The 72,089-nt window shown below is 45.9% G+C and overlaps 1 protein-coding gene across 1 annotated transcript; it reads left to right on the top strand.

The window, feature by feature from the left end:
• The first annotated feature begins 24,687 nt into the window (after window positions 1–24,687).
• Window positions 24,688–40,297, top strand: LOC136491730 (uncharacterized). The gene is made up of 4 exons (XM_066487980.1): window positions 24,688–24,755; window positions 24,839–24,935; window positions 24,999–27,872; window positions 40,244–40,297. Exons 1-4 carry the CDS (start codon window positions 24,688–24,690, stop codon window positions 40,295–40,297), a joined length of 3,093 nt encoding a protein of 1,030 aa, XP_066344077.1.
• Window positions 40,298–72,089: the final 31,792 nt, after the last annotated feature.

Here is a 72,089-nt window from a genome sequence, read left to right as displayed (position 1 = left end):
AGATAGTGCTAATCTTGACGCAAGATAGGTGCACGGTTTGTGTCGAACGTAAAATAGGCTCGGAAATCATTTTCCATGCACCCGATGGAGCTCCTTAGTGATGTGGGTCATGTGGAATCTCTCTTCTTTCTGTTTGGAGGTAGTGTTAGCGTCAGTGCAAGATTGGTGCATGGTTGCACTAGACGTACCATAGGCTCAGAAATCATTTTGGTCGCACCCGATGGTACCACAGGGTGACGATGCTCAAGTGGAAGCTCATTTCGGTACATTTGGAGATAGTGCGAATCTTGATGCAAGATAGGTGCACAGTTTCTGTCGAACGTAACATAGGCTTGGAAATCATTTTGCATGCACCCAATGGAGCTCCTTGGTGATGTGGGTCATGTGGAATCTCTCTTCTTTCTGTTTGGATGTAGTGTTAGCGTTGGTGCAAGATAGGTGCATGGTTTGCACTAGACGTACCATAGGCTCAGAAATGATTTTGGTCACACCTGATGGTACCACTAGGTGATGGTGCACAAGTGGAAGCTCATTTCATTATGTTTGGAGATAGTGCTAATCTTGATACAAGATAGGTGCACAGTTTGCGTTGATTGTGCTTGGAAATCATTTTGGATGCACCCAATGGAACTCCTTGGTGACTTGGGTCATGTGGAATCTTTCTTCTTTCCATCTGGAGGTAGTGTTTGCGTCGGTGCAAGATAGGTGCATGGTTTGCACTAGACGTACCATAGGCTCAGAAATCGTTTTGGTCGCACCCGATGGTACCACTAGGTGACGAGGCTCAAGGGGAAGCTCATTTCGGTACATTTGGGCATAGTGCTAATCTTGATGTAAGATAGGTGAACGGTTTGCGTCGAACATACCATAGGATAGGAAATCCTTATGGATGCACACAATGGAACTCCTGGGTGACGTGGGTCATGTGGAATGTCACTTCTTTCCGTTTAGAGACAGTCTTAGTGTCGGTGCCAGATAGGTGTATGATTTGCGCTAGACGTACCATACGCTCGGAGATCATTTAGGATGCAACCGATGGTACCACTAGGTGACGAGGCTCCAGTGGAAGCTAGTTTCGGTCTGTTTAGAGATAGTGCTAATCTTGACGCAAGATATGTGCACGGTTTGTGTCGAACATAAAATAGGCTCGGAAATCATTTTCCATGCACCCGATGGAGCTCCTTAGTGACGTGGGTCATGTGGAATCTCTCTTCTTTCTGTTTGGAGGTAGTGTTAGCGTCGGTGCAAGATAGGTGCATGGTTGCACTAGATGTACCATAGGTTCAGAAATTGTTTTGGTCGCACCCGATGGTACCACAAGGTGACGATGCTCAAGTGGAAGCTCATTTCGGTACATTTGGAGATAGTGCTAATCTTGATGCAAGATTGGTGCATAGTTTCCGTCGAACGTAACATAGGCTCGAAAATCATTTTGCAAGCACCCGATGGAGCTCCTTGGTGATGTGGTTCATGTTGAATCTCTCTTCTTTCTGTTTGGAGGATGTGTTAGCTTTGGTGCAAGATAGGTGCATGGTTTGCACTAGACGTACCATACGCTCAGAAATCATTTTGGTCACACCTGCTGGTACCACTAGGTGACAAAGCACAAGTGGAAGCTCATTTCGTTATGTTTGGAGATAGTGCTAATCTTGATACAAGATAGGTGCACAGTTTGCGTCGAACGTTCCATAAGCTAGGAAATCATTTTGGATGCACCCAATGGAACTCCATGGTAACGTGGGTCATGTGGAATCTCTCTTCTTTCTGTTTGGAGGTAGTGTTAGCGTCGGTGCAAGATAGGTGCATGGTTTGCACTAGACGTACCATAGGCTCAGAAATCGTTTTGGTTGCACCCGATGGTACCACTAGGTGACGAGGCTCAAGTGGAAGCTCATTTCGGTACATTTTGAGGAAGTGCTAATCTTGACGCAATTAGGTGCACGGTTTGCGTCGAACGTACCATAGGCTAGGAAATCATTTTGGATGCACCCAATGGAACTCCTAGGTGACGTGGGTTATGTGGAATCTCACTTCTTTCTATTTGGAGACAGTGTGAGTGTCGGTGCAAGGTTTGCGCTAGACGTACCATAGGCTCTGAGATCGTTTTGGATGCAACCAATGGTACCACTAGGTGACAAGGCACAAGTGGAAGCTCATTCGATTCCGTTTAGAGATAGTGCTAATCTTGACGCAAGATAGGTGCACAGTTTGCGTCAAACATAACATAGGCTTGGAAATCATTTTGCATGCACCCGATGGAGCTCCTTGGTGACGTGGTCATGTGGAATCTCTCTTCTTTCTATTTGGAGGTAGTGTTAGCGTCCGTGCAAGATTGGTGCATGGTTTGCACTAGACATACCATAGGCTCAGAAATCGTTTTGGTCACACTCGATGGTACCACTAGGTGACGAGGCTCAAGTGGAAGCTCATTTTGGTACGTTTGGAGATAGTGCTAATCTTGACGCAAGATAGGTGCACGGTTTGCGTCGAACATACCATAGGCTAGGAAATCATTTTTGATGCACCCAATGGAACTCCTAGGTGACGTGGGTCATGTGGAATCTCACTTCTTTCCTTTTGGAGACAGTGTTAGTGTCGGTGGAAGATAGGTGTATGGTTTGTGCTAGATGTACCAAAGGCTCTGAGATCGTTTTGGACACACCGGTGGTACCACTAGGTGACAAGGCTCAAGTGGAAGCTCGTTTCGGTCCGCTTAGAGATAGTGCTAATCTTGACGCAAGATAGGTGCACGGTTTGTGTCGAACGTAAAATAGGCTCGGAAATCATTTTCCATGCACCCGATGGAGCTCCTTAGTGACGTGGATCATGTGGAATCTCTCTTCTTTCTGTTTGGAGGTAGTGTTAGCGTCGGTGCAAGATAGGTGCATGGTTTGCATTAGACGTACCATAGGCTTAGAAATCATTTTGGTCGCACCCGATGGTACCACAAGGTGACAATGCTCAAGTGGAAGCTCATTTTGGTACGTTTGGAGATAGTGCTAATCTTGATGCGAGATAGGTGCACAGTTTTCGTCGAACGTAACATAGGCTTGGAAATCATTTTGCATGCACCCGATGGAGCTCCTTGGTGATGTGCGTCGTGTGGAATCTCTCTTCTTTCCATTTGGAGGGAGTGTTAGCGTCGGTGGAAGATAGGTGCATGGTTTGCACTAGACGTACCATAGGCTCAGAAATCGTTTTGGTCGCACTCGATGGTACCACTAGGTGACGAGGCTCAAGTGGAAGCTCATTTTGGTACGTTTGGAGATAGTGCTAATCTTGACGCAAGATAGGTGCACGGTTTGCGTCGAACATACCATAGGCTAGGAAATCATTTTTGATGCACCCAATGGAACTCCTAGGTGACGTGGGTCATGTGGAATCTCACTTCTTTCCTTTTGGAGACAGTGTTAGTGTCAGTGGAAGATAGGTGTATGGTTTGTGCTAGATGTACCAAAGGCTCTAAGATCATTTTGGACACACCGGTGGTACCACTAGGTGACAAGGCTCAAGTGGAAGCTCGTTTCGGTCCGCTTAGAGATAGTGCTAATCTTGACGCAAGATAGGTGCACGGTTTGTGTCGAACGTAAAATAGGCTCGGAAATCATTTTCCATGCACCCGATGGAGCTCCTTAGTGACGTGGATCATGTGGAATCTCTCTTCTTTCTGTTTGGAGGTAGTGTTAGCGTCGGTGCAAGATAGGTGCATGGTTGCACTAGATGTACCATAGGCTCAGAAATCGTTTTGGTCGCACCCGATGGTACCACAAGGTGACGATGCTCAAGTCGAAGCTCATTTCGGTACGTTCGGAGATAGTGCTAATCTTGATGCAAGATAGGTGCACAGTTTCCGTCGAACGTAACATAGGCTTGGAAATCATTTTGCATGCACCCGATGGAGCTCCTTGGTGATGTGGGTCATGTGGAATCTCTCTTCTTTCCATTTGGAGGGAGTGTTAGCGTCAGTGCAAGATAGGTGCATGGTTTGCACTAGACGTACCATAGGCTCAGAAATCGTTTTGGTCGCACCAGATGGTACCACTAGGTGACGAGGCTCAAGTGCAAACTCATTTCGGTACATTTGGAGATAGTACTAATCTTGACACAAGATTGGTGCACGGTTGGCGTGGAACGTACCATAGGCTAGGAAATCATTTTGGATGCACCCAATGGAACTCCTAGGTGAAGTGGGTTATGTGGAATCTCACTTCTTTCGGTTTGGAGACAGTGTTAGTGTCGGTGCAAGATAGGTGCATGGTTTGCGCTAGACGTACCAAAGGCTCTGAGAATGTTTTGGACACAACTGGTGGTACCACTAGGTGACAAGGCTCAAGTGGAAGCTCGTTTCGGTCCACTTAGAGATAGTGCTAATCTTGACGCAAGATAGGTGCACGGTTTACGTCGAACGTAACATAGGCTCGGAAATCATTTTGCAAGCACCCGATGGAGCTCCTTGGTGATGTGGGTCATGTGGAATCTCTCTTCTTTCTGTTTGGAGGTAGTGTTAGCGTCGGTGCTAGATAGGTGCATGGTTTGCACTAGATGTACCATAGGCTCAGAAGTCATTTTGGTCGCACCCGATGGTACCACTAGGTGACGATGCTCAAGTGGAAGCTCATTTTGATACGTTTGGAGATAGTGCTAATCTTGACGCAAGATAGGTGCACGGTTAGCGTCAAATGTACCATAGGCTAGGAAATCATTTTTGGTGCACCCAATGGACCTACTTGGTGACGTGGGGCATGTGGAATCTTTCTTCTTTCTGTTTGGAGGTAGTGTTAGCATCGGTGCAAGATAGGTGCATGGTTTGCACTAGACGTAGCATAGGCTCAGAAATCATTTTGGTCACACCCGATGGTACCACTAGGTGACGAGGATCAAGAGGAAGCTCATTTCGGTACATTGGGAGATAGTGCTAATCTTGACGCAAGATAGCTGCACGGTTTGCGTCGAACATACCATAGGCTAGGAAATCATTTTGGATACACCCAATGGAACTCCTAGGTGATGTGGGTCATGTGGAATCTCACTTCTTTCCTTTCGGAGACAGTGTTAGTGTCGGTGGAAGATAGGTGTGTGGTTTGCGCTAGACGTACCATAGGCTCTGAGATCATTTTGGACAAAACCGATGGTACCACCAGGTGACGAGGCTCAAGTGGAAGATCATTTCGGTCCGTTTAGAGATAGTGCTAATCTTGACGCAAGATAGGTGCACGGTTTGCGTCGAGTGTAACATTAGCTCAGAAATCATCCTACATGCACCCGATGGACCTCCTTGGTGATGTGGGTCATGTGGAATCTCTCTTCTTTCTATTTGGAGGGAGTGTTAGCGTCGGTGCAAGATAGGTGCATGGTTTGCACTAGACGTACCATAGGCTCAGAAATCGTTTTCGTCGCACTAGATGGTACCACTAGGTGACGAGGCTCAAGTGCAAGCTCATTTCGGTACGTTTGGCGATAGTGCTAATCTTATCACAAGATCGGTGCACGGTTGGCCTGGAACGTACCATAGGCTAGGAAATCATTTTGGATGCAGCCAATGGAAATCCTAGGTGAAGTGGGTTATGTGGAATCTCACTTCTTTCGGTTTGGAGACAGTGTTAGTGTTGGTGCAAGATAGGTGCATGGTTTGCGCTAGACGTACCAAAGGCTCTGAGATTGTTTTGGACACAACTGGTGGTACCACTAGGTGACAAGGCTCAAGTGGAAGCTCGTTTCAGTCTGCTTAGAGATAGTGCTAATCTTGACGCAAGATAGGTGCACGGTTTGCGTCGAATGTAACATAGGCTTGAAAATCATTTTGCATTCCCCCAATGGAGCTCCTTGGTGATGTGGGTCATGTGGAATCTCTCTTCTTTCTATTTGGAGGTAGTGTTAGCGTCGGTGCTAGATAGGTGCATGGTTTGCACTAGATGTACCATAGGCTCAGAAGTCATTTTGGTCACACCCGATGGTACCACTAGGTGACGATGCTCAAGTGGAAGCTCATTTCGATACGTTTGGAGATAGTGCTAATCTTGATGCAAGATAGGTGCATGGTTAGCGTCGAACGTACCATAGGCTAGGAAATCATTTTTGATGCACCCAATGGACCTACTTGGTGACGTGGGTCATGTGGAATCTTTCTTCTTTCCATTTGGAGGTAGTGTTAGCGTCGATCCAAGATAGGTGCATGGTTTGCACTAGACGTAGCATAGGCTCAGAAATCGTTTTGGTCACACCCGATGGTACCACTAGGTGACGAGGCTCAAGAGGAAGCTCATTTCGGTACATTGGGTGATAGTGCTAATCTTGACGCATGATAGCTGCATGGTTTGTGTCGAACATACCATAGGCTAGGAAATCATTTTGGATGCACCCAATGGAACTCCTAGGTGATGTGGGTCATGTGGAATCTCACTTCTTTCCTTTCGGAGACAGTGCTAGTGTCGGTGGAAGATAGGTGTGTGGTTTGCGCTAGACGTACCATAGGCTCTGAGATCATTTTGGATGAAACCGATGGTACCACCAGGTGACGAGGCTCAAGTGGAAGATCATTTCGGTCCGTTTAGAGATAGTGCTAATCTTGACGCAAGTTAGGTGCATGGTTTGCGTCGAGCGTAACATAGGCTCGGAAATCATTTTGCATGCACTCGATGAAGCTCCTTGGTGATGTGGGTCATGTGGAATCTCTCTTCTTTCTGTTTGGAGGTAGTGTTAGCGTCGATGCTAGATAGGTGCATGGTTTGCACTAGATGTACCACAGGCTCAGAAGTCATTTTGGTCGCACCCGATGGTACCACTAGGTGACGATGCTCAAGTGGAAGCTCATTTCGATACGTTTGGAGATTGTGCTAATCTTAACGCAAGATAGGTGCATAGTTAGCGTCAAACGTACCATAGGCTAGGAAATCATTTTTGATGCACCCAATGGACCTACTTGGTGACATGGGTCATGTGGAATCTTTCTTCTTTCCGTTTGGAGGTAGTGTTAGCGTTGGTGCAAGATAGGTGCATGGTTTGCACTAGACATAGCATAGGCTCAGAAATCGTTTTGGTCACACCCGATGGTACCACTAGGTGACGAGGATCAAGAGGAAGCTCATTTCGGTACGTTGGGAGATAGTGCTAATCTTGACGTAAGATAGATGCACGGTTTGCGTCGAACATACCATAGGCTAGGAAATCATTTTAGATGCACCCAATGGAACTCCTAGGTGATGTGGGTCATGTGGAATCTCACTTCTTTCCTTTCGGAGACAGTGTTAGTGTCGGTGGAAGATAGGTGTGGGGTTTGCACAAGACGTACCATGGGCTCTGAGATCATTTTGGACGAAACCGATGGTACCACCAGGTGACGAGGCTCAAGTGGAAGATCATTTCGGTCCGTTTAGAGATAGTGCTAATCTTGACGCAAGTTAGGTGCATGGTTTGCGTCGAGCGTAACATAGGCTCGGAAATCATTTTGCATGCACTCGATGGAGCTCCTTGGTGATGTGGGTCATGTGGAATCTCTCTTCTTTCTGTTTGGAGGTAGTGTTAGCGTCGGTGCTAGATAGGTGCATGGTTTGCACTGGATGTACCATAGGCTCAGAAGTCATTTTGGTCGCACCCGATGGTACCACTAGGTGACGATGCTCAAGTGGAAGCTCATTTTGATACGTTTGGAGATAGTGCTAATCTTGACGCAAGATAGGTGCACGGTTAGTGTCAAACGTACCATAGGCTAGGAAATCATTTTTGATGCACCCAATGGACCTACTTGGTGACGTGGGTCATGTGGAATCTTTCTTCTTTCCATTTGGAGGTAGTGTTAGCGTCGGTGCAAGATAGGTGCATGGTTTGCACTAGACTTAGCATAGGCTTAGAAATCATTTTGGTCACACCCGTTGGTACCACTAGGTGATGAGGATCAAGAGGAAGCTCATTTCGGTACGTTGGGAGATAGTGCTAATCTTCACGTAAGATAGCTGCATGGTTTGCGTCGAACATAGCATAGGCTAGGAAATCATTTTGGATGCACCCAATGGAACTCCTAGGTGATGTGGGTCATGTGGAATCTCACTTCTTTCCTTTCAGAGATAGTGTTAGTGTCGGTGGAAGATAGGTGTGTGGTTTGCGCTAGACGTACCATAGGCTCTGAGATCATTTTGGACAAAACCGATGGTACCACCAGGTGATGAGGCTCAAGTGGAAGATCATTTCGGTCCGTTTAGAGATAGTGCTAATCTTGACGCAAGTTAGGTGCACGGTTTGCGTCGAGCATAACATAGGCTCGGAAATCATTTTGCATGCACCCGATGGAGCTCCTTGGTGATGTGGGTCATGTGGAATCTCTCTTCTTTCTGTTTGGAGGTAGTGTTAGCGTCGGTGCTAGATAGGTGCATGGTTTGCACTAGATGTACCATAGGCTCAGAAGTCATTTTGGTCACACCCGATGGTACCACTAGGTGACGATGCTCAAGAGGAAGCTCATTTCGGTACGTTGGGAGATAGTGCTAATCTTAACGTAAGATAGCTGCATGGTTTGCGTCGAACATAGCATAGGCTAGGAAATCATTTTGGATGCACCCAATGGAACTCCTAGGTGATGTGGGTCATGTGGAATCTCACTTCTTTCCTTTCAGAGATAGTGTTAGTGTCGGTGGAAGATAGGTGTGTGGTTTGCGCTAGACGTACCATAGGCTCTGAGATCATTTTGGACAAAACCGATGGTACCACCAGGTGATGAGGCTCAAGTGGAAGATCATTTCGGTCCGTTTAGAGATAGTGCTAATCTTGACGCAAGTTAGGTGCACGGTTTGCGTCGAGCGTAACATAGGCTCGGAAATCATTTTGCATGCACCCGATGGAGCTCCTTGGTGATGTGGGTCATGTGGAATCTCTCTTCTTTCTGTTTGGAGGTAGTGTTAGCGTCGGTGCTAGATAGGTGCATGGTTTGCACTAGATGTACCATAGGCTCAGAAGTCATTTTGGTCACACCCGATGGTACCACTAGGTGACGATGCTCAAGTGGAAGCTCATTTCGATACGTTTGGAGATAGTGCTAATCTTGACGCAAGTTAGGTGCATGGTTTGCGTCGAGCGTAACATAGGCTCGGAAATCATTTTGCATGCACTCGATGGAGCTCCTTGGTGATGTGGGTCATGTGGAATCTCTCTTCTTTCTGTTTGGAGGTGGTGTTAGCGTCGGTGCTAGATAGGTGCATGGTTTGCACTAGATGTACCATAGGCTCAGAAGTCATTTTGGTCGCACCCGATGGTACCACTAGGTGACGATGCTCAAGTGGAAGCTCATTTCGATACGTTTGGAGATAGTGCTAATCTTGACGCAAGATAGGTGCACGGTTAGCGTTAAATGTACCATAGGCTAGGAAATCATTTTTGATGCACCCAATGGACCTACTTGGTGACGTGGGTGTTAGAAGGGGAGTGCCCGATCTTTCGGTGAGTGGAGATAATTTCGATCTGGTGGAAGTAGACCCTCACGATCCGACTACGACGAGCGAACCCGAAGCGCCAATGCAATCGCTGAACCAACTCCCGATGGTTACCAACCTCGCCGGTGCGAGATCAGCCTGATCACGAAGATCGTTTCCTGCACGCAATCGAAAAACGAACAAGAAAAAGACGCGAGCAATCACAATTATCGCTCGAAGGTGGAGTTCTGAATCACACAAAGACGGCGCGGAATTGCCGTGTTCGAGAGTAGCTAAAGCTAGATGTAAAACAAAACTCAAGTTGTAAACAAAAGGGACTCCGACTAAATAAAGGGGGTGCAGCCCCTGGAGTCCAGATCGACGGCAGGAGGGGGGGGGGGGGGGCGCCACCAGGGAAAAGGCGGCGGCTGCCAGCCCTAGGCGCCCCACCTGGGCTGCCCTGTTGGGCCATCTTCTTATTCCGCTGGCCCTTCGTTCCTTAACAGCATGATGAAGTTTAATTCTCTCGCACGGGCCCGAGTGATTGGCCCTAGATGATCAACTGGAGGCGCCTGAGGTGCTGCTGGTGTAGATGTACTCGTGGTGTCCTCATCATCCTCCCCTTCTTGAATTGAAGTCGTCCTCGACGGCAACTCCTCATCTTCGCCCGCATAAGGTTTCAAATCTGCAACATTAAAACTCGTGGAAACACCAAACTCCGCAGGCAGGTCAAGGATGTAAGCATTATCATTAATCTTGGTTAGTACTTTAAAAGGACCAGCAGCACGTGGCATCAATTTAGAACGACGTAAAGTAGGAAAACGATCCTTTCTTAAATGCAACCAAACCAGATCACCCGGTTCAAAAGTAACATGTTGTCTCCCTTTACTACCCGCAACCTGATATTTAGCATTAGCAGTAGCAATGTTTTGTTTAGTTTGTTCATGCAAGCTAATCATTTGATCAATATGTGCAGCGGCATCTATGTGTGGAGCGTCCTCAGCATCAAGAGCAAACAAATCAATGGGCGCTCGAGGAATATAACCATAAACAATCTGAAAGGGACACATTTTTGTAGAAGAATGCGTTGCATGATTATAAGCAAACTCAACATGAGGCAAGCAATCCTCCCAACGTTTCAAGTTTTTATCTAAAACAGCCCTAAGCATGGTTGACAAAGTTCGATTAACCACCTCAGTTTGCCCATCAGTCTGAGGGTGACAAGTAGTGCTAAACAGCAATTTAGTTCCCATTTTATTCCACAGTGATCTCCAAAAATGACTGAGAAACTTAGCATCACGATCAGAGACTATTGTATTTGGAATACCATGCAAACGAATAATCTCTTTAAAGAACAATTCAGCAATATTGCTAGCATCATCAGTCTTATGACAAGGTATAAAATGAGCCATTTTGGAGAAACGATCAACAACCACAAAAATACTGTCCCTCCCCTTCTTAGTTCGAGGCAATCCCAAAACAAAGTCCATAGAAATATCAAGCCAAGGGGAAGTAGGAACAGGCAAAGGCATGTACAAACCATGGTTGTTCAATCGTGACTTAGCTTTCTGGCAAGTATTGCAACGTGCAACAAGGCGCTCAACATCAGCGCGCATCCGGGGCCAAAAGAAATGAGCAGCCAGCACCTCATGCGTCTTGTAGACGCCAAAGTGCCCCATGAGACCGCCTCCATGCGCTTCCTGTAACAACAAACGACGAACCGAGCTAGCTGGAACACACAGCTTGTTAGCGCGAAACAGGAACCCGTCCTGTATGTGAAATTTGCCCTGTGGTTTGCCATGAATACAATGGGCAAAAGCATCTTTAAAATCAGCATCATCCACATATTGATCCTTCACAGTTTGCAGGCCAAAAATTTTAAAATCTAACTGTGATAGCATGGTATAGCGACGAGACAAAGCATCAGAACAAAGGACGATGGAAAGAACTCACAGAACAAGCAAATAGCCCGGATTTTTCTTTTTTTTTTTCCAAAAGGTACTAGTAGGAATCAACTTTTTTTTTTTTTGCACTATTTTTTTTTTATATTTTTCTCTGAACAAGGATCACAAAAGATGCAACCACAAAAATTGGCACCTACAACTGAGGTGTTATGTGGCCTACAGAAAAACAACACGTTCTCTGAAAAACGTGCAAAACCCTTGACAATTTTTTTTCTATATTTTCCCGAATTTTTTTGGGGATTTTGACGAAACCAAACAGACCGAAGGTGAGTTTGGGTCGGCTCCAAATGGTGTCGAGATGCTCCACAAAAAATTTCAGATTTTTCTGACAAACGAGCGAAAAGTTATGCCTGTTTTACCGAAGGTATCTCAAGTTATGTTTTTCGGAAGGCACAACACGGCGGCGGCAGTTAGGGCAAAGCGTCCCTAAACTCCAACACCGATCACAGGATCAATCGTCCCTGTGACTAACAGCAGTAGGTAGGCGCCAGATGATGTAAGGAGGGCTGCGATGCAGGAGAAATAACAGCGGCTGGCAACCTATCTAGGGTTAGCGCGGCGGCGAGAGATCACACAAGGCGGCTAGCGGGGGCAAGTCGAGTAATATGGTGGCTTCGACTTGTTGTTTGGGAACGGTGGGTGGGATAGCGGCGGAAACAAAGAATAGCAACGGTGCGGTTGAACTACGACCACGAACACAATCCTAAGCCAGCAACAAGACTCGACCACGGAAACAAACTCAACAATGCGAAACTGGAACGAAATTGCAAAGGCACAAAGGTTGATAGGACAGCGGAAAGTAAAATATTTTTTGGCTTTTGTGGACTCTAGGTAATGAACAAATATGAATCGGGAAAACACTCGATAAAGCTCACCGATCAACCTGGAAATCTGATACCACTTGTTAGAAGGGGAGTGCCCGATCTTTCGGTGAGTGGAGATAATTTCGATCTGGTGGAAGTAGACCCTCACGATCCGACTACGACGAGCGAACCCGAAGCGCCAATGCAATCGCTGAACCAACTCCCGATGGTTACCAACCTCGCCGGTGCGAGATCAGCCTGATCACGAAGATCGTTTCCTGCACGCAATCGAAAAACGAACAAGAAAAAGACGCGAGCAATCACAATTATCGCTCGAAGGTGGAGTTCTGAATCACACAAAGACGGCGCGGAATTGCCGTGTTCGAGAGTAGCTAAAGCTAGATGTAAAACAAAACTCAAGTTGTAAACAAAAGGGACTCCGACTAAATAAAGGGGGTGCAGCCCCTGGAGTCCAGATCGACGGCAGGAGGGGGGGGGCGCCACCAGGGAAAAGGCGGCGGCTGCCAGCCCTAGGCGCCCCACCTGGGCTGCCCTGTTGGGCCATCTTCTTATTCCGCTGGCCCTTCGTTCCTTAACAGCATGATGAAGTTTAATTCTCTCGCACGGGCCCGAGTGATTGGCCCTAGATGATCAACTGGAGGCGCCTGAGGTGCTGCTGGTGTAGATGTACTCGTGGTGTCCTCATCAGTGGGTCATGTGGAATCTTTCTTCTTTCCGTTTGGAGGTAGTGTTGGCATCGGTGCAAGATAGGTGCATGGTTTGCACTAGACGTAGCATAGGCTCAGAAATTGTTTTGGTCACACCCGATGGTACCACTAGGTGACGAGGATCAAGAGGAAGCTCATTTCGGTACATTGGGAGATAGTGCTAATCTTGACGCATGATAGCTGCACGGTTTGCGTCGAACATACCATAGGCTAGGAAATCATTTTGGATGCACCCAATGGAATTCCTAGGTGATGTGGGTCATGTGGAATCTCACTTCTTTCCTTTCGGAGATAGTGTTAGTGTCGGTGGAAGATAGGTGTGTGGTTTGCGCTAGACGTACCACAGGCTCTGAGATCATTTTGGATGAAACCGATGGTACCACCAGGTGACGAGGCTCAAGTGGAAGATCATTTCGGTCCATTTAGAGATAGTGCTAATCTTGACGCAAGATAGGTGCCCGGTTTGCGTCGAGTGTAACATTAGCTCAGAAATCATCCTGCATGCACCCGATGGACCTCCTTGGTGACGTGGGTCATGTGGAATCTCTCTTCTTTCCGTTTGGAGGGAGTGTTAGCGTCGGTGCAAGATAGGTGCATGGTTTGAACTAGACGTACCATAGGCTCAGAAATCATTTTGGTCGCACCAGATGGTACCATGACAAGGCTCAAGTGCAAGCTCATTTTGGTACGTTTGGTGATAGTGCTAATCTTAACACAAGATCGGTGCACGGTTGGCGTGGAACGTACCATAGGCTAGGAAATCATTTTGGATGCACCTAATGGAACTCCTAGGTGAAGTGGGTTATGTGGAATCTCACTTCTTTTGGTTTGGAGACAGTGTTAGTGTCGATGCTAGATAGGTGCATGGTTTGCGCTAGATGTACCAAAGGCTCTGAGATTGTTTTGGACGCAACTGGTGGTACCACTAGGTGACAAGGCTCAAGTGGAAGCTCGTTTCAGTCCGCTTAGAGATAGTGCTAATCTTGACGCAAGTTAGGTGCACGGTTTGCGTCGAACGTAACATAGGCTCGAAAATCATTTTGCATTCCCCCGATGGAGCTCCTTGGTGATGTGGGTCATGTAGAATCTCTCTTCTTTCTGTTTGGAGGTAGTGTTAGCGTCGGTGCAAGATAGGTGCATGGCTTGCACTAGATGTACCATAGGCTCAGAAGTCATTTTGGTCACACCCGATGGTACCACTAGGTGACGATGCTCAAGTGGAAGCTCATTTCGATACGTTTGGAGATAGTGCTAATCTTGACGCAAGATAAGTGCACGGTTAGCATCGAACGTATCATAGGCTAGGATATCATTTTTGATGCACCCAATGGACCTACTTGGTGACATGGGTCATGTGGAATCTTTCTTCTTTCCATTTGGAGGTAGTGTTAGCGTCGGTCCAAGATAGGTGGATGGTTTGCACTAGACATAGCATAGGCTCAGAAATCATTTTGGTCACACCCGATGGTACCACTAGGTGACGAGGCTCAAGAGGAAGCTCATTTTGGTACGTTGGGTGATAGTGCTAATCTTGACGCAAGATAGCTGCACGGTTTGCGTCGAACATACCATAGGCTAGGAAATCATTTTGGATGCACCCAATGGAACTCCTAGGTGATGTGGGTCATGTGGAATCTCACTTCTTTCCTTTCGGAGACAGTGTTAGTGTCGGTGGAAGATAGGTGTGTGGTTTGCGCTAGACGTACCATAGGCTCTGAGATCATTTTGGATGAAACTGATGGTACCATCAGGTGACGAGGCTCAAGTGGAAGATCATTTCGGTCCGTTTAGAGATAGTGCTAATCTTGACGCAAGTTAGGTGCACGGTTTGCGTCGAGCGTAACATAGGCTCGGAAATCATTTTGCATGCACCCGATGGAGCTCCTTGGTGATGTGGGTCATGTGGAATCTCTCTTCTTTCTGTTTGGAGGTAGTGTTAGCGTCGGTGCTAGATAGGTGCATGGTTTGCACTAGATGTACCATAGGCTCAGAAGTCAATTTGGTCGCACCTGATGGTACCACTAGGTGACGATGCTCAAGTGGAAGCTCATTTCGATATGTTTGGAGATAGTGCTAATTTTGACGCAAGATAGGTGCACGGTTAGCGTCAAACATACCATAGGCTAGGAAATCATTTTTGATGCACCCAATGGACCTACTTGGTGACGTGGGTCATGTGGAATCTTTCTTCTTTCCGTTTGGAGGTAGTGTTAGCGTCGGTGCAAGATAGGTGCATGGTTTGCACTAGACATAGCATAGGCTTAGAAATCATTTTGGTCACACCCGATGGTACCACTAGGTGATGAGGATCAAGAGGAAGCTCATTTCGGTACGTTGGGAGATAGTGCTAATCTTGACGCAAGATAGCTGCACGGTTTGCGTCGAACATACCATAGGCTAGGAAATCATTTTGGATGCACCCAATGGAACTCCTAGGTGATGTGGGTCATGTGGAATCTCACTTCTTTCCTTTCGAAGATAGTGTTAGTGTCGGTGGAAGATAGGTGTGTGGTCTGCGCTAGACGTACCATAGGCTCTGAGATCATTTTGGACGAAACCGATGGTACCACCAGGTGATGAGGCTCAAGTGGACGATCATTTCGGTCCGTTTAGAGATAGTGCTAATCTTGACGCAAGATAGGTGCACGGTTTGCGTCGAGTGTAACATTAGCTCAGAAATCATCCAGCATGCACCTGATGGACCTCCTTGGTGACGTGGGTCATGTGGAATCTCTCTTCTTTCCGTTTGGAGGGAGTGTTAGCGTCGGTGCAAGATAGGTGCATGGTTTGCACTAGACGTACCATAGGCTCAGAAATCATTTTGGTCGCACCAGATGGTACCACTAGGTGACAAGGCTCAAGTGCAAGCTCATTTCGGTACGTTTGGCGATAGTGCTAATCTTAACACAAGATCGGTGCACGGTTGGCGTGGAACGTACCATAGGCTAGGAAATTATTTTGGATGCACCCAATGGAACTCCTAGGTGAAGTGGGTTATGTGGAATCTCACTTCTTTCGGTTTGGAGACAGTGTTAGTGTCGATGCAAGATAGGTGCATGGTTTGCGCTAGACATACCAAAGGCTCTGAGATTGTTTTGGACACAACTGGTGGTACCACTAGGTGACAAGGCTCAAGTGGAAGCTCGTTTCAGTCCGCTTAGAGATAGTGCTAATCTTGACGCAAGATAGGTGCACGGTTTGCGTCGAACGTAACATAGGCTCGAAAATCATTTTGCATGCACCCGATGGAGCTCCTTGGTGATGTGGGTCATGTGGAATCTCTCTTCTTTCTATTTGGAGGTAGTGTTAGCATCGGTGCTAGATAGGTGCATGGTTTGCACTAGATGTACCATAGGCTCAGAAGTCATTTTGGTCACACCCGATGGTACCACTAGGTGACGATGCTCAAGTGGAAGCTCATTTCGATACGTTTGGAGATAGTGCTAATCTTGACGCAAGATAGGTGCACGGTTAGCATCGAACGTACCATAGGCTAGGAAATCATTTTTGATGCACCCAATGGACCTACTTGGTGACGTGGGTCATGTGGAATCTTTCTTCTTTCCATTTGGAGGTAGTGTTAGCGTCGGTCCAAGATAGGTGCATGGTTTGCACTAGACGTAGCATAGGCTCAAAAATCATTTTGGTCACACCCGATGGTACCACTAGGTGACGAGGCTCAAGAGGAAGCTCATTTCGGTACATTGGGTGATAGTGCTAATCTTGACGCAAGATAGCTACACGGTTTGCGTCGAACATACCATAGGCTAGGAAATCATTTTGGATGCACCCAATGGAACTCCTAGGTGATGTGGGTCATGTGGAATCTCACTTCTTTCCTTTCGGAGACAGTGTTAGTGTCGGTGGAAGATAGGTGTGTGGTTTGCGCTAGACGTACCATAGGCTCTGAGATCATTTTGGATGAAACCGATGGTACCACCAGGTGACGAGGCTCAAGTGGAAGATCATTTCGGTCCGTTTAGAGATAGTGCTAATCTTGATGCAAGTTAGGTGCACGGTTTGCGTCGAGTGTAACATTAGCTCGGAAATCATTCTGCATGCACCCGATGGACCTCCTTGGTGACGTGGGTCATGTGGAATCTCTCTTCTTTCCATTTGGAGCGAGTGTTAGCGTCGGTGCAAGAAGGTGCATGGTTTGCACTAGACGTACCATAGGCTCAGAAATCATTTTGGTCGCACCAGATGGTACCACAAGGTGACGAGGCTCAAGTGCAAGCTCATTTCGGTACGTTTGGCGATAGTGCTAATCTTAACACAAGATCGGTGCACGGTTGGCGTGGAAAGTACCATAGGCTAGGAAATCATTTAGGATGCACCCAATGGAACTCCTAGGTGAAGTGGGTTATGTGGAATCTCACTTCTTTCGGTTTGGAGACAGTGTTAGTGTCGATGCAAGATAGGTGCATGGTTTGCGCTAGACATACCAAAGGCTCTGAGATCGTTTTGGACACAACTGGTGGTACCACTAGGTGACAAGGCTCAAGTGGAAGCTCGTTTCAGTCCGCTTAGAGATAGTGCTAATCTTGATGCAAGATAGGTGCACGGTTTGCGTCGAACGTAACATAGGCTCGAAAATCATTTTGCATGCATCCGATGGAGCTCCTTGGTGATGTGGGTCATGTGGAATCTCTCTTCTTTCTATTTGGAGGTAGTGTTAGCATCGGTGCTAGATAGGTGCATGGTTTGCACTAGATGTACCATAGGCTCAGAAGTCATTTTGGTCACACCCGATGGTACCACTAGGTGACGATGCTCAAGTGGAAGCTCATTTCGATACGTTTGGAGATAGTGCTAATCTTGACGCAAGATAGGTGCACGGTTAGCATCGAACGTACCATAGGCTAGGAAATCATTTTTGATGCACCCAATGGACCTACTTGGTGACGTGGGTCATGTGGAATCTTTCTTCTTTCCATTTGGAGGTAGTGTTAGCGTCGGTCCAAGATAGGTGCATGGTTTGCACTAGACGTAGCATAGGCTCAAAAATCATTTTGGTCACACCCGATGGTACCACTAGGTGACGAGGCTCAAGAGGAAGCTCATTTCGGTACATTGGGTGATAGTGCTAATCTTGACGCAAGATAGCTACACGGTTTGCGTCGAACATACCATAGGCTAGGAAATCATTTTGGATGCACCCAATGGAACTCCTATGATGCACCCAATGGAACTCCTAGGTGATGTGGGTCATGTGGAATCTCACTTCTTTCCTTTCGGAGACAGTGTTAGTGTCGGTGGAAGATAGGTGTGTGGTTTGCGCTAGACGTACCATAGGCTCTGAGATCATTTTGGATGAAACCGATGGTACCACCAGGTGACGAGGCTCAAGTGGAAGATCATTTCGGTCCGTTTAGAGATAGTGCTAATCTTGATGCAAGTTAGGTGCACGGTTTGCGTCGAGTGTAACATTAGCTCGGAAATCATTCTGCATGCACCCGATGGACCTCCTTGGTGACGTGGGTCATGTGGAATCTCTCTTCTTTCCGTTTGGAGCGAGTGTTAGCGTCGGTGCAAGAAGGTGCATGGTTTGCACTAGACGTACCATAGGCTCAGAAATCATTTTGGTCACACCAGATGGTACCACAAGGTGACGAGGCTCAAGTGCAAGCTCATTTCGGTACGTTTGGCGATAGTGCTAATCTTAACACAAGATCGGTGCACGGTTGGCGTGGAAAGTACCATAGGCTAGGAAATCATTTAGGATGCACCCAATGGAACTCCTAGGTGAAGTGGGTTATGTGGAATCTCACTTCTTTCGGTTTGGAGACCGTGTTAGTGTCGGTGCAAGATAGGTGCATGGTTTGCGCTAGACGTACCAAAGGCTCTGAGATCATTTTGGATGCAACCGGGGGTACCACTAGGTGACAAGGCTCAAGCGGAAGCTTGTTTCGGTCCACTTAGACATAGTGCTAATCTTGACGCAAGATAGGAGCACGAATTGCATCGAACGTAACATAGGCTCGGAAATCATTTTGCATGCACTCGATGGAGCTCCTTGGTGATGTGGGTCATGTGGAATCTCTCTTCTTTCTGTTTGGAGGTAGTGTTAGCATCGGTGCTAGATAGGTGCATGGTTTGCACTAGATGTACCATAGGCTCAGAAGTCATTTTGGTCGCACCCGATGGTACCACTAGGTGACGATGCTCAAGTGGAAGCTCATTTCGATACGTTTGGAGATAGTGCTAATCTTGACGCAAGATAGGTGCACGGTTAGCGTCAAACGTACCATAGGCTAGGAAATCATTTTTGATGCACCCAATGGACCACTAGGTGACGAGGCTCTAGTGGAAGCTCCTTTCGGTCTGTTTAGAGATAGTGCTAATCTTGACGCAAGATAGGTGCATGGTTTGCGTCGAGCTTAACATTGGCTCATAAATCATTTTGCATGCACCCGATGGAGCTCCTTAGTGACGTGGGTCATGTGGAATCTCTCTTCTTTTCTGTTTGGAGGTAGTGTTAGCGTCGGTGCAAGATAGGTGCATGGTTTGCACTACGTGTACCATAGGCTCAGAAATCGTTTTGGTCGCACTCGATGGTACCACAAGGTGACGATGCTCAAGTGGAAGCTCATTTCAGTACGTTTGGCGATTGTGCTAATCTTAACACAAGATCGGTGCACGGTTGGCGTCGAACATACCATAGGCTAGGAAATCATTTTGGATGCACATAATGGAATTTCTAGGTGACGTGGGTTTTGTGGAATCTCACTTCTTTCGGTTTGGAGACAGTGTTAGTGTCGGTGCAAGATAGGTGCATGGTTTGCGCTAGACGTACCAAAGGCTCTGAGATCATTTTGGACGCAACCGGTGGTACCACTAGGTGACAAGGCTTAAGTGGAAGCTCGTTTCGGCCCGCTTAGAGATAGTGCTAATCTTGATGCAAGATAGGTGCACGATTTGCGTCGAACGTTACATAGGCTCGAAAATCATTTTGCATGCACCCGATGAAGCTCAACTCCTAGGTGATGTGGGTTATGTGGAGTCTCACTTCTTTCGGTTTGGAGGTTGTGTTAGTGTCGGTGCAAGATAGGTGCATGGTTTGCGCTAGACGTACCAAAGGCTCTGAGATCATTTTGGACGCAACCGGTGGTACCACTAGGTGACAAGGCTCAAGTGGAAGCTTGTTTCGGTCTGCTTAGAGATAGTGCTAATCTTGACGCAAGATAGGTGCACGGTTTGCGTCGAACGTAACATAGGCTCGGAAATCATTTTGCATGCACTCGATGGAGCTCCTTGGTGATGTGGGTCATGTGGAATCTCTCTTCTTTCTGTTTGGAGGTAGTGTTAGCATCGGTGCTAGATAGGTGCATGGTTTGCACTAGATGTACCATAGGCTCAGAAGTCATTTTGGTCGCACCCGATGGTACCACTAGGTGACAATGCTCAAGTGGAAGCTCATTTCGATATGTTTGGAGATAGTGCTTATCTTCATGCAAGATTGGTGCACGGTTAGCGTCGAACGTACCATAGGCTAGGAAATCATTTTGGATGCACCCAATGGACCTCCTTGGTGACTTGGGTCATGTGGAATCTCTCTTCTTTTGGTTTGGAGACAGTGTTAGTATCGGTGCATGGTTTGCACTAGACATACCATAGGCTTAGAAATCGTTTTGGTCGCACCCGATGGTACCACAAGGTGACGATGCTCAAGTGGAAGCTCATTTCGGTACATTTGGAGATAGTGCTAATCTTAATGCAAGATAGGTGCATGGTTTGCGTCGAACGTACCATAGGCTAGGAAATCATTTTGGATGCACCCAATGGAACTCCTAGGCGACATGGGTTATGTGGAACCTCACTTCTTTTCCGTTTGGAGACAGTGTTAGTGTCGGTGCAAGATAGGTGCGTGGTTTGCGCTAGACGTACCATAGGCTCTGAGATCGTTTTGGACGCAACCGATGGTACCACTAGGTGATAAGGCTCAAGTGGAAGCTCATTTCATTCTGTTTAGAGATAGTGCTAATCTTGACGCAAGATAGGTGCACAGTTTGCGTCGAACGTAACATAGGCTTGGAAATCATTTTGCATGCACCCAATGGAGCTCCTTGGTGACGTGGTCATGTGGAATCTCTCTTCTTTCTGTTTGGAGGTAGTGTTAGCATCGATGCAAGATAGGTGCATGGTTTGCACTAGACGTACCATAGGCTCTAAGATTGTTTTGGTCGCACCCGATGGTACCACTAGGTGACGAGGCTCAAGTGGAAGCTCATTTCAGTACGTTTGGAGATAGTGCTAATCTTGATGCAAGATAGGTGCACGGTTTGCGTCGAACATACCATAGGCTAGGAAATCATTTTGGATGCACCCAACGGAACTCCAAGGTGACGTGGGTCATGTGGAATCTCACTTCTTTCCTTTCGGAGACAGTGTTAGTGTCGGTGGAAGATAGGTGTGTGGTTTGCGCTAGACGTACCATAGGCTCTGAGATCATTTTGGACAAAACCGATGGTACCACTAGGTGACGAGGATCAAGTGGAAGATCATTTCGGTCCGTTTAGAGATAGTGCTAATCTTGATGCAAGATAGGTGCACGGTTTGCGTCGAGTGTAACATTAGCTCAGAAATCATTCTACATGCACCCGATGGAGCTCCTTGGTGACGTGGATCATGTGGAATCTGTCTTCTTTCCATTTGGAGGGAGTGTTAGCGTTGGTGCAAGATAGGTGCATGGTTTGCACTAGACGTACCATAGGCTCAGAAATCATTTTGGTCGCACCAGATGGTACCACTAGGTGATGAGGCTCAAGTGCAAGCTCATTTCGGTACATTTGGAGATAGTACTAATCTTGACGCAAGATAGGTGCACGGTTTGCGTCGAACGTACCATAGGCTAGAAAATCATTTTCGATGCACCCAATGGACCTCCTTGGTGACGTGGGTCACGTGGAATCTCTCTTCTTTCGGTTTGGAGACAGTGTTAGTGTCGGTGCATGGTTTGCACTAGACGTACCATAGGCTCGGAAATCGTTTTGGTCGCACCCGATGGTACCACATGGTGACAATGCTCAAGTGGAAGCTCATTTTGGTATGTTTGGCGATAGTGCTAATCTTAACACAAGATCGGTGCACGGTTGGCGTGGAACATACCATAGGCTAGGAAATCATTTTGGATGCACCCAATGGAACTCCTAGGTGAAGTGGGTTATGTGGAATCTCACTTCTTTTGGTTTGGAGACAGTGTTAGTGTCGGTGCAAGATAGGTGCATGGTTTGCGCTAGACATACCAAAGGCTCTGAGATCATTTTAGACACAACCGGTGGTACCACTAAGTGACAAGGCTCAAGTGGAAGCTCGTTTCGGTCCGCTTAGAGATAGTGCGAATCTTGACGCAAGATAGGTGCATGGTTTGCATCGAACGTAACATAGGCTCGAAAATCATTTTGCATGCACCCGATGGAGCTCCTTGGAGATGTGGGTCATGTGGAATCTCTCTTCTTTCTATTTGGAGGTAGTGTTTGATGAGGACATCCCTTCCATTGATACAACCACACCTGCTGCACAACAAGGTCCGATGACAAGAGCTCGAGCACAACAACTTAATTATCAGGTAAAGTCGTTCCTCGCTGTTCATACAAACTCGTCTCAGAATTGGATGCTACTAAATCATGGTGATGATTGTCTTATTCTTAGGAATGTTGGTCAAGACCCCATTGCCTCATGTTTAGACCCCATGATGAGGATGGAGCAGCCGAACAAGTGGGAATCATCATTAATGGGGCGCTCAGCTCATCTCGAGACAGCAGGAAACACTCCATCAAAAGTACCATAACTCCTTGATACGAGATCCAATGAAGCTGGTTTTTGACTTGTTGGAAAGAGCGCGTCGTCCTCTTTCACATGGGTCCAACCCCACTATCAGAATCTACCGAATCTGTGCGCAGCAAGCCAAAGGACGCACAGACCTACAGCCCATTGAGGGACGCCTAGATTAGGGTTTCCCACTCCCCCTTGTGCTCTCCTCCTTATAAATAGAGCCAGCAGCCATCAGAATGAGGTTGGGTTTTGTTTAGATGCAAGATAGCTGCTGCTTCTTCCTTGTAAACGCGTGTGTCGACTAGACCACCCGATTTGCTTGTTTCAAGACCCCAACTTGTGATTCAGATTCGGCCTTTGGCTTAAATCCGTGAGTTATTTGCTTGTTCATCTTGTTCTTGCTTGTTCTCGGTTGCTTGCAGGTTCATGGTGTTCTTGGCACGGCAAGAACATCACAATCGGAGCCGGTGTACCTGTTGCTAAGGCGCAGCAACCTTGTGGTCGTTGTAGTCGGACAGCCAACGTCGAATCCACCCCAAATCGAGTTTATCCACACTCACCAAAAGATCAGGAACAACCCCTTGTCCCATCATGTGGTAATCAGAGCAAGGTTCTTTGGTGAGTGATTTACCGTTCATTACTTTACCTATAGTCCAGAAATATAAAAATAGGATAGAACTGAAATTCCAAACACAAGTTTGAGCCTTGCTGATCTGCTTAGTTCTTTGCTTGTTGAGTTTGTGGTTTACATCGTGGTGTCAAGTGCTGGTTCTTAGGTTCTAATCCTTTAGAGTTTCGAGTTCTTGTCACGTTTCAGTCACCACACAATCCGTTGTTGCCTTTCCCCCCACTTCAGCCGCTGCAATCTCCACCAATACCACCACAACCAGCAGCAAAAGCACCGCTGTTTTTCTCGACCTTTTCGCTGAAACCCTCACCACCATCACCTTCAGCCGTGCCTACACAAACACTACCTTATGCACCTGTCGTTTTGGTGCAAATCTGAGTACACTCAGTTCTGAAAATAAGAGAGTTCAAATTGCATATTTGTACTACTTGTTGCAATCCTTATCCCTAGTAAAAGAAAGTCTATGCTACTTGCTGCATTCTTGTTATAATCATATTGCAAAAGTTCAGTTTGTGCTACTTGTCGAAAAGAAAAGAAAAGAAAAGAAAAGAAAAGAAAAGAAAAGAAAAAGAAAATAGAAAAGAAAAAGAAAGGAAAAGGAGGAAAGAAAGAAAGAAAGAAAAAAAAGAAGGGTTAAGTTGATGCTATTTACTCTCATCATTTCCATTGTTTGCTACTGTCCGGTGACAACATTTGTGTCTAGGCTCGCGTCTCTAGCACGGGTTAGCCTAGGACCAGCACGGTACTATCTTTGAACACTTATTCAACTTGCATTGACTAACGTGGTTCCAGCTGTACCTTGATTTTTTTTAAGCCACCTACAGCTCCACAAATTATCTACAACGTCACAGGGTTCTACTTGCTACTACTTGTGTTGTTCTTGTCGTCGCCAACACCATCTGCATAGCAAGGTAAGGACTTGTAAGAACTCGGTTGCACATGCTGAGAGAATGAAAATTGTTGCCACCTAATTCAGTTAGTTGGTAGGACATATTTTCTTGTGATTCCCTTGCTACATACTAACCATGGCAGGAGAAGGTGAAAGGACCCCTCCACAATCACCTCGATCAAAAGCCTTGCTGCAACACTTTGAACGCAAAGTGAGGCTCCATGCTGAACACCTTGATGAGGATGTTCGTGTCACCAATGAGCGCCTTGGTCAATTGGAGACGGCTCAGATTGAGACCAACACCAAGTTGGCTTCCTTGGAAGGCACTCTTGGTTCTGTTAATACATCTCTTGTAGGTGTCTTGGAGCGATTGGAGAGGATGGAACAGAATCGCTGTGATGGTTTCGAACGACGCAATCACAACAACAACAACACCATGGGCAGTGCTGCTGGTCATGATGAAGAAGAATATGCAGCGGACACTGAGCTTGATGAGGAGCTGAATGGTCATCGACGCATCGAACAACATCGCCGCCGCCATGAGACAGGTCCTCGCCGACCACGGCAAGAGGTACGTGCCGATGACTCATTTGGCAAGATTAAATTCACCATACCTGCTTTTGATGGGAGGTATAATCCTGATATGTACCTTAGTTGGGAATTAGCTGTTGATCAGAAATTTACTTGCCATGATTTCCCTGAGGACAAACGTGTTAGGGCTGCAACTAGTGAGTTTACTGACTTTGCCTCTGTTTGGTGGTCTGAATACCATCGTAAGAACACAAATAACACACCAACTTGGGATGCTTTGAAACGGGTCATGCGGGCCAGATTTGTTCCTTCTTATTATTCCCGTGATCTTTTACATAAGTTGCAACAATTGAGGCAAGGATCCAAATCTGTAGAAGAATACTATCAAGAGCTACAAATGGGTATGCTTCGTTGCAGGCTAGAGGAAAATGAGGATGGTGCCATAGCTAGATTTATGGGTGGGCTGAACCGGGAGATTCAGGATATTCTAGCTTATAAGGAATATAATTCTGTCAATCGTTTATTTCACCTTGCTTGTAAAGCTGAACGAGAAGTGCAGGGACGACGAGCTAGCATGAGGGCTAACATTCCTGCAGGTCGTGCTAGCCCGTGGACACCCTCCAATGCTGCTGCACCGTCAACGCGTGCACCCCCACAATCTTCCTCGACCATCAAGCCACGCTCCTCTACAACAAATTCTGTACCATGCCCAAGTGAACCAACTAGAGGAGCAACGGCTACATCTGCCAAGAGTTCATCCTCGGTGGTATCCACGGGGAGAACAAGGGATATTCAGTGCCTACGCTGCAAAGGATATGGCCACGTACGCAAGGACTGCCCAAGCACACGTGTGATGGTTGTGCGAGCTGATGGTGGGTATTCCTCTGCTAGTGATTTTGATGAAGAAACATATGCTTTGCTTGCTGCTAACAATGTAGCGGAAGGAGATGATTTCCAACAAGACGAAGAGCACATTAGGGCTGAAGCTGCTGAGCACTATGAGAGCCTCGTGGTGCAGCGGGTGCTAAGTGCCCAAATGGAGAGGGCTGAGCAAAATCAGCGCCACACTTTGTTTCAAACCAAGTGTGTGATCAAGGAACGCTCTTGCCGTGTGATCATAGATGGAGGAAGCTGCAACAACTTGGCAAGTGCTGAAATGGTGAAGAAGCTTTTGTTGAGCACAAAACCACACCCGCAGCCTTACTACATTCAGTGGCTTAACAGCAGCGGCAAGGTGAAGGTAACACGATTGGTAAGGGTAGAGTTTGCCATTGGTTCTTATCATGATTCCATTGACTGCGATGTTGTGCCTATGCAAGCATGCTCTATGTTGTTAGGTAGACCATGGCAGTTTGATAAAGATTCCTTGCACTTTGGTAAAACAAATCAATACTCTTTTGTGCATAATGACAAGAAGATTGTGTTGCACCCCATGTCCCCTGAGGCTATTCTAAGAGATGAACTTGCTAGAGCTAGCAAACTTAAGAATCAGGCTGTTGCTAGTGAAAATCAGATTGTCGCTAATGAACTTGAGAAACATAAGAAGAAGTCTAGCAAATCTGTTCATCATAATAAAAATGAGATCAAGCTGAAAGGCTCTTGTTACTTTGCCACCAAATCTGATTTGGATGAGATTGATGCTAGTACTACTGTTTGCTATGCTTTGGTTTGCAAAGAAACTTTATTTTCACTCGAAGATACATCTATTTCTTTGCCTCCTGCTGTCACTAATCTTTTGCAGGAGTATGCCGATGTTTTTCCAAAGGAGGTACCACCGGGGCTGCCACCAATTCGAGGGATTGAACACCAGATTGACCTCATCCCTGGGGCTTCCTTGCCTAATCGTGCGCCGTATAGGACCAACCCGGATGAGACAAAAGAGATTCAGAGACAAGTACAAGAATTGCTCAACAAAGGTTATGTGCGTGAGTCTCTTAGCCCTTGTGCCGTTCCCGTGCTTTTAGTTCCTAAGAAGGATGGATCATGGCGCATGTGTGTTGATTGTAGAGCGATAAACAACATCACAATCAGATATCGTCATCCTATTCCTAGGTTAGATGATATGCTTGATGAATTGAGTGGCTCAATTGTGTTCTCTAAAATTGATTTGCGTAGTGGTTACCACCAGATTCGTATGAAGCTAGGAGATGAATGGAAAACAGCGTTTAAAACTAAGTTTGGTTTATATGAATGGCTTGTCATGCCCTTTGGATTGACTAATGCACCCAGCACTTTCATGAGATTAATGAACGAGGTTTTACGCTCTTTTATTGGCAGATTCGTGGTGGTATACTTTGATGACATCTTGATATATAGTAGATCATTAGAGGAACATCTTGATCATTTGCGTGCCGTTTTCAATGCTCTACGGGATGCACACTTGTTTGGCAATCTTGAGAAGTGCACCTTTTGCACAGATCGAGTTTCTTTTCTTGGATATGTTGTGACACCGCAGGGAATCGAAGTTGATCAAGCCAAGGTTGAGGCCATACACAGCTGGCCTGTTCCCTGCACGGTCACACAAGTGCGGAGTTTTCTAGGACTTGCTAGTTTCTACCGTCGATTTGTGAAGGACTTCAGCACCATTGCAGCCCCGCTGCATGAACTCACCAAGAAGGGTGCAACCTTCACTTGGGCTGCAACCCAACAGGATGCTTTCAACACGCTCAAAGATAAGTTAACTCATGCACCTTTACTCCAACTTCCTGATTTCAACAAAACCTTTGAGCTTGAATGTGATGCTAGTGGAATTGGGTTGGGTGGTGTGCTGTTACAAGAGGGGAAACCTGTGGCGTATTTCAGTGAAAAGTTGAGTGGCCCTAGTTTGAACTATTCTACTTATGATAAGGAATTGCTTGCTCTAGTTCGGACTTTGGAAACATGGCAGCATTATTTGTGGCCCAAAGAGTTTGTCATACATTCTGATCATGAATCTTTGAAACACATCCGTAGTCAAGCAAAACTGAACCGTAGACATGCCAAGTGGGTTGAATTCATCGAGTCCTTTCCTTATGTCATCAAACACAAAAAGGGGAAGGAAAATATAATTGCTGATGCTTTGTCTAGACGTTACACCATGCTTTCACAACTTGACTTTAAAATCTTTGGTTTGGAAACTATTAAGGAACAATATGCACATGACAATGATTTCAAAGATGTATTGCTGAATTGCCAAGAGGGGAAAACATGGAACAGATTCATCCTTACCGATGGGTTTGTCTTTAGAGCTAACAAGCTATGCATTCCAGCTAGCTCTGTGCGTTTGTTATTGTTGCAGGAAGCGCATGGAGGAGGACTCATGGGACATTTTGGTGTGAAAAAGACAGAGGACATCCTTGCTGGTCATTTCTTTTGGCCCAAGATGAGGAGAGACGTGGAGAGGTTCGTTGCTCGCTGCACAACATGCCAGAAAGCTAAGTCACACCTTAATCCTCATGGTTTATACATGCCTCTTCCTGTTCCAAGTGCACCGTGGGAAGATATTTCAATGGACTTTGTTTTAGGACTGCCTAGAACAAAGAAGGGGAGGGATAGTGTGTTTGTTGTTGTGGACAGATTTTCTAAAATGGCACATTTCATACCATGTCATAAGAGCGATGATGCTACACATGTTGCTGATTTGTTCTTTCGTGAGATTGTTCGATTGCACGGTGTGCCTAACACCATTGTTTCTGATCGGGATGCAAAATTTCTTAGTCATTTTTGGAGAACTTTGTAGGCTAAGCTAGGGACTAAGCTTTTATTTTCCACTACTTGTCATCCCCAAACTGATGGACAAACTGAGGTTGTCAATAGAACATTATCTACTTTGCTTAGGGCTGTTTTGAAAAAGAACATAAAAATGTGGGAAGAGTGCTTGCCTCATGTTGAGTTTGCTTATAATCGTTCACAGCATTCTACCACTAAGAAAAGCCCTTTTGAGATTGTTTATGGGTTTGTGCCACGTGCTCCTATTGATTTGTTACCTCTTCCGACCTCGGAGCGAGTGAACTTTGATGCTAAACAACGTGCTGAACTGATCTTAAAATTGCATGAAACCACTAAAGAGAAAATAGAGTGCATGAACGCAAAGTATAAACTAGCTGGTAGCAAAGGGAAGAAACATGTCATTTTTGAACCTGGTGATCTAGTTTGGCTCCATTTGAGAAAAGATAGGTTCCCTGATTTGCGAAAGTCTAAGTTGCTGCCTAGAGCCGATGGTCCTTTTAAAGTGTTAGAAAGGATTAATGATAATGCGTACAAACTTGAGCTACCTGCAGCTTTTGGGGTTAGCCCCACTTTTAACATTGCAGATTTGAAACCATATTTGGGAGAAGAGGATGAACTAGAGTCGAGGACGACTCAAATGCAAGAAGGGGAGGATGATGAGGACATCCCTTCCATTGATACAACCACACCTGCTGCACAACAAGGTCCGATGACAAGAGCTCGAGCACAACAACTTAATTATCAGGTAAAGTCGTTCCTCGATGTTCATACAAACTCGTCTCAGAATTGGATGCTACTAAATCATGGTGATGATTGTCTTATTCTTAGGAATGTTGGTCAAGACCCCATTGCCTCATGTTTAGACCCCATGATGAGGATGGAGCAGCCGAACAAGTGGGAATCATCATTAATGGGGCGCTCAGCTCATCTCGAGACAGCAGGAAACACTCCATCAAAAGTACCATAACTCCTTGATACGAGATCCAATGAAGCTGGTTTTTGACTTGTTGGAAAGAGCGCGTCGTCCTCTTTCACATGGGTCCAACCCCACTATCAGAATCTACCGAATCTGTGCGCAGCAAGCCAAAGGACGCACAGACCTACAGCCCATTGAGGGACGCCTAGATTAGGGTTTCCCACTCCCCCTTGTGCTCTCCTCCTTATAAATAGAGCCAGCAGCCATCAGAATGAGGTTGGGTTTTGTTTAGATGCAAGATAGCTGCTGCTTCTTCCTTGTAAACGCGTGTGTCGACTAGACCACCCGATTTGCTTGTTTCAAGACCCCAACTTGTGATTCAGATTCGGCCTTTGGCTTAAATCCGTGAGTTATTTGCTTGTTCATCTTGTTCTTGCTTGTTCTCGGTTGCTTGCAGGTTCATGGTGTTCTTGGCACGGCAAGAACATCACAATCGGAGCCGGTGTACCTGTTGCTAAGGCGCAGCAACCTTGTGGTCGTTGTAGTCGGACAGCCAACGTCGAATCCACCCCAAATCGAGTTTATCCACACTCACCAAAAGATCAGGAACAACCCCTTGTCCCATCAGTGTTAGCGTCGGTGCTAGATAGGTGCATGGTTTGCACTAGATGGACCATAGGCTCAGAAGTCATTTTGGTCTCACCCGATGGTACCACTAGGTGATGATGCTCAAGTGGAAGCTCATTTCGATACGTTTGGAGATAGTTCTAATCTTGATGCAAGATAGGTGCACGGTTAGCGTCGAACATACCATAGGCTAGGAAATCATTTTTGATGCACCCAATGGACCTCCTTGGTGACGTGGGTCATATGGAATCTTTCTTCTTTCCGTTTGGAGGTAGTGTTAGCGTTGGTGCAAGATAGTTGCATGGTTTGCACAAGACGTACCATAGGCTCAGAAATCATTTTGGTCACACCCGATAGTACCACTAGGTGACGAGGCTCAAGAGGATGCTCATTTCGGTACGTTGGGAGATAGTGCTAATCTTGACGCAAGATAGCTGCACGGTTTGCGTCGAACATACCATAGGCTAGGAAATCATTTTAGATGCACCCAATGGAAATCCTGGGTGATGTGGGTCATGTGGAATCTCACTTCTTTCCTTTCAGAGACAGTGTTAGTGTCGGTGGAAGATAGGTGTGTGGTTTGCGCTAGACGTACCATAGGCTCTGAGATCATTTTGGACAAAACCGATGGTACCACAAGGTGACGAGGCTCAAGTGGAAGATCATTTCGGTCCGTTTAGAGATAGTGCTAATCTTGATGCAAGATAGGTGCACGGTTTGCGTCGAGTGTAACATTAGCTCAAAAATCATTCTGCAAGCACCCGATGGACCTCCTTGGCGACGTGGGTCATGTGGAATCTCTCTTCTTTCTGTTTGGGGGGAGTGTTAGCGTCGGTGCAAGATAGGTGCATGGTTTGCACTAGACGTACCATAGGCTCAGAAATCGTTTTGGCGCACCAGATGGTACCACTAGGTGACGAGGCTCAAGTGCAAGCTCATTTTGGTACGTTTGCCGATAGTGCTAATCTTAACACAAGATTGGTGCACGGTTGGTGTGGAACATACCATAGGCTAGGAAATCATTTTGGATGCACCCAATGGAACTCCTAGGTGAAGTGGGTTATGTGGAATCTCACTTCTTTCGGTTTGGAGACAGTGTTAGTGTCGGTGCAAGATAGGTGCATGGTTTGCGCTAGACGTACCAAAGGCTCTGAGATTGTTTTGGACGCAACCGGTGGTACCACTAGGTGACAAGGCTCAAGTGGAAGCTTGTTTCGGTCCGCTTAGAGATAGTGCTAATCTTGACGCAAGATAGGTGCATGGTTTGCGTCGAACGTAACATAGGCTCGGAAATCATTTTGCATGCACTCGATGGAGCTCCTTGGTGATGTGGGTCATGTGGAATCTCTCTTCTTTCTGTTTGGAGGTAGTGTTAGCGTCAGTGCTAGATAGGTGCATGGTTTGCACTAGATGTACCATAGGCTCAGAAGTCATTTTGGTCGCACCCGATGGTACCACTAGGTGACGGTGCTCAAGTGGAAGCTCATTTCGATATGTTTGGAGATAGTGCTTATCTTGACGCAAGATTGGTGCACGGTTAGCATCGAACGTACCATAGGCTAGGAAATCATTTTGGATGCACCCAATGGACCTCCTTGGTGACTTGGGTCATGTGGAATCTCTCTTCTTTCGGTTTGGAGACAGTGTTAGTATCGGTGCATGGTTTGCACTAGACGTACCATAGGCTCAGAAATCGTTTTGGTCGCACCCGATGGTACCACAAGGTGACGATGCTCAAGTGGAAGCTCATTTCGGTACGTTTGGAGATAGTGCTAATCTTAATGCAAGATAGGTGCATCGTTTGCGTCGAACGTACCATAGGCTAGGAAATCATTTTGGATGCACCCAATGGAACTCCTAGGCGACGTGGGTTATGTGGAACCTCACTTCTTTTCCGTTTGGAGACAGTGTTAGTGTCGGTGCTAGATAGGTGCGTGGTTTGCGCTAGACGTACCATAGGCTCTGAGATCATTTTGGACGCAACCGATGGTACCACTAGGTGACAAGGCTCAAGTGGAAGCTCATTTCATTCCGTTTAGAGATAGTGCTAATCTTGACACAAGATAGGTGCACAGTTTGCGTCGAACGTAACATAGGCTTGGAAATCATTTTGCATGCACCCGATGGAGCTCCTTAGTGACGTGGTCATGTGGAATCTCTCTTCTTTCTATTTGGAGGTAGTGTTAGCATCGGTGCTAGATAGGTGCATGGTTTGCACTAGACATACCATAGGCTCTGAGATCGTTTTGGTCGCACCCGATGGTACCACTAGGTGACGAGGCTCAAGTGGAAGCTCATTTCAGTACGTTTGGAGATAGTGCTAATCTTGACATAAGATAGGTGCACGATTTGCATCGAACATACCATAGGCTAGGAAATCATTTTGGATGCACCCAATGGAACTCCAAGGTGACGTGGGTCATGTGGAATCTCACTTCTTTCCTTTTGGAGACAGTGTTAGTGTTGGTGGAAGATAGGTGTATGGTTTGCGCTAGACGTACCATAGGCTCTGAGATCATTTTGGACGCAACCGATGGTACCACTACGTGACGAGGCTCTAGTGGAAGCTCCTTTCGGTCTATTTAGAGATAGTGCTAATCTTGACGCAAGATAGGTGCACGGTTTGCGTCGAGCTTAACATTGACTCATAAATCATTTTGCATGCACCCGATGGAGCTCCTTAGTGACGTGGGTCATGTGGAATCTCTCTTCTTTTCTGTTTGGAGGTAGTGTTAGCGTCGGTGCAAGATAGGTGCATGGTTTGCACTAGATGTACCATAGGCTCAGAAATCGTTTTGGTCGCACTCGATGGTACCACAAGGTGACGATGCTCAAGTGGAAGCTCATTTCAGTATGTTTGGCGATTGTGCTAATCTTAACACAAGATCGGTGCACGGTTGGCGTCGAACGTACCATAGGCTAGGAAATCATTTTGGATGCACCTAATGGAATTTCTAGGTGACGTGGGTTTTGTGGAATCTCACTTCTTTTGGTTTGGAGACAGTGTTAGTGTCGGTGCAAGATAGGTGCATGGTTTGTGCTAGACGTACCAAAGGCTCTGAGATCGTTTTGGACACAACCGGTGGTACCACTAGGTGACAAGGCTCAAGTGGAAGCTCGTTTCGGCCCGCTTAGAGATAGTGCTAATCTTGATGCAAGATAGGTGCACGGTTTGCGTCGAACGTTACATAGGCTCGGAAATCATTTTGCATGCACCCGATGGAGCTCAACTCCTAGGTGACGTGGGTTATGTGGAATCTCATTTCTTTTGGTTTGGAGGTAGTGTTAGTGTCGGTGCAAGATAGGTGCATGGTTTGCGCTAGACGTACCAAAGGCTCTGAGATCGTTTCGGACGCAACCGGTGGTACCACTAGGTGACAAGGCTCAAGTGGAAGCTTGTTTCGGTCCGCTTAGAGATAGTGCTAATCTTGACGCAAGATAGGTGCACGGTTTACATCGAACGTAACATAGGCTCGGAAATCATTTTGCATGCACTCAATGGAGCTACTTGGTGATGTGGGTCATGTGGAATCTCTCTTCCTTCTGTTTGGAGGTAGTGTTAGCGTCGGTGCTAGATAGGTGCATGGTTTGCACTAGATGTACCATTGGCTCAGAAGTCATTTTGGTCGCACCCGATGGTATAACTAGGTGACGATGCTCAAGTGGAAGCTCATTTCGATATGTTTGGAGATAGTGCTTATCTTGACGCAAGATTGGTGCACGGTTAGCGTCGAATGTACCATAGGCTAGGAAATCATTTTGGATGCACCCAATGGACCTCCTTGGTGACTTGGGTCATGTGGAATCTCTCTTCTTTCGGTTTGGAGACAGTGTTAGTATCGGTGCATGGTTTGCACTAGACGTACCATAGGCTCAGAAATCGTTTTGGTCGCACCCGATGGTACCACAAGGTGACGATGCTCAAGTGGAAGCTCATTTCGGTACGTTTGGAGATAGTGCTAATCTTAATGCAAGATAGGTGCATGGTTTGCGTCGAACGTACCATAGGCTAGGAAATCATTTTGGATGCACCCAATGGAACTCCTAGGCAACGTGGGTTATGTGGAACCTCACTTCTTTTCCGTTTGGAGACAGTGTTAGTGTCGGTGCAAGATAGGTGCGTGGTTTGCGCTACAGTACCATAGGCTCTGAGATCATTTTGGACGCAACCGATGGTACCGTTAGGTGACAAGGCTCAAGTGGAAGCTCATTTCATTCCATTTAGAGATAGTGCTATTCTTGACGCAAGATAGGTGCACAGTTTGCGTTGAACGTAACATAGGCTTGGAAATCGTTTTGCATGCACCCGATGGAGCTCCTTGGTGACGTGGTCATGTGGAATCTCTCTTCTTTCTGTTTGGAGGTAGTGTTAGCATCGGTGCAAGATAGGTGCATGGTTTGCACTAGACGTACCATAGGCTCTAAGATCGTTTTGGTCGCAGCCGATGGTACCACTAGGTGACGAGGCTCAAGTGGAAGCTCATTTCAGTATGTTTGGAGATAGTGTTAATCTTGACTCAAGATAGGTGCACGGTTTGCATCGAACAAACCATAGGCTAGGAAATCATTTTGGATGCACCCAATGGAACTCCAAGGTGACGTGGGTCATGTGGAATCTCACTTCTTTCCTTTTGGAGACAGTGTTAGTGTCGGTGGAAGATAGGTGTATGGTTTGCGCTAGATGTACCATAGGCTCTGAGATCATTTTGGACGCAACCGATGGTACCACTAGATGACGAGGCTCTAGTGGAAGCTCCTTTCGGTTCGTTTAGAGATAGTGCTAATCTTGACGCAAGATAGGTGCACGGTTTGCGTCGAGCTTAACATTGGCTCATAAATCATTTTGCATGCACCTGATGGAGCTCCTTAGTGACGTGGGTCTTGTGGAATCTCTCTTCTTTTCTATTTGGAGGTAGTGTTAGCGTCGGTGCAAGATTGGTGCATGGTTTGCACTAGATGTACCATAGGCTCAGAAATTGTTTTGGTCGCACGCGATGGTACCACAAGGTGATGATGCTCAAGTGGAAGCTCATTTCAGTACGTTTGGCGATTGTGCTAATCTTAACACAAGATCGGTGCACGGTTGGCGTCGAACGTACCATAGGCTAGGAAATCATTTTGGATGCACCTAATGGAATTTCTAGGTGACGTGGGTTATGTGGAATCTCACTTCTTTCGGTTTGGAGACAGTGTTAGTGTCGGTGCAAGATAGGTGCATGGTTTGCGCTAGACGTACCAAAGGCTCTGAGATCGTTTTGGACGCAACCGGTGGTACCACTAGGTGACAAGGCTCAAGTGGAAGCTCGTTTCGGCCCGCTTAGAGATAGTGCTAATCTTGATGCAAGATAGGTGCACAGTTTGCGTCGAACGTTACATAGGCTCGGAAATCTTTTTGCATGCACCCGATGGAGCTCAACTCCTAGGTGACGTGGGTTATGTGGAATCTCACTTCTTTCGGTTTGGAGGTAGTGTTAGTGTCGGTGCAAGATAGGTGCATGGTTTGCCCTAGATGTACCATAGGCTCAGAAATCGTTTTGGTCACAGCCGATGGTACCACAAGGTGACAATGCTCAAGTGGAAGCTCATTTTGGTATGTTTGGAGATAGTGCTAATCTTGATGCAAGATAGGTGCACAGTTTCCGTCGGATGTAACATAGGCTTGGAAATCATTTTGCATGCACCTAATGGAGCTCCTTGGTGATGTGGGTCATGTGAAATCTCTCTTCTTTCTGTTTGGAGGTAGTGTTAGCGTCAGTGCAAGAAAGGTGCATGGTTTGCACTAGACGTACCATACGCTTAGAAATTGTTTTGGTCGCACCTGATGGTAGCACTAGGTGACGAGGCTCAAGTGGAAGCTCATTTCGGTACGTTTGGAGGTAGTGCTAATCTTGACGCAAGATAGGTGCACGGTTTGCGTCGAACGTACCATAGGCTAGGAAATCATTTTGGATGCACCCAATGGAACTCCTAGGTGACGTGGGTTATGTGGAATCTCACTTCTTTCCATTTGGAGATAGTGTTAGTGTCGGTGCAAGATAGGTGCATGGTTTGCGCTAGACGTACCTAGGCTCTGAGATCGTTTTGGACGCAACCGATGGTACCACTAGGTGACAAGGCTCAAGTGGAAGCTCGTTTCATTCCTTTTAGAGATAGTGATAATCTTGACGCAAGATAGGTGCACAGTTTCCGTCGAATGTAACATAGGCTTGGAAATCATTTTGCATGCACCCAATGGAGCTCCTTGGTGACGTGGTCATGTGGAATCTCTCTTCTTTCTGTTTGGAGGTAGTGTTAGTGATGAGGACATCAACACCAACGATACATCCACGCCGACACGAGTACCAGTTTCTGGTCCTATTACTCGCGCCCGTGCTCGTCACATTAATCATCAAGTAAGTTCACTCTTGAGTTTCTGTCCATCATATTTAGACCATGGACACATGTGCACTCTTGTTTTGGTTAGGAACCAGGGAGAGGACCGAAAGGGACAAGGATTCGCGGAGGCTGAATTCGGACTCCAGGACAGCTCCAACTTGTGATGGTTACCACGGTCGCATACGGACTTGGATTGGGGCGTTCAAGTACTTCATGGAATCCTTATGAAGTCTATTTTCATATGGATCTGGAATCAAGTCCATATCTGTTTTGGGGCGGCCGCAATGACTAAATTACTACTGAGAGCTTGTCTGTCCAAAGGTGCTGCGTCACCTTAGTTTGGTCCAATGGGCCGTGTATCAAGTTGGGTCCATTAGGGACGTGTCCTAGGGTTGGAGAACGACCCCAACACCCTCCTAGTCGTCCTTCCACCTTCATATACTCTTTAGCCGCCATCAAGAATAGTCAGGTTTTGTTTAGATCAAGTTTAGCTCTCGCTACTTGCTTGTAAGCGCGCGTGCTAGATCAACCGCCCGTCTTCTTATCTTCAGAACCCCACCTTAATTGAGATTGAGTTTGAAACTTTCATCTACATCTAGTAATTCAGTACTTGCTATACTTGTTCTTGCTAGTTCTTCGATTGCTTGCAGGACGAGTGCCCTAGTGGTTGGGTGACGCGCTCCACAAGATCGCGGCAGCCATTGGAGGTGGTGTATCGGTTGCTAAGGCGCAACTTAGAAGGCTGTAGTCGGGCTATGAACGTTGTCTCCACCCATCAATCGAGTTATCCCACACCTCTCATCGAAAGATCAGAAACAAACCCTAGTGGGTTCACATCAGTTGGTAATCAGAGCAAGGTTTATCGGTGAGAGTCTTCCAATCCTTCGTTGTTCTAATTTTTTCTATAGTCCAGAAAAGCCAAAAAAAATATAGTAGATTAGTTTTACCACGATCCTATAAACCCTTTGAGCCTTTGCTAGCACTGCTTAGTTAGGGCTTGTTGAGTCATCGGCTACATCGGTTGTGTTGAGTTGCTGGTCTTAGTTTTTGTCCTTTAGAGTTTTGAGTTCTTGTCATGTTCTAGTCACAGCCGTGTGCTAACATATAAACCTTCTGTTGGCTGAATCCGAATACATCCTTGTGTTCAAGACCGAGTAGGAATCTGAGTTGGAGACCGAATCCCACGTGGTGTTGAGTTCGAGTTGGAATCGGTTTTTAGTCTGAATTGACAGCTACCTGACTGCTATTGTGAGTCCGAATCTGAGTACATCTTTGTGCAGCAGTAGTCCTACTTATACTCAAACACTCCACGACCTACATATACCCCTATCCTTCGGAAAAAGTTTGTGAGGTGTGTGACTCCTGTGAAGTCTTTTTGTTTATATAATCAGTTTTGAGGATCCCCGGAAAAAAAGAAAAAAAAGAAAAAAAAGAAAAAAAGAAAAAAGGGGGTTGTTCGTTGTGTTTCTCCATTGTTTCCGATGGTGTGTTGTGACCTCATTTGTGGCCAGGCTCACGTCTCTAGCACGGTCTAGGCTAGGACGAGCACAGTACCACCGTTGAACGATTATTCAGCTTGCTTTTGTGACTAACGTGGTGCTAGTACTTCCTTGCTTCAGCCCACTTATAGCTCCACATATTTCGACTATAGCTTGACAGGTGTTGTGGTTGCGGCACCGATACACTTCATTCCATGGGTGTAGACTTGTTGGTTGTCGTTCCCTCCTGTTGAGCAAGGTAAGAATTGGTAAGAGCTTTTGTAACAGGTTGAGAGTGAGCGCCTTATAGTAGCTACATCCTAATAGTTGTAGGGCTTTTATTTCTTCACCTGTTTTTCTTGTTGCCCTTGTCTTTTAAACCATGTCAGGATCAGAGGATGTTAACAAGAGGCCACAATCTCCTCGCACCAAGGGCATCATTCAACATTTTACAAGGCAAGTGCAGCAGCATACAGAAGGACTTGATCAAGATTTACAGGTGACCAATGACAAGATTGGGCAACTGGAGGCCACCCAACTTGCCTCCACCACCAAGCTTACAGGATTGGAGGCATCTGTTGCCCGTATGGACAGAAGCCTTGCTGCTCTTCTAAAGCGTTTTGATGACTTCCACATGAAAGACAAAGAGCAGCATAATGAAGACAACAAGGACGAAGAGCGATTCGAAGATAATTATGATGATGATTATACTGCTGATACTGAACATGATGCTCATGACACTCGTGACCGGCGTCACCTACGCCATAATCGTAGAGGTATGGGTAGTCACCGTCGACGTGAGGTACCCAATAATAATGATGCTTTCAGTAAGATAAAATTTAAGATACCTCCTTTTGATGGTAAATATGATCCTGATGCATACATTACTTGGGAAATTGTTGTTGATCAAAAGTTTGCATGTCATGAACTTCCTGAGAATACACGTGTTAGGGCTGCTACTAGTGAGTTTACTGATTTTGCTACTGTTTGGTGGATAGAATATGGCAAGAAAAATCCTAATAACATACCATGAACTTGGAATGCTTTGAAACGAATCATGAGGGCTAGATTTGTTCCTTCTTACTATGCACATGATTTGTTAAATAAATTGCAACAACTGAGACAGGGTGCTAAAAGTGTAGAAGAATATTATCAAGAATTGCAAATGGGTATGTTGTGTTGTAATTTAGATGAGGATGAGGAACCTGCTATGGCAAGATTTTTGGGTGGGTTAAATCATGAAATCCGGGGCATCCTTGATTATAAAGAATACACTAACGTAACCCGTTTGTTTCATCTTGCTTGTAAAGCTGAAAGGGAAGTGCAGGGGCGATGTGCTAGTGCCAAGAATAATATTTCTGTAGGGAAAGCTAATTCATGGCAGCCCCGCACGACTACTACTTCAACCACACATGCTCCTATGCCGACATCCAGCGACAAACCTCGTGCTACTTCCATAAATTCAGTGGCGAAGATGACCCAGAAGCCTGCTGCGAGTGCTTCATCCATGGCATCTACAGGTAGAACAAGAGACGTTTAGTGTCACCGGTGCAAGGGATATGGACATGTGATGCGTGACTGTCCAAGCAAGCGTGTTATGGTCGTCAAAGATGATGGTGAGTATTCCTCTGCTAGTGATTTTGAAGAAGATACACTTGCTTTGCTTGCTGCTGACCATGTAGGAAGTGAGGAACAACCAGAAGAGCAGATTGGAGCAGAGGATGCAGATCATTATGAGAGCCTCATTGTGCAGCGTGTGCTGCACAAATGGAGAAGGTGGAGCAAAATCAGTGGCATACACTGTTCCAAACCAAGTGTGTCATTAAAGAGCGTTCGTGCCGTTTGATAATTGATGGAGGTAGCTGCAACAACTTGGCTAGCAGCGATATGGTAGAGAAGCTTGCACTTACAACCAAACTGCACCCACATCCATATCACATTCGATGGCTCAACAATAGTGGTAAGGTTAAGGTAACAAGATTGGTACGAATTCCTTTTGCTATTGGATCATATCATGATGTTGTTGACTGTGATGTTGTGCATATGGAAGCTTGTCATATTCTGCTAGGTAGACCATGGCAATTTGATACAGATTGTATGCATCATGGTAGATCAAATATGTATTCTCTCATACACCATGATAAGAAAATTGTTTTGCTCCCTATGTCTCCTGAAGCTATTGTGCGTGATGATGTTGCTAAAGCTAAGAAAACTAAATCTGAGATCGATAAAAATGTCAAATCTGTTAGTAGCAACAAAGATGAGATAAGATTGAAAGGACATTGCTTGCTTGCTACTAAATCTGATATTAATGAATTGGTTGCTTCCACTTCTGTTGCCTATGCTTTGGTATGCAAGGGTGCTTTGATTTCAGTTCACGATATGCAGCATTCTTTGCCCCCTGCTGTTGCTAACATTTTGCAGGAGTTTTCAGATGTTTTTCCAAGTGAGATACCAGCATGGGTGCCACCAATATGAGGGATTGAGCACCAAATTGATCTTATTCCTGGTGCATCTTTGCCAAACCGTGCGCCATACAAGACTAATCTGGAAGAAATGAAGGAAATTCAACGACAAGTGCAAGAACTACTCGACAAAGGTTATGTGCATGAGTCCCTCAGTCCTTGTGCTGTTCCTATCATTTTAGTGCCTAAGAAAGATGGAACATGGCGTATGTGTGTTGATTGTAGAGCTATTAATAATATCACCATTCGGTATCGACACCCTATTCCACGATTGGATGATATGCTTGATGAACTGAGTGGTGCTAATGTGTTTTCCAAAGTTGATTTGCGAAGTGGGTACCACCAGATTCGTATGAAATTGGGAGATGAATGGAAAACTGCTTTCAAAACTAAATTTGGTTTATATGAGTGGTTAGTCATGCCTTTTGGGTTAACTAATGCACCTAGTACCTTCATGAGGTTAATGAATGAGGTTCTACGTGTTTTCATTGGAAAATTTGTTGTAGTCTACTTTGATGATATATTGATTTACAGCAAATCTATGGATGAACATCTTGATCACTTACGTGCTGTTTTTAATGCTTTACGAGATGCATGTTTATTTGGTAACCTTGAGAAGTGCACCTTTTGCACCGATCGAGTGTCTTTTCTTGGCTATGTTGTGACTCCACAGGGAATTGAGGTTGATCAAGCCAAGGTAGAAGCTATACAGGGATGGCCTGTACCAAAGACTATCACACAAGTGCGGAGTTTCCTAGGACTTGCTGGTTTCTATCGCCGATTTGTGAAGGACTTCAGTACCATTGCTGCACCTTTGAATGATCTTACAAAGAAGGGAGTGCCTTTTAGTTGGGGCAAAGTACAAGAGAACTCCTTCAATATGCTAAAAGATAAGTTGACACATGCACCTCTCCTCCAACTTCCTAATTTTAATAAGACTTTTGAGCTTGAATGTGATGCTAGCGGAATTAGACTGGGTGGTGTTTTGTTACAAGAAGGCAAACCTATTGCGTATTTTAGTAAAAATTTGAGCGGGCCTGTTCTAAATTATTCTACATATGATAAGGAATTGTATGCTCTTGTTCGCACATTAGAAACATGGCAGCATTACTTGTGGCCCAAAGAGTTTATTATTCATTCTGATCATGAGTCTTTGAAGCATATTCGTAGTCAAGGGAAATTGAACCGTAGACATGCTAAGTGGGTTGAATTTATTGAATCTTTTCCTTATGTTATTAAGCACAAGAAAGGGAAAGAGAATATTATTGCTGATGCTTTGTCTAGGAGATATACCTTGCTGAATCAACTTGATTACAAAATCTTTGGATTAGAAACAATTAAGGACCAATACGTTAATGATGCTGATTTTAAAGATGTGTTGCTGCATTGTAAAGATGGGAAAGGTTGGAACAAATTCATCTTTAGTGATGGGTTTGTGTTTAGAGCTAACAAGCTATGCATTCCAGCTAGCTCTGTTCGTTTGTTGTTGCTGCAGGAAGCGCATGGAGGTGGCTTGATGGGGCATTTTGGAGCTAAGAAAACGGAGGACATACTTGCTGGTCATTTCTTTTGGCCAAAGATGAGAAGAGATGTGGAGTGGTTTGTTGCTCGTTGCACAACATGTCAAAAGGCTAAGTCACGGTTAAATCCACACGATTTGAAGCCATATTTGGAAGAAGAAGACGAGTTTGAGTCGAGGACGCCTCAAATGCAAGAAGGGGAGGATGATGAGGACATCAACACCAACGATACATCCACGCCGACACGAGTACCAGTTTCTGGTCCTATTACTCGCGCCCGTGCTTATCACATTAATCATCAAGTAAGTTCACTCTTGAGTTCCTATCCATTATATTTAGACCATGGACACGCGTGCACTCTTGTTTTGGTTAGGAACCAGGGAGAGGACCGAAAGGGACAAGGATTCGCGGAGGCTGAATTCGGACTCTAGGATAGCTCCAACTTGTGATGGTCACCACGGTCGCATACGGACTCGGATTGGGGCATTCAAGTACTTCATGGAATCCTTATGAAGTCTATTTTCATATGGATCTAGAATCAAGTCCATATCTATTTTGAGGCGGCCGCAATGACTGAATTACTACCGAGAGCTTGTCTGTCCAAAGGTGCTGCGTCACCTTAGTTTGGTCCAATGGGCCGTGTATCAAGTTGGGTCCATTAGGGACGCATCCTAGGGTTGGAGAACGACCCCAACACCCTCCTGGTCGTCCTTCCACCTTCATTTACTCTTTAGCCGCCATCAAGAAAGTCAGGTTTTGTTTAGATCAAGTTTAGCTCTCGCTACTTGCTTGTAAGCGCGCGTGCTGGATCAGCCGCCCATCTTCTTGTCTTCGGAACCCCACCTTAATTGAGATTGAGTTTGAAACTTTCATCTACATCTAGTAATTCAGTACTTGCTATACTTGTTCTTACTAGTTCTTCGATTGCTTGCAGGACGAGTGCTCTAGTGGTCGGGTGACGCGCTCCACAAGATCGCGGCAGCCATTGGAGGTGGTGTATCAGTTGCTAAGGTGCAGCTTGGAAGGCTGTAGTCAGGCCATGAATGTCGTCTCCACCCATCAATCGAGTTATCCCACACCTCTCATTGAAAGATCGGAAACAAACCCTAGCGGGTTCACATCAGTTAGCGTCCATGCAAGATTGGTGCACTAGGTGACAAGGCTCAAGTGGAAGCTCGTTTCGGTCCGCTTAGAGATAGTGCTAATCTTGACGCAAGATAGATGCACGGTTTGCGTCGAACATAACATAGGCTCAGAAATCATTTTGCATGCACCCAATGGAGCTCCTTGGTGACGTGGGTCATGTGCAATCTCCCTTCTTTCTGTTCGGAGGTAGTGCTAGCGTCCGTGCAAGATTGGTGCATGGTTTGCACAAGACGTACATAGGCTCAGAAATCATTTTGGTCGCACCCAATGGTACCACTAGGTGACGAGGCTCAAGTGGAAGCTCATTTCAGTACGTTTGGAGATAGTGCTAATCTTGACGGAAGATAGGTGCACGGTTTGCGTCGAACATACCATAGGCTAGGAAATCATTTTGGATGCACCCAATGGAACTCCTAGGTGACGTGGGTCATGTGGAATCTCACTTCTTTCCTTTTGGAGATAGTGTTAGTGTCGGTGGAAGATAGGTGTATTGTTTGCGCTAGACGTACCATAGGCTCTGAGATCGTTTTGGTTGCTCCCGATGGTACCACTAGGTGACAAGGCTCAAGTGGAAGCTCGTTTTGTTCCGTTTGGAGATAGTGCTAATCTTGACGCAAGATAGGAGCATAGTTTTCATCGAACATAATATAGGCTTGGAAATCATTTTGCATGCACCCGATGGAGCTCCTTGGTGACGTGGGTCATGTGGAATCTCTCTTCTTTCTATTTGGAGGTAGTGTTAGCGTCGGTGCAAGATATGTGCATGGTTTGCACTAGACATTCCATAGGCTCAGAAATCATTTTGGTCACACCCGATGGTACCACTAGGTGACGAGGCTCAAGTGGAAGCTCATTTCGGTATGTTTGGAGATAGTGCTAATCCTGACGCAAGATAGGTGCACGGTTTGCGCCGAACATATACCATAGGCTAGGAAATCATTTTGGATGCACCCAATGGAACTCCTAGGTGACGTGGGTCATGTTAAATCTCACTTCTTTCCTTTTAGAGACAGTGTTAGTGTCGATGCAAGATAGGTGTATGGTTTGCGCTAGACGTACCATAGGCTCTGAGATCGTTTTGGACGCAACTGACGGCACCACTAGGTGATGAGGCTCAAGTGGAAGCTCGTTTCGATCCGTTTAGAGATAGTGCTAATCTTGACGCAAGATACATGGATGGTTTTGCGTCGAGCGTAACATAGGCTCGGAAATCATTTTGCATGCACCCGATGGAGCTCCTTGGTGACGTGGGTCATGTGGAATCTCTCTTCTTTCCGTTTGGAGGTAGTGTTAGTGAACCGATGGTACCACTAGGTGATGAGGACATCCCTTCCATTGATACAACCACACCTGCTGCACAACAAGGTCCGATGACAAGAGCTCGAGCACAACAACTTAATTATCAGGTAAAGTCGTTCCTCGCTGTTCATACAAACTCGTCTCAGAATTGGATGCTACTAAATCATGGTGATGATTGTCTTATTCTTAGGAATGTTGGTCAAGACCCCATTGCCTCATGTTTAGACCCCATGATGAGGATGGAGCAGCCGAACAAGTGGGAATCATCATTAATGGGGCGCTCAGCTCATCTCGAGACAGCAGGAAACACTCCATCAAAAGTACCATAACTCCTTGATACGAGATCCAATGAAGCTGGTTTTTGACTTGTTGGAAAGAGCGCGTCGTCCTCTTTCACATGGGTCCAACCCCACTATCAGAATCTACCGAATCTGTGCGCAGCAAGCCAAAGGACGCACAGACCTACAGCCCATTGAGGGACGCCTAGATTAGGGTTTCCCACTCCCCCTTGTGCTCTCCTCCTTATAAATAGAGCCAGCAGCCATCAGAATGAGGTTGGGTTTTGTTTAGATGCAAGATAGCTGCTGCTTCTTCCTTGTAAACGCGTGTGTCGACTAGACCACCCGATTTGCTTGTTTCAAGACCCCAACTTGTGATTCAGATTCGGCCTTTGGCTTAAATCCGTGAGTTATTTGCTTGTTCATCTTGTTCTTGCTTGTTCTCGGTTGCTTGCAGGTTCATGGTGTTCTTGGCACGGCAAGAACATCACAATCGGAGCCGGTGTACCTGTTGCTAAGGCGCAGCAACCTTGTGGTCGTTGTAGTCGGACAGCCAACGTCGAATCCACCCCAAATCGAGTTTATCCACACTCACCAAAAGATCAGGAACAACCCCTTGTCCCATCATGTGGTAATCAGAGCAAGGTTCTTTGGTGAGTGATTTACCGTTCATTACTTTACCTATAGTCCAGAAATATAAAAATAGGATAGAACTGAAATTCCAAACACAAGTTTGAGCCTTGCTGATCTGCTTAGTTCTTTGCTTGTTGAGTTTGTGGTTTACATCGTGGTGTCAAGTGCTGGTTCTTAGGTTCTAATCCTTTAGAGTTTCGAGTTCTTGTCACGTTTCAGTCACCACACAATCCGTTGTTGCCTTTCCCCCCACTTCAGCCGCTGCAATCTCCACCAATACCACCACAACCAGCAGCAAAAGCACCGCTGTTTTTCTCGACCTTTTCGCTGAAACCCTCACCACCATCACCTTCAGCCGTGCCTACACAAACACTACCTTATGCACCTGTCGTTTTGGTGCAAATCTGAGTACACTCAGTTCTGAAAATAAGAGAGTTCAAATTGCATATTTGTACTACTTGTTGCAATCCTTATCCCTAGTAAAAGAAAGTCTATGCTACTTGCTGCATTCTTGTTATAATCATATTGCAAAAGTTCAGTTTGTGCTACTTGTCGAAAAGAAAAGAAAAGAAAAGAAAAGAAAAGAAAAGAAAAGAAAAAGAAAATAGAAAAGAAAAAGAAAGGAAAAGGAGGAAAGAAAGAAAGAAAGAAAAAAAAGAAGGGTTAAGTTGATGCTATTTACTCTCATCATTTCCATTGTTTGCTACTGTCCGGTGACAACATTTGTGTCTAGGCTCGCGTCTCTAGCACGGGTTAGCCTAGGACCAGCACGGTACTATCTTTGAACACTTATTCAACTTGCATTGACTAACGTGGTTCCAGCTGTACCTTGATTTTTTTTAAGCCACCTACAGCTCCACAAATTATCTACAACGTCACAGGGTTCTACTTGCTACTACTTGTGTTGTTCTTGTCGTCGCCAACACCATCTGCATAGCAAGGTAAGGACTTGTAAGAACTCGGTTGCACATGCTGAGAGAATGAAAATTGTTGCCACCTAATTCAGTTAGTTGGTAGGACATATTTTCTTGTGATTCCCTTGCTACATACTAACCATGGCAGGAGAAGGTGAAAGGACCCCTCCACAATCACCTCGATCAAAAGCCTTGCTGCAACACTTTGAACGCAAAGTGAGGCTCCATGCTGAACACCTTGATGAGGATGTTCGTGTCACCAATGAGCGCCTTGGTCAATTGGAGACGGCTCAGATTGAGACCAACACCAAGTTGGCTTCCTTGGAAGGCACTCTTGGTTCTGTTAATACATCTCTTGTAGGTGTCTTGGAGCGATTGGAGAGGATGGAACAGAATCGCTGTGATGGTTTCGAACGACGCAATCACAACAACAACAACACCATGGGCAGTGCTGCTGGTCATGATGAAGAAGAATATGCAGCGGACACTGAGCTTGATGAGGAGCTGAATGGTCATCGACGCATCGAACAACATCGCCGCCGCCATGAGACAGGTCCTCGCCGACCACGGCAAGAGGTACGTGCCGATGACTCATTTGGCAAGATTAAATTCACCATACCTGCTTTTGATGGGAGGTATAATCCTGATATGTACCTTAGTTGGGAATTAGCTGTTGATCAGAAATTTACTTGCCATGATTTCCCTGAGGACAAACGTGTTAGGGCTGCAACTAGTGAGTTTACCGACTTTGCCTCTGTTTGGTGGTCTGAATACCATCGTAAGAACCCAAATAACACACCAACTTGGGATGCTTTGAAACGGGTCATGCGGGCCAGATTTGTTCCTTCTTATTATTCCCGTGATCTTTTACATAAGTTGCAACAATTGAGGCAAGGATCCAAATCTGTAGAAGAATACTATCAAGAGCTACAAATGGGTATGCTTCGTTGCAGGCTAGAGGAAAATGAGGATGGTGCCATAGCTAGATTTATGGGTGGGCTGAACCGGGAGATTCAGGATATTCTAGCTTATAAGGAATATAATTCTGTCAATCGTTTATTTCACCTTGCTTGTAAAGCTGAACGAGAAGTGCAGGGACGACGAGCTAGCATGAGGGCTAACATTCCTGCAGGTCGTGCTAGCCCGTGGACACCCTCCAATGCTGCTGCACCGTCAACGCGTGCACCCCCACAATCTTCCTCGACCATCAAGCCACGCTCCTCTACAACAAATTCTGTACCATGCCCAAGTGAACCAACTAGAGGAGCAACGGCTACATCTGCCAAGAGTTCATCCTCGGTGGTATCCACGGGGAGAACAAGGGATATTCAGTGCCTACGCTGCAAAGGATATGGCCACGTACGCAAGGACTGCCCAAGCACACGTGTGATGGTTGTGCGAGCTGATGGTGGGTATTCCTCTGCTAGTGATTTTGATGAAGAAACATATGCTTTGCTTGCTGCTAACAATGTAGCGGAAGGAGATGATTTCCAACAAGACGAAGAGCACATTGGGGCTGAAGCTGCTGAGCACTATGAGAGCCTCGTGGTGCAGCGGGTGCTAAGTGCCCAAATGGAGAGGGCTGAGCAAAATCAGCGCCACACTTTGTTTCAAACCAAGTGTGTGATCAAGGAACGCTCTTGCCGTGTGATCATAGATGGAGGAAGCTGCAACAACTTGGCAAGTGCTGAAATGGTGAAGAAGCTTTTGTTGAGCACAAAACCACACCCGCAGCCTTACTACATTCAGTGGCTTAACAGCAGCGGCAAGGTGAAGGTAACACGATTGGTAAGGGTAGAGTTTGCCATTGGTTCTTATCATGATTCCATTGACTGCGATGTTGTGCCTATGCAAGCATGCTCTATGTTGTTAGGTAGACCATGGCAGTTTGATAAAGATTCCTTACACTTTGGTAAAACAAATCAATACTCTTTTGTGCATAATGACAAGAAGATTGTGTTGCACCCCATGTCCCCTGAGGCTATTCTAAGAGATGAACTTGCTAGAGCTAGCAAACTTAAGAATCAGGCTGTTGCTAGTGAAAATCAGATTGTCGCTAATGAACTTGAGAAACATAAGAAGAAGTCTAGCAAATCTGTTCATCATAATAAAAATGAGATCAAGCTGAAAGGCTCTTGTTACTTTGCCACCAAATCTGATTTGGATGAGATTGATGCTAGTACTACTGTTTGCTATGCTTTGGTTTGCAAAGAAACTTTATTTTCACTTGAAGATACATCTATTTCTTTGCCTTCTGCTGTCACTAATCTTTTGCAGGAGTATGCCGATGTTTTTCCAAAGGAGGTACCACCGGGGCTGCCACCAATTCGAGGGATTGAACACCAGATTGACCTCATCCCTGGGGCTTCCTTGCCTAATCGTGCGCCGTATAGGACCAACCCGGATGAGACAAAAGAGATTCAGAGACAAGTACAAGAATTGCTCAACAAAGGTTATGTGCGTGAGTCTCTTAGCCCTTGTGCCGTTCCCGTGCTTTTAGTTCCTAAGAAGGATGGATCATGGCGCATGTGTGTTGATTGTAGAGCGATAAACAACATCACAATCAGATATCGTCATCCTATTCCAAGGTTAGATGATATGCTTGATGAATTGAGTGGCTCAATTGTGTTCTCTAAAATTGATTTGCGTAGTGGTTACCACCAGATTCGTATGAAGCTAGGAGATGAATGGAAAACAGCGTTTAAAACTAAGTTTGGTTTATATGAATGGCTTGTCATGCCCTTTGGATTGACTAATGCACCCAGCACTTTCATGAGATTAATGAACGAGGTTTTACGCTCTTTTATTGGCAGATTCGTGGTGGTATACTTTGATGACATCTTGATATATAGTAGATCATTAGAGGAACATCTTGATCATTTGCGTGCCGTTTTCAATGCTCTACGGGATGCACACTTGTTTGGCAATCTTGAGAAGTGCACCTTTTGCACAGATCGAGTTTCTTTTCTTGGATATGTTGTGACACCGCAGGGAATCGAAGTTGATCAAGCCAAGGTTGAGGCCATACACAGCTGGCCTGTTCCCTGCACGGTCACACAAGTGCGGAGTTTTCTAGGACTTGCTAGTTTCTACCGTCGATTTGTGAAGGACTTCAGCACCATTGCAGCCCCGCTGCATGAACTCACCAAGAAGGGTGCAACCTTCACTTGGGCTGCAACCCAACAGGATGCTTTCAACACGCTCAAAGATAAGTTAACTCATGCACCTTTACTCCAACTTCCTGATTTCAACAAAACCTTTGAGCTTGAATGTGATGCTAGTGGAATTGGGTTGGGTGGTGTGCTGTTACAAGAGGGGAAACCTGTGGCGTATTTCAGTGAAAAGTTGAGTGGCCCTAGTTTGAACTATTCTACTTATGATAAGGAATTGCTTGCTCTAGTTCGGACTTTGGAAACATGGCAGCATTATTTGTGGCCCAAAGAGTTTGTCATACATTCTGATCATGAATCTTTGAAACACATCCGTAGTCAAGCAAAACTGAACCGTAGACATGCCAAGTGGGTTGAATTCATCGAGTCCTTTCCTTATGTCATCAAACACAAAAAGGGGAAGGAAAATATAATTGCTGATGCTTTGTCTAGACGTTACACCATGCTTTCACAACTTGACTTTAAAATCTTTGGTTTGGAAACTATTAAGGAACAATATGCACATGACAATGATTTCAAAGATGTATTGCTGAATTGCCAAGAGGGGAAAACATGGAACAGATTCATCCTTACCGACGGGTTTGTCTTTAGAGCTAACAAGCTATGCATTCCAGCTAGCTCTGTGCGTTTGTTATTGTTGCAGGAAGCGCATGGAGGAGGACTCATGGGACATTTTGGTGTGAAAAAGACAGAGGACATCCTTGCTGGTCATTTCTTTTGGCCCAAGATGAGGAGAGACGTGGAGAGGTTCGTTGCTCGCTGCACAACATGCCAGAAAGCTAAGTCACACCTTAATCCTCATGGTTTATACATGCCTCTTCCTGTTCCAAGTGCACCGTGGGAAGATATTTCAATGGACTTTGTTTTAGGACTGCCTAGAACAAAGAAGGGGAGGGATAGTGTGTTTGTTGTTGTGGATAGATTTTCTAAAATGGCACATTTCATACCATGTCATAAGAGCGATGATGCTACACATGTTGCTGATTTGTTCTTTCGTGAGATTGTTCGATTGCACGGTGTGCCTAACACCATTGTTTCTGATCGGGATGCAAAATTTCTTAGTCATTTTTGGAGAACTTTGTGGGCTAAGCTAGGGACTAAGCTTTTATTTTCCACTACTTGTCATCCCCAAACTGATGGACAAACTGAGGTTGTCAATAGAACATTATCTACTTTGCTTAGGGCTGTTTTGAAAAAGAACATAAAAATGTGGGAAGAGTGCTTGCCTCATGTTGAGTTTGCTTATAATCGTTCACAGCATTCTACCACTAAGAAAAGCCCTTTTGAGATTGTTTATGGGTTTGTGCCACGTGCTCCTATTGATTTGTTACCTCTTCCGACCTCGGAGCGAGTGAACTTTGATGCTAAACAACGTGCTGAACTGATCTTAAAATTGCATGAAACCACTAAAGAGAAAATAGAGTGCATGAATGCAAAGTATAAACTAGCTGGTAGCAAAGGGAAGAAACATGTCATTTTTGAACCTGGTGATCTAGTTTGGCTCCATTTGAGAAAAGATAGGTTCCCTGATTTGCGAAAGTCTAAGTTGCTGCCTAGAGCCGATGGTCCTTTTAAAGTGTTAGAAAGGATTAATGATAATGCGTACAAACTTGAGCTACCTGCAGCTTTTGGGGTTAGCCCCACTTTTAACATTGCAGATTTGAAACCATATTTGGGAGAAGAGGATGAACTAGAGTCGAGGACGACTCAAATGCAAGAAGGGGAGGATGATGAGGACATCCCTTCCATTGATACAACCACACCTGCTGCACAACAAGGTCCGATGACAAGAGCTCGAGCACAACAACTTAATTATCAGGTAAAGTCGTTCCTCGCTGTTCATACAAACTCGTCTCAAAATTGGATGCTACTAAATCATGGTGATGATTGTCTTATTCTTAGGAATGTTGGTCAAGACCCCATTGCCTCATGTTTAGACCCCATGATGAGGATGGAGCAGCCGAACAAGTGGGAATCATCATTAATGGGGCGCTCAGCTCATCTCGAGACAGCAGGAAACACTCCATCAAAAGTACCATAACTCCTTGATACGAGATCCAATGAAGCTGGTTTTTGACTTGTTGGAAAGAGCGCGTCGTCCTCTTTCACATGGGTCCAACCCCACTATCAGAATCTACCGAATCTGTGCGCAGCAAGCCAAAGGACGCACAGACCTACAGCCCATTGAGGGACGCCTAGATTAGGGTTTCCCACTCCCCCTTGTGCTCTCCTCCTTATAAATAGAGCCAGCAGCCATCAGAATGAGGTTGGGTTTTGTTTAGATGCAAGATAGCTGCTGCTTCTTCCTTGTAAACGCGTGTGTCGACTAGACCACCCGATTTGCTTGTTTCAAGACCCCAACTTGTGATTCAGATTCAGCCTTTGGCTTAAATCCGTGAGTTATTTGCTTGTTCATCTTGTTCTTGCTTGTTCTCGGTTGCTTGCAGGTTCATGGTGTTCTTGGCACGGCAAGAACATCACAATCGGAGCCGGTGTACCTGTTGCTAAGGCGCAGCAACCTTGTGGTCGTTGTAGTCGGACAGCCAACGTCGAATCCACCCCAAATCGAGTTTATCCACACTCACCAAAAGATCAGGAACAACCCCTTGTCCCATCACTAGGTGACAAGGCTCAAGTGGAAGGTTGTTTCAGTCGCCGTAGAGATAGTGCTAATCTTGACGCAAGATATGTGCATGGTTTGCATCGAATGTAACATAGGCTCAGAAATCATTTTGCATGCACCCGATGGAGCTCCTTGGTGATGTGGGTCATATGGAATCTCTCTTCTTTTTGTTTGGAGGTAGTGTTAGCGTCGGTGCTAGATAGGTGCATGGTTTGCACTAGATGTACCATAGGCTCAGAAGTCATTGTGGTTGCACCCGATGGTACCACTAGGTGATGATGCTCAAGTGGAAGCTCATTTCGATATGTTTGGAGATAGTGCTTATCTTGATGCAAGATAGGTGCACAATTAGCGTCGATCGTACCATAGGCTAGGAAATCATTTTTGATGCACCCAATGGACCTCCTTGGTGACGTGGGTCTTGTGGAATCTTTCTTCTTTCCATTTGGAGGTAGTGTTAGCGTCGGTGCAAGATAGGTGCATGGTTTGCACTAGACGTACCATAGGCTCAGAAATTGATATGAACCCGCTAGGGTTTATGGACGATCTTTCGATGAGAGGCGTGAGATCACTCGATTTGGTGGATGGAGATGACGTTCACGGCCCGACTACAGCCTTCCAAGACCGCGCCTTAGCAACCGATACACCACCTCCAAAGGCCGTCACGATCTTGTGGAGCGCGACAACCAGCCACTAGGGCTCCCGTCCTGCAAGCAATCGAAGAACTAGCAAGAACAAGGAAACAAGCACTGAATTTGCAAGATGGAATTGAAAGCCTCAAACTGAATCTTATTTTGAGTGGGGTTCCGAAGACAAGGAGACGGGCGGCTGGATCAGCACGCGCGCCTACAAGCAAGTAGCAAAGGCTAAACTTGATCTAAACAAAACCCAAGTGTTCCTGGTGGCGGCTAAGGGGTATATGACGTGTGGAGGACGACCACAAGAGAGTTTGGGTCATGCTCCAACCCTAGGACGCGTCCCTACTGGACTCTAAACGATACAAGCCCATTGGGCTAACTTAAGGTGGCGCAGCACCCTGGACAGAATAGACCTCTCGGTGATTTTTGGGCTGTTGACGCCGTTTATGAGCAGGTATGAGTATAAGGTCAGATCCGTAGGAAAGTAGACTTCATTAGCTTTCCAACAAGTCCAGAATCACCCCAATTCGACTCCGTATGTAACCGTGGCGACCGTCGCAAGTTGGAGGTGTGCTGCAGTCCGAATCCAGCCTACGCGAGTCCTTTTCCCTTTCGGTCTTCTCCTTGATTCCTAATCAAAACAAGAGTGCACGTGTCTCCAAGATCTAAACAGGATGGACAAGATCTCAAGAAGGAACTCACTTGATGATTAAGTGTTCGAGCACGAGCATGGGTAATAGGACCAGCAGGTGTCGGCGTGGACGGCGTGGATGTATGATCGGTGTTGATGTCCTCATCATCCTCCCTTTCTTGAATTTGAGTCGTCCTCGACTCAAGCTCATCTTCCTCACCCAAATAAGGCTTCAAATCTGCAATGTTAAATATGGGACTAACCCCAAAATCTGCAGGAAGATCAAGCTTATATGCATTCTCATTTATTCGTTGCATCACTTTAAAAGGACCATCCGCTCTAGGCATCAATTTAGATTTTCTTAATTCAGGAAACCTATCCTTTCGCAAATGCAACCAAACCAAATCTCCAGGTTCAAGAATCAATTCCCTTCTACCTTTATCTCCAGCAAATTTGTACTTAGCATTCATGCGCTCTATGTTTTCTTTAGTGGTTTCATGTAGTTTTAGCATCAATTCAGCACGTTGCTTAGCATCAAAATTCAACTTTTCAGAGCTTGGCAATGGCATTAAATCAATAGGAGCACGTGGTAACAAGCCATAAACAATCTCAAAGGGACACATCTTCGTAGTAGAATGCAGCGAACGATTATAAGCAAACTCAATATGAGGCAAACAATCTTCCCACATCTTAATATTCTTCTTTAAAACAGTCCTTAACATAGTAGACAAAGTTCTATTCACAACTTCAGTTTGACCATCAGTTTGGGGGTGACAAGTGGTGGAAAATAAAAGCTTAGTCCCCAATTTGGCCCATAAAGTTCTCCAAAAATGGCTAAGAAATTTAGCATCACGATCAGAAACAATTGTATTTGGCACACCATGCAAGCGAACAACTTCTCGAAAGAACAAATCAGCAATATTTGTAGCATCATCAGTTTTATGACATGGTATGAAATGTGCCATTTTAGAGAATCGATCCACAACCACAAAAACACTATCTCGCCCTTTCCTAGTCCGTGGCAATCCCAACACAAAATCCATAGAAATATCCTCCCAAGGAGCACTAGGAACAGGAAGAGGCATATACAAACCGTGTGGATTCAACCGGGACTTAGCCTTTTGACATGTTGTGCAGCGAGCAACAAATCTCTCCACGTCTCGTCGCATCTTTGGCCAAAAGAAATGACCAGCAAGAATGTCCTCCGTCTTCTTCGCTCCAAAATGCCCCATCAAGCCACCTCCATGCGCTTCCTGCAGCAACAACAAGCGAACGGAGCTAGCTGGAATGCATAGCTTGTTAGCTCTAAACACAAACCCATCATTGAGGATGAATTTGTTCCACGTTTTCCCATCTTTACAATGCAGCAGCACTTCTTTAAAATCAGCATCATGAGCATATCGGTCTTTAATTGTTTCTAACCCAAAGATCTTGTAATCAAGTTGATTCAGCAAAGTATATCTCCTAGACAATGCATCTGCAATGATATTATCCTTCCCTTTCTTGTGTTTGATAACATAAGGAAAAGATTCAATAAATTCAACCCATTTTGCATGTCTACGATTCAGTTTTCCTTGACTACGAATATGCTTCAAAGATTCATGATCAGAATGTATAACAAATTCTTTGGGCCACAAATAATGCTGCCATGTTTCTAATGTCCGCACTAGAGCATATAATTCCTTATCATATGTAGAATAATTAAGAATAGGCCCGCTCAATTTCTCACTAAAGTATGCAACAGGTTTTCCTTCTTGTAACAAAACACCACCCAATCCAATTCCACTCGCATCACATTCAAGCTCGAAAGTCTTATTAAAATCAGGGAGTTGGAGTAGAGGTGCATGTGTTAACTTATCTTTCAGCACATGGAAGGCGTGCTCTTGTGCTTTGCCCCAAGAAAAGGGCACTCCCTTCTTTGTAAGCTCATTCAATGGTGCAGCAATGGTGCTGAAGTCCTTCACAAAACGGCGATAGAAACCAGCAAGTCCTAGGAAAGTCCACACTTGTGTGACCGTCATGGGTACAGGCCATCCTTGTATAGCTTCCACCTTGGCTTTATCAACCTCAATTCCCTGTGGAGTGACAACATAGCCAAGAAACGATACTCGATCGGTGCAGAAAGTGCACTTCTCAAGGTTACCAAACAAACGTGCATCACGTAGAGCATTGAAAATAGCACGTAAGTGATCAAGGTGTTCATCCATGGATTTGCTATAAATCAGTATATCATCAAAGTAGACGACAACAAATTTCCCAATGAAAGCACGCAAAACCTCGTTCATTAATCTCATGAAAGTACTAGGTGCATTAGTTAACCCAAAAGGCATGACTAACCACTCATATAGACCGAACTTGGTTTTGAAAGCAGTTTTCCATTCATCTCCCAATTTCATACGAATCTGGTGGTACCCACTACGCAAATCAACCTTTGAAAACACAACAGCACCACTCAATTCATCAAGCATATCATCTAGTCGTGGAATAGGGTGTCGATATCGAATGGTGATATTATTAATAGCCCTACAATCAACACACATGCGCCATGTTCCATCTTTCTTAGGCACTAAAATCACTAGAACAGCACAAGGACTAAGAGACTCATGCACATAACCTTTGTCTAGTAGTTCTTGCACTTGTCGCTGAATTTCCTTCGTTTCCTCCGGATTGGTCCTGTATGGCGCACGGTTTGGCAAAGATGCTCCAGGGATAAGATTAATTTGGTGCTCAATCCCTCGTATTGGTGGCAGCCCCGCTGGTATCTCATTGGGGAACACATCAGAATACTCCTGCAAAATGTTAGCAACAGCAGGGGGCAAAGAACGTTGCATATCCTCAAATGAAATGAAAGCATCCTTGCATACCAAAGCATAAGCAACAGAGGTGGATGCATTGAACTCATTAATATCAGATTTTGTAGCAAGCATACAACGTCCTTTCAATTTTATCTCATCTTTGTCATCAACAACAGATTTGTCACTCTCGCTCTTTGCTTTTGCAGCCTTAGTAACATCAGATTTCATAATAGCTTCAGGAGACATAGGATGCAACACAATTTTTCGATCATGGTATAGAAACGAATATTGATTTGATCTACCATGATGCATCGAATCTCTATCAAATTGCCATGGTCTACCTAGCAGAATATTGCAAGCTTGCATAGGCACAACATCACATTCAACAATATCTTTGTATGATCCAATGGCAAAATCGATTCGCACCAGTCTCGTTACCTTTGCCTTACCACTGTTGTTCAGCCATTGGATGTAGTAGGGATGGGGGTGTGGTTTGGTGGTGAGGGCGAGCTTCTGTACCATGTCGCTACTTGCCAAGTTGTTGCAGCTACCTCCATCAATGATCATGCGGCACGAACGCTCCTTGATGACACACTTTGTTTGGAATAAAGTGTGTCGCTGATTTTGCTCCGCCTTCTCCATTTGTGCACTAAGCACTCGCTGTACAATCAAGCTCTCATAGTGCTCCGCGTCACCTGCATTAATGTGTTCTTCTATGTGTTCCTCACTACCTGCATAGTCAGCCGCAAGCAATGCAAGTGTATCTTCATCAAAATCACTAGCGGATGAACACTCACCATCATCTTTGACAATCATAACACGCTTGTTTGGGCAGTCACGCATCATATGGCCATATCCCTTGCACCGATGACATTGTATGTTGCTTGTTCTACCTGTCGATGCCACGGATGAAGTACTCGCAGCCGGCTTTTGCGCCGTCTTCGCTACTGAATTGGTGGGGGCAGCTCGAGTCTTATCACTAGATGATGGCGTAGGAGTACGTGTAGATGGAGTTGTAGACGTGCGCGGCTGCCATGAACTAGCTTTCCCTGCAGAAACATTAGTCCTTGCGCTAGCACGTCGTCCCTGCACTTCCCGTTCAGCTTTACAAGCAAGATGAAACAGTTTGGTTACGTTATTGTATTCTTTGTAAGCGAGGATATCCTGAATTTCCCGATTTAACCCACCTAAAAATCTAGCCATAGCAGGTTCCTCATCCTCCTCTAATTTACAACGCAACATACCCGTTTGTAATTCCTGATAGTATTCTTCTACACTTTTAGAACCTTGTCTCAATTGCTGCAACTTATTTATCATATCACGGGCATAGTAAGATGGGACAAATCTAGCTCTCATGGCTCGTTTCAGCGCATCCCAAGTTTTAGGTATGTTATTAGGATTTTTCTTGCCATATTCAATCCACCAAACAGAAGCAAAATCTGTGAACTCACTAGTAGCAGCCCTAACACGTGTGTTCTCAGGAAATTCATGGCATGCAAACTTTTGATCAACAGCAATCTCCCAAGTAATGTATGCATCAGGGTCATATTTACCATCAAAAGGAGGTATTTTAAATTTAATCTTACTGAAAGCATCATCATTATTGTGTACCTCGCGTCGGCGGCGGCCACCCATACCTCTACGGTTGTGACGTAGGCGACGTCGATCACGAGTGTCTCGATCATCATGTTCAGTATCACCTGTGTATTCTTCATCATAGCTACCATCCTCTCGATCTTCCTCCTTCTTTTCTTCTTTATGCTGGTCTTTATCATTGTTGTGGAGGTCATCAAAACGCCTCAGCAGAGCAGCAAGGCTTTTGTCCACACTAGCAATGGACTGCTCCAAACCTGCAAGCTTGTTGTTTGCGACAATCTGCGTAGCCTCCAACTGCCCAAGTTTGTCATTTGTCACCTGCAAGTCATTATCAAGTCCCTCCGTGTGCAACTTCACTTTCCTTTCAAAATGTTGTATGATGCCCTTTGTGCGAGGTGAATGTGGAATTTGGTTATCTTCGTCGGTCCCTGGCATGGTTCAAAGACAAAGACAACAAGAAGACAAGTGAAGAAATAAAAGCCCTACAACTACTAGGATGTAGCTACAGCAAGTCGCTCACTCTCCACCTGTTACACAAGTTCTTACCAGTTCTTACCTTGCTCGACAGGAGGGGTCGTCTACCAACAAGTCTGCAGCAATGGATGAAGTGTATCGGTGCCGCAGCACGAGACCTGTCAAGCTTTAGAATATGTGGAGCTATAGGTGGGCTGAAACAAGGAACGAACTAGCACCACGTTAGTTACAAAAAGCAAGCTGAATAATCATTCAACCGGCGGTACTGTGCTGGTCCTAGTCTAGACCATGCTAGAGACGCGAGCCTGGACATAAAGGAGAGCACAACACACCACCCAAAGTGAACGAAAAAAAATCTCTAAGATCAGCCCCTTTCTCTTCTTTTCTTTTGCTTCTTTCTCTTTTTTTTCTTTCTTTTTTTTGAATATTTTTTTTTCAGGGGCACTCAAAACTGATTATATGAACAAGACACTCCCAAAGAGTAACTCAGCACACACACTTTTTTCTCTCTCTCTCTAGAGTAAGCCACTCGTTTAGGTATGAATACTTGCTGCGTGCTTCGTTTGATATTTGTAGCACAGGGTGAACTGATTCCTCGTCCGATTGGAACTTCCAATTCTACTCGGACTTTGGCCAACATCGAGGAATACCCGATTCCTTGATCCGACTCAAACTTGAAAACCTACTTGGATTCGGCCAATAGAGAGGAACAGCCAATTCCTTGTCCGATTCAAACTTCAAACCCTACTTGGATCCGGCCAACAGAGAGACTATATGATAGCGCGTGTTGTGATAGAACGTGACAAGAACTCGAAACTCTAAAGGACTAAAACTAAGACCAGCAACTTGACACAACCGATGCAACCGACGACTCAACAAGCCCTAACTAGGTAGCACTAGCCACGGCCCAAAGGTCTATAGGATTGTAGGAAACTAATCTACTATTTTTTTGGCTTTTTTGGACTGTAGGAAAAATAAAAACAGCAAAGAATTACAAGTCTCTCACCGATAAACCTTGCTCTGATTACCAACTGATATGAACCCGCTAGGGTTTATGGACGATCTTTCGATGAGAGGCGTGAGATCACTCGATTTGGTGGATGGAGATGACGTTCATGGCCCGACTACAGCCTTCCAAGACCGCGCCTTAGCAACCGATACACCACCTCCAAAGGCCGTCATGATCTTGTGGAGCACGACAACCAGCCACTAGGGCTCCCGTCCTACAAGCAATCGAAGAACTAGCAAGAACAAGGAAACAAGCACTGAATTTGCAAGATGGAATTGAAAGCCTCAAACTAAATCTTATTTTGAGTGGGGTTCCGAAGACAAGGAGACGGGCGGCTGGATCAGCACGCGCGCCTACAAGCAAGTAGCAAAGGCTAAACTTGATCTAAACAAAACCCAAGTGTTCCTGGTGGCGGCTAAGGGTATATGACGTGTGGAGGACGACCACAAGAGAGTTTGGGTCGTGCTCCAACCCTAGGACGCGTCCCTACTGGACTCTAAACGATACAAGCCCATTGGGCTAACTTAAGGTGGCGCAGCACCCTGGACAGAATAGACCTCTCGGTGATTTTTGGGCTGTTGACGCCGTTTATGAGCAGGTATGAGTATGAGGTCAGATCCGTATGAAAGTAGACTTTATTAGCTTTCCAACAAGTCCAGAATCACCCCAATCCGACTCCGTATGTAACCGTGGCGACCGTCGCAAGTTGGAGGTGTGCTGCAGTCCGAATCCAGCCTACGCGAGTCCTTTTCCCTTTCGGTCTTCTCCTTGATTCCTAATCAAAACAAGAGTGCACGTGTCTCCAAGATCTAAATAGGATGGACAAGAGCTCAAGAAGGAACTCACTTGATGATTAAGTGTTCGAGCACGAGCACGGGTAATAGGACCAGCAGGTGTCGGCGTGGATGGCGTGGATGTATGATCGGTGTTGATGTCCTCATCAGATAGGTGCATGGTTTGCATTGAACATATACCATAGGCTAGGAAATCATTTTGGATGCACCCAATGGAACTCCTAGGTGACGTGAGTCATGTTGAATCTCACTTCTTTCCTTTTGGAGACAGTGTTTGTGTCAGTGCAAGATAGGTGTATGGTTTACGCTAGACGTACCATAGGCTCTGAGTTCATTTTGGATGCAACCGATGGGACCACTAGGTGACGAGGCTCAAGTGGAAGCTCGTTTCAGTCTGTTTAGAGATAGTGCTAATCTTGACGCAAGATAGGTGCACGGTTTGCGTCGAACATACCATAGGCTAGGAAATCAATTTGGAAGCACCCAATGGAACTCGTAGGTAACATGGGTCATGTGGAATCTCACTTCTTTTCCTTTTGGAGACAGTTTAGTGTTAGTGGAAGATAGGTGTGTGGTTTGTGCTAGACGTACCATAGGCTCTGAGATCATTTTGGACGCAACCGATGGTACCACTAGGTGACGAGGCTCAAGTGGAAGCTCATTTCGGTCCGTTTAGAGATAGTGCTAATCTTGACGCAAGATAGGTGCACGGTTTGCGTCGAGCGTAACATTGGCTCAGAAATCATTCTACATGCACCCGATGGACCTCCTTGGTGACATGGGTCATGTTGAATCTCTCTTCTTTCCGTTTGGAAGTAGTGTTAGCATCGGTGCAAGATAGGTGCATGGTTTGCACTAGACGTACCATAGGCTCAGAAATTGTTTTGGTCGCACCAGATGGTACCACTAGGTGACGAGGCCCAAGTGGAAGCTCATTTCGGTACATTTGGACAGAGTACTAAACTTGACGCAAGATAGGTGCATGGTTTGCGTCAAACGCACCATAGGCTAGGAAATCATTTTGGATGCACCCAATGGAACTCCTAGGTGACGTGGGTTATGTGGAATCTCACTTCTTTTCCGTTTGGAGACAGTGTTAGTGTCGGTGCAAGATAGGTGCAAGGTTTGCGCTAGACGTACCATAGGCTCTGAGATCGTTTTGGGCGCAACCGATGGTACCACTAGGTGACAAGGCTCAAGTGGAAGCTCGTTTTGTTCCGTTTAGAGATAGTGCTAATCTTGACGCATGATAGGTGCATGGTTTGCGTCGAGCGTAACATTGGCTCAGAAATCATTCTGCGTGCACCCGATGGACCTCCTTGGTGACGTGGGTCATGTGGAATCTCTCTTCTTTTCGTTTGGAGGTAGTGTTAGCCTCGATGCAAGATAGGTGCATGGTTTGCACTAGACGTACCATAGGCTCAGAAATCATTTTGGTCGCACTAGATGGTACCACTAGGTGACGAGGCTCAAGTGGAAGCTCATTTCGGTACATTTGGAGATAGTACTAATCTTTACGCAAGATAGGTGCATGGTTTGTGTCGAACGTTCCATAGGCTAGGAAATCATTTTTGATGCACCCAATGGACCTCCTTGGTGACGTGGGTCATGTGGAATCTCTCTTCTTTCCATTTGGAGGTAGTGTTAGCGTCGATGCAAGATAGGTGCATGGTTTGCACTAGACGTACCATAGGCTCTGAGATCATTTTGGACGCAACCAATGGCACCACTAGGTGATGAGGCTCAAGTGGAAGCTCGTTTCGGTCCGTTTAGAGATAGTGCTAATCTTGACGCAAGATAGGTGCACGGTTTGCGTCGAGCGTAACATAGGCTCGGAAATCATTTTGCATGCACCCGATGGAGCTCCTTGGTGACGTGGGTCATGTGGAATCTCTCTTCTTTCCATTTGAAGGTAGTGTTAGCGAACCAATGGTACCACTAGGTGACAAGGCTCTAGTGGAAGGTCGTTTCAGTCCGCGTAGAGATAGTGCTAATCTTGACGCAAGATAGGTGCACGGTTTGCGTCGAACGTAACATAGGCTCGGAAATCGTTCTGCATGCACCCAATGGAACTCCTTGGTGCCGTGGGTCATGTGGACTCTCTCTTCTTTCCGTTTGGAGGTAGTGTTAGCATCGGTGCAAGATAGGTGCATGGTTTGCACTAGACATACCATAGGCTCAGAAATCGTTTTGGTCGCACCAGATGGTACCACTAGGTGACGAGGCTCAAGTGGAAGCTCATTTCGGTCCGTTTAGAGAAAGTGCTAATCTTGACGCAAGATAGGTGCACGGTTTGCGTCGAGCGTAACATTGGCTCGGAAATCATTCTGCATGCACCCGATGGACCTCCTTGGTTGGACGCAACCGATGGCACCACTAGGTGATGAGGCTCAAGGGGAAGCTCATTTTGGTCCGTTTAGAGATAGTGCTAATCTTGACGCAAGATAGGTGTACGGTTTGCGTCAAGCGTAACATAGGGTCAGAAATCATTTTGCATGCACCCGATGGAGCTCCTTGGTGACGTGGGTCTTGTGGAATCTCTCTTCTTTCTATTTGGAGGTAGTGTTAGCGTCGGTGCAAGATAGGTGCATGGTTTGCACTAGACGTACCATACGCTCAGAAATCATTTTGGTCACAGCCGATGGTACCACTAGGTGACGAGGCTCAAGTGGTAGCTCATTTTGGTACGTTTGGACATAGTGCTAATCTTAACGCAAGATACGTGCACGGTTTGCGTCGAACGTACCATAGGCTAGGAAATCATTTTGGATGCACCCAATGGAACTCCTAGGTGACGTGGGTTATGTGGAATCTCACTTCTTTCAGTTTGGAGACAGTGTTAGTGTCGGTGCAAGATAGGTGCATGGTTTACGCTAGACATACCATAGGCTCTGAGATCGTTTTGGACACAACCGATGGTACCACTAGGTTACAAGGCTCAAGTGAAAGCATGTTTCGATCCGCTTAGAGATAGTGCTAATCTTGACGCAAGATAGGTGCACAGTTTGCGTCGAACGTAACATAGGCTCATAAATCATTTTGCGTGCACCCAATGGAGCTCCTTGGTGACATAGGTCATGTGGAATCTCTCTTCTTTCTGTTTGGAGGTAGTTTTAGCGTCGGTGCAAGATAGGTGCATGGTTTGCACTAGACGTACCATAGGCTCAGAAATCATTTTGGTCGCACCAGATGGTACCACTAGGTGACAAGGCCCAAGTGGAAGCTCATTTTGGTACATTTCAAGATAGTACTAATCTTGACGCAAGATAGGTGCACGGTTTGCGTCGAACATACCATAGGCTAGGAAATCATTTTGGATGCACCCAATGGGCCTCCTTGGTGATGTGGGTCATGTGGAATCTCTCTTCTTTCCATTTGGAGGTAGTGTTTGCATCAGTGGAAGATAGGTGCATGGTTTGCACTAGACGTACCAAAGGCTCAGAAATCGTTTTGGTCGCACCCGATGGTAACACAAGGTGACGATGCTCAAGTGGAAGCTCATTTCGGTACGTTTGGAGATAGTGCCTATCTTAACGCAATATAGGTGCACGTTTTGTGTCAAACGTACCATAGGCTAGGAAATCATTTTGGATGCACCCAATGGAACTCCTAGGTGCCGTGGGTTATGTGGAACCTCACTTCTTTCGGTTTGGAGACAGTGTTAGTGTCAGTGCAAGATAGGTGCATGGTTTGCGCTAGACGTACCATAGGCTCTGAGATTGTTTTGGATGCAACCAATGGTACCACTAGGTGACAAGGCTCAAGTGGAAGCTCGTTTTGGTCCACTTAGAGATAGTGCTAATCTTGACGCAAGATAGGTGCACGGTTTGCGTTGAATGTAACATTGGCTTGGAAATCATTTTGCATGCACCCGATGGAGCTCCTTGGTGACGTGGGTCATGTGGAATCTTTCTTCTTTCTGTTTGGAGGTAGTGTTAGCATCAGTGCAAGATAGGTGCATGGTTTGCACTAGACGTACCATAGGCTTAGAAATCGTTTTGGTCGCACCCGATGGTTCCACTAGGTGACGATGCTCAAGTGGAAGCTCATTTCGGTACGTTTGGAGATAGTGCTAATCTTGACGCAAGATAGGTGCACGATTTGCGTCGAACATATACCATAGGCTAGGAAATCATTTTGGATGCACCAATAGAACTCCTAGGTGACGTGGGTCATGTTGAATCTCACTTCTTTCCTTTTGGAGATAGTGTTAGCGTCGGTGCAAGATAGGTGTATGTTTTGCGCTAGACGTACCATAGGCTCTGAGTTCGTTTTGGACGCAACCGATGGCACCACTAGGTGATGAGGCTCAAGTGGAAGCTCATTTTAGTCCGTTTAGAGATAGTGCTAATCATGACGCAAGATAGGTGCACGGTTTTCGTCGAGCGTAACATAGGCTCGGAAATCATTTTGCATGCACCCGATGGAGCTCCTTGGTGACGTGGGTCATGTGGATTCTCTCTTCTTTCTGTTTGGAGGTAGTGTTAGCGAACCGATGGTACCACTAGGTGACAAGGCTCAAGTGGAAGGTCGTTTCAGTCCGCGTAGAGATAGTGCTAATCTTGACGCAAGATAGGTGCACGGTTTGCGTCGAATGTAACATAGGCTCGGAAATCATTTTGCATGCACCCGATGGAGCTCCTTGGTGACGTGGGTCATGTGGAATCTCTCTTCTTTCTGTTTGGAGGTAGTGTTAGCGTCGGTGCAAGATAGGTGCATGGTTTGCACTAGACATACCATAGGCTTAGAAATCGTTTTGGTCGCACCAGATGGTACCACTAGGTGACGAGGCCCAAGTGGAAGCTCATTTCGGTACATTTCGAGATAGTACTAATCTTGACGCAAGATAGGTGCACGGTTTGCGTCGAACGTACCATAGGCTAGGAAATCATTTTGGATGCACCCAATGGACCACCTTGGTGACGTGGGTCATGTGGAATCTCTCTTCTTTCCATTTGGGGGTAGTGTTAGCGACGGTGCAAGATAGGTGCATGGTTTGCACTAGACGTACCATTGGCTCAGAAATCATTTTGGACGCAACCGATGGCACCACTAGGTGACGAGGCTCAAGTGGAAGCTTGTTTCGGTCTGTTTAGAGATAGTGCTAATCTTAACGCAAGATAGATGCATGGTTTGCGTCGAACATTCCATAGGCTAGGAAATCATTTTGGATGCACCCAATGGAACTCCTAGGTGACATGGGTCATGTGGAATCTCACTTCTTTCCTTTTGGAGACAGTGTTAGTCTCGGTGGAATCTCTCTGCATGCACCCGATGGACCCAATGGAACTCCTTGGTTGGACGCAATCGATGGCACCACTAGGTGATGAGGCTCAAGGGGAAGCTCATTTTGGTCCGTTTAGAGATAGTGCTAATCTTGACGCAAGATAGGTGTACGGTTTGCGTCGAGCGTAACATAGGCTCGGAAATCATTTTGCATGCACCTGATGGAGCTCCTTGGTGACGTGGGTCATGTGGAATCTCTCTTCTTTCCGTTTGGAGGTAGTGTTAGCGAACCGATGGTACCACTAGGTGACAAGGCTCAAGTGGAAGGTCGTTTCAGTCCGCGTAGAGATAGTGCTAATCTTGACGCAAGATAGGTGCACGATTTGCATCGAACGTAACATAGGCTACGAAATCATTTTGCATGCACCCGATGGAGCTACTTGGTGACATGGGTCTTGTGGAATCTCTCTTCTTTCTGTTTGGAGGTAGTGTTAGCGTCGGTGCAAGATAGGTGCATGGTTTGCACTAGACGTACCAGAGGCTCAGAAATCGTTTTGGTCGCACCCGATGGTAACACAAGGTGACGAGGCTTAAGTGGTAGCTCATTTTGGTACGTTTGGACATAGTGCTAATCTTGACGCAAGATACGTGCACGATTTGCGTCGAACGTACCATAGGCTAGGAAATCATTTTGGATGCACCTAATGGAACTCCTAGGTGACGTGGGTTATGTGGAATCTCACTTCTTTCGATTTGGAGACAGTGTTAGTGTCGTTGCAAGATAGGTGCATGGTTTGCGCTAGACATACCATAGGCTCTGAGATCATTTTGGACACAACCGATGGTACCACTAGGTTACAAGGCTCAAGTGAAAGCATGTTTCGATCTGCTTAGAGATAGTGCTAATCTTGATGCAAGATAGGTCCACAGTTTGCGTCGAACGTAACATAGGCTCGGAAATCATTTTGCGTGCACCCGATGGAGCTCCTTGGTGACGTGGGTCATGTGGAATCTCTCTTCTTTCTGTTTGGAGGTAGTTTTAGCGTCGGGGCAAGATAGGTGCATGGTTTGCACTAGATGTACCATAGGCTCAGAAATCGTTTTGGTCGCACCAGATGGTACCACTAGGTGACGAGGCCCAAGTGGAAGCTCATTTCGGTACATTTGGAGATAGTACTAATCTTGACGCAAGATAGGAGCACGGTTTGCGTCGAACGTACCATAGGCTAGGAAATCATTTTGGATGCACCCAATGGACCTCCTTGGTGACGTGGGTCTTATGGAATCTCTCTTCTTTCCATTTGGAGGTAGTGTTAGCATCGGTGCAAGATAGGTGCATGGTTTGCACTAGACGTACCAGAGGCTCAGAAATCATTTTGGTCGCACCCGATGGTAACACAAGGTGACGATGCTCAAGTGGAAGCTCATTTCGGTACGTTTGGAGATAGTGCTAATCTTAACGCAAGATAGGTGCACGTTTTGTGTCGAACGTACCATAGGCTAGGTAATCATTTTGGATGCACCCAATGGAACTCCTAGGTGACGTGGGTTATGTGGAATCTCACTTCTTTCGGTTTGGAGACAGTGTTAGTGTCGGTGCAAGATAGGTGCATGGTTTGCGCTAGACATACCATAGGCTCTGAGATCATTTTGGACACAACTGATGGTACCACTAGGTGACGAGGCTCAAGTGAAAGCATGTTTCGATCCGCTTAGAGATAGTGCTATCCTTGACGCAAGATAGGTGCACAGTTTGCGTCGAACGTAACATAGGCTCGGAAATCATTTTGCGTGCACCCGATGGAGCTCCTTGGTGACGTGGGTCATGTGGAATCTCTCTTCTTTCTGTTTGGAGGTAGTTTTAGCGTTGGTGCAAGATAGGTGCATGGTTTGCACTAGACGTACCATAGGCTCAGAAATCATTTTGGTCGCACCAAATGGTACCACTAGGTGACGAGGCCCAAGTGGAAGCTCATTTCGGTACATTTGGAGATAGTACTAATCTTGACACAAGATAGGTGCATGGTTTGCGTTGAACGTACCATAGGCTAGGAAATCATTTTGGATGCACCCAATGGACCTCCTTGGTGACGTGGGTCATGTGGAATCTCTCTTCTTTCCATTTGGAGGTAGTGTTAGCGTCGGTGCAAGATAGGTGCATGGTTTGCACTAGACGTACCAGAGGCTCAGAAATCGTTTTGGTCACACCCGATGGTAACACAAGGTGACGATGCTCAAGTGGAAGCTCATTTCGGTACGTTTGGAGATAGTGCTAATCTTAACGCAAGATAGGTGCATGTTTTGTGTCAAACGTACCATAGGCTAGGAAATCATTTTGGATGCACCCAATGGAACTCCTAGGTGACCTGGGTTATGTGGAACCTCACTTCTTTCGGTTTGGAGACAGTGTTAGTGTCAGTGCAAGATAGGTGCATGGTTTGCGCTAGACGTACCATAGGCTCTGAGATTGTTTTGGACACAACCAATGGTACCACTAGGTGACAAGGCTCAAGTGGAAGCTCGTTTTGGTCCACTTAGAGATAGTGCTAATCTTGACGCAAGATAGGTGCACGGTTTGTGTTGAATGTAACATTGGCTTGGAAATCATTTTGCATGCACCCGATGGAGCTCCTTGGTGACGTGGGTCATGTGGAATCTTTCTTCTTTCTATTTGGAGGTAGTGTTAGCATCGTTGCAAGATAGGTGCATGGTTTGCACTAGACGTACCATAGGCTTAGAAATCGTTTTGGTCGCACCCGATGGTTCCACTAGGTGACGATGCTCAAGTGGAAGCTCATTTCGGTACGTTTGGAGATAGTGCTAATCTTGACGCAAGAGAGGTGCACGATTTGCGTCGAACATATACCATAGGCTAGGAAATCATTTTGGATGCACCCAATAGAACTCCTAGGTGACGTGGGTCATGTTGAATCTCACTTCTTTCCTTTTGGAGATAGTGTTAGCGTCGGTGCAAGATAGGTGTATGTTTTGCGCTAGACGTACCATAGGCTCTGAGTTCGTTTTGGACGCAACCGATGGCACCACTAGGTGATGAGGCTCAAGTGGAAGCTCATTTTAGTCCGTTTAGAGATAGTGCTAATCTTGACGCAAGATAGGTGCACGGTTTTCGTCGAGCGTAACATAGGCTCGGAAATCATTTTGCATGCACCCGATGGAGCTCCTTGGTGACGTGGGTCATGTGGATTCTCTCTTCTTTCTGTTTGGAGGTAGTGTTAGCGAACCGATGGTACCACTAGGTGACAAGGCTCAAGTGGAAGGTCGTTTCAGTCCGCGTAGAGATAGTGCTAATCTTGACGCAAGATAGGTGCACGGTTTGCGTCGAATGTAACATAGGCTCGGAAATCATTTTGCATGCACCCGATGGAGCTCCTTGGTGACGTGGGTCATGTGGAATCTCTCTTCTTTCTGTTTGGAGGTAGTGTTAGCGTCGATGCAAGATAGGTGCATGGTTTGCACTAGACATACCATAGGCTTAGAAATCGTTTTGGTCGCACCAGATGGTACCACTAGGTGACGAGGCCCAAGTGGAAGCTCATTTTGGTACATTTTGAGATAGTACTAATCTTGACGCAAGATAGGTGCACGGTTTGCGTCGAACGTACCATAGGCTAGGAAATCATTTTGGATGCACCCAATGGACCACCTTGGTGACGTGGGTCATGTGGAATCTCTCTTCTTTCCATTTGGGGGTAGTGTTAGCGACGGTGCAAGATAGGTGCATGGTTTGCACTAGACGTACCATTGGCTCAGAAATCATTTTGGACGCAACCGATGGCACCACTAGGTGACGAGGCTCAAGTGGAAGCTTGTTTCGGTCTGTTTAGAGATAGTGCTAATCTTAACGCAAGATAGATGCACGGTTTGCGTCGAACATTCCATAGGCTAGGAAATCATTTTGGATGCACCCAATGGAACTCCTAGGTGACATGGGTCATGTGGAATCTCACTTCTTTCCTTTTGGAGACAGTGTTAGTCTCAGTGGAATCTCTCTGCATGCACCCGATGGACCTCCTTGGTTGGACGCAACCGATGGCACCACTAGGTGATGAGGCTCAAGGGGAAGCTCATTTTGGTCCGTTTAGAGATAGTGCTAATCTTGACGCAAGATCGGTGTACGGTTTGCGTCGAGCGTAACATAGGCTCGGAAATCATTTTGCATGCACCTGATGGAGCTCCTTGGTGACGTGGGTCATGTGGAATCTCTCTTCTTTCCGTTTGGAGGTAGTGTTAGCGAACCGATGGTACCACTAGGTGACAAGGCTCAAGTGGAAGGTCGTTTCAGTCCGCGTAGAGATAGTGCTAACCTTGACGCAAGATAGGTGCACGGTTTGCATCGAACGTAACATAGGCTAGGAAATCATTTTGCATGCACCCGATGGAGCTCCTTGGTGACATGGGTCTTGTGGAATCTCTCTTCTTTCTGTTCGGAGGTAGTGTTAGCGTCGGTGCAAGATAGGTGCATGGTTTGTACTAGACGTACCATACACTCATAAATCGTTTTGGTCGCAGCCGATGGTACCACTAGGTGACGAGGCTCAAGTGGTAGCTCATTTTGGTACGTTTGGACATAGTGCTAATATTGACGCAAGATACGTGCACGGTTTGCGTCGAACGTACCATAGGCTAGGAAATCATTTTGGATGCACCTAATGGAACTCCTAGGTGACGTGGGTTATGTGGAATCTCACTTCTTTTGATTTGGAGACAGTGTTAGTGTCGTTGCAAGGTAGGTGCATGGTTTGCGCTAGACATACCATAGGCTCTGAGATCATTTTGGACACAACCGATGGTACCACTAGGTTACTAGGCTCAAGTGAAAGCATGTTTCGATCCGCTTAGAGATAGTGCTAATCTTGATGCAAGATAGGTGCACAGTTTGCGTCGAACGTAACATAGGATCGGAAATCATTTTGCGTGCACCCGATGGAGCTCCTTGGTGACGTGGGTCATGTGGAATCTCTCTTCTTTCTGTTTGGAGGTAGTTTTAGCATCGATGCAAGATAGGTGCATGGTTTGCACTAGACGTACCATAGGCTCAGAAATCGTTTTGGTCGCACCAGATGGTTCCACTAGGTGACGAGGCCCAAGTGGAAGCTCATTTCGGTACATTTGGAGATAGTACTAATCTTGACGCAAGATAGGTGCATGGTTTGCGTCGAACGTACCATAGGCTAGGAAATCATTTTGGATGCACCCAATGGACCTCCTTGGTGACGTGGGTCTTGTGGAATCTCTCTTCTTTCCATTTGGAGGTAGTGTTAGCGTCGGTGCAAGATAGGTGCATGGTTTGCACTAGACGTACCAGAGGCTCAGAAATCGTTTTGGTCGCACCCGATGGTAACACAAGGTGACGATGCTCAAGTGGAAGCTCATTTCGGTACGTTTGGAGATAGTGCTAATCTTAACGCAAGATAGGTGCACGTTTTGTGTCGAACGTACCATAGGCTAGGAAATCATTTTGGATGCACCCAATGGAACTCCTAGGTGACGTGGGTTATGTGGAATCTCACTTCTTTCGGTTTGGAGACAGTGTTAGTGTCGGTGCAAGATAGGTGCATGGTTTGCGCTAGACATACCATAGGCTCTGAGATCGTTTTGGACACAACCGATGGTACCACTAGGTTACAAGGCTCAAGTGAAAGCATGTTTTGATCCACTTAGAGATAGTGCTATTCTTGACGCAAGATAGGTGCACAGTTTGCGTCGAACGTAACATAGGCTCGGAAATCATTTTGCGTGCACCCGATGGAGCTCCTTGGTGACGTGGGTCATGTGGAATCTCTCTTCTTTCTGTTTGGAGGTAGTTTTAGCATCGGTGCAAGATAGGTGCATGGTTTGCACTAGACGTACCATAGGCTCAGAAAATCATTTTGGTCGCACCAGATGGTACCACTAGGTGACGAGGCCCAAGTGGAAGCTCATTTCGGTACATTTGGAGATAGTACTAATCTTGACACAAGATAGGTGCATGGTTTGCGTTGAACGTACCATAGGCTAGGAAATCATTTTGGATGCACCCAATGGACCTCCTTGGTGACATGGGTCATGTGGAATCTCTCTTCTTTCCATTTGGAGGTAGTGTTAGCGTCGGTGCAAGATAGGTGCATGGTTTGCACTAGACGTACCAGAGGCTCAGAAATCGTTTTGGTCACACCCGATGGTAACACAAGGTGACGATGCTCAAGTGGAAGCTCATTTCGGTACGTTTGGAGATAGTGCTAATCTTGAAGCAAGATAGGTGCACGATTTGCGTCGAACATATACCATAGGCTAGGAAATCATTTTGGATGCACCCAATAGAACTCCTAGGTGACGTGGGTCATGTTGAATCTCACTTCTTTCCTTTTGGAGATAGTGTTAGCGTCGGTGCAAGATAGGTGTATGTTTTGCACTAGACGTACCATAGGCTCTGAGTTCGTTTTGGACGCAACCGATGGCACCACTAGGTGATGAGGCTCAAGTGGAAGCTCGTTTTAGTCCGTTTAGAGATAGTGCTAATCTTGACGCAAGATAGGTGCACAGTTTGCGTCGAGCGTAACATAGGCGCAGAAATCATTTTGCATGCACCCGATGGAGCTCCTTGGTAACGTGGGTCATGTGGATTCTCTCTTCTTTCTGTTTGGAGGTAGTGTTAGCGAAACCGATGGTACCACTAGGTGACAAGGCTCAAGTGGAAGGTCGTTTCAGTCCGCGTAGAGATAGTGCTAATCTTGACGCAAGATACGTGCATGGATTGCACTAGACGTACCATACGCTCAGAAATTGTTTTGGTCGCACCCGATGGTACCACTAGGTGATGAGGCTCAAGTGGTAGCTCATTTTGGTACGTTTGGACATTGCTAATCTTGACACAAGATAGGTGCACGGTTTGCGTCGAACGTACCATAGGCTAGGAAATCATTTTGGATGCACCCAATGGAACTCCTAGGTGACGTGGGTTATGTGGAATCTCACTTCTTTCAGTTTGGAGACAGTGTTAGTGTTGGTGCAAGATAGGTGCATGGTTTGCGCTAGACGTAACATAGGCTCTGAGATTGT

Source organism: Miscanthus floridulus, chromosome 11 (assembly GCF_019320115.1).
Source record: "Miscanthus floridulus cultivar M001 chromosome 11, ASM1932011v1, whole genome shotgun sequence".
Taxonomy (NCBI): Eukaryota; Viridiplantae; Streptophyta; class Magnoliopsida; order Poales; family Poaceae; genus Miscanthus; species Miscanthus floridulus.
Note: the sequence above shows the minus strand (reverse complement) of the source record. Positions and strands in the feature narration are given on the sequence as shown.

Excerpts from the sequence above, each read along its gene's own strand:
- LOC136491730 (XM_066487980.1), top strand. The coding sequence starts at position 24,688 with ATGGTCATCGACGCATCGAACAACATCGCCGCCGCCATGAGACAGGTC. Across the intron at positions 24,936-24,998 it reads AGTTTACTGACTTTGCCTCT|CGGGTCATGCGGGCCAGATT; the intron begins GTTTGGTGGTCT and ends GATGCTTTGAAA. Across the intron at positions 27,873-40,243 it reads ATGACAATGATTTCAAAGAT|GAGTTTTCAGATGTTTTTCC; the intron begins GTATTGCTGAAT and ends AACATTTTGCAG.